The sequence below is a fragment of the Hippocampus guttulatus genome, chromosome 16, assembly GCF_054856545.1.
Source record: "Hippocampus guttulatus isolate MCC_2025c chromosome 16, RoL_Hgut_1.0, whole genome shotgun sequence".
In the NCBI taxonomy this organism is placed as follows: domain Eukaryota; kingdom Metazoa; phylum Chordata; class Actinopteri; order Syngnathiformes; family Syngnathidae; genus Hippocampus; species Hippocampus guttulatus.
In genome coordinates, this window is record NC_141276.1 from 6,827,023 (window position 1) to 6,887,970 (window position 60,948).

General features: G+C 43.0%; 4 protein-coding genes across 6 annotated transcripts; 2 read left to right on the forward strand and 2 right to left on the reverse strand.

Moving 5' to 3' along the window:
- Nucleotides 1–3,236: 3,236 nt before the first annotated feature.
- mrtfbb (myocardin related transcription factor Bb) lies at nt 3,237–35,303 on the reverse strand. 2 transcript variants are annotated; one of them, XM_086133461.1, is made up of 17 exons: nt 35,154–35,303; nt 33,479–33,568; nt 24,255–24,411; nt 13,406–13,521; nt 10,188–10,253; nt 8,327–8,382; nt 8,146–8,221; nt 7,912–8,073; nt 7,260–7,417; nt 6,912–7,004; nt 6,280–6,536; nt 5,810–5,903; nt 4,843–5,337; nt 4,666–4,743; nt 4,462–4,581; nt 4,311–4,371; nt 3,237–4,008 (listed from the first exon to the last, which is right to left on the reverse strand). In XM_086133461.1, the coding sequence occupies exons 3-17, from the start codon at nt 24,269–24,271 to the stop codon at nt 3,713–3,715; spliced, it is 2,145 nt and encodes a 714-aa protein (XP_085989587.1). In that variant the 5' UTR covers nt 24,272–24,411; nt 33,479–33,568; nt 35,154–35,303; the 3' UTR covers nt 3,237–3,712. The 2 variants fall into 2 exon arrangements, with proteins under 2 accessions (XP_085989587.1, XP_085989586.1); XM_086133460.1 differs by lacking the exon at nt 10,188–10,253.
- shisa9b (shisa family member 9b) lies at nt 27,731–36,923 on the forward strand. 2 transcript variants are annotated; one of them, XM_086133463.1, is made up of 4 exons: nt 27,731–28,503; nt 29,380–29,486; nt 32,464–32,604; nt 34,400–36,923. In XM_086133463.1, exons 1-4 carry the CDS (start codon nt 27,992–27,994, stop codon nt 34,771–34,773), a joined length of 1,134 nt encoding a protein of 377 aa, XP_085989589.1. In that variant the 5' UTR covers nt 27,731–27,991; the 3' UTR covers nt 34,774–36,923. The 2 variants fall into 2 exon arrangements, with proteins under 2 accessions (XP_085989589.1, XP_085989590.1); XM_086133464.1 differs by having other exon boundaries at nt 34,403–36,923.
- A 3,475-nt stretch (nt 36,924–40,398) lies between these two features.
- igfals (insulin-like growth factor binding protein, acid labile subunit) lies at nt 40,399–42,820 on the forward strand. Its single transcript, XM_086133462.1, has 2 exons — nt 40,399–40,759; nt 40,836–42,820. The coding sequence occupies exon 2, from the start codon at nt 40,841–40,843 to the stop codon at nt 42,575–42,577; it is 1,737 nt and encodes a 578-aa protein (XP_085989588.1). The 5' UTR covers nt 40,399–40,759; nt 40,836–40,840; the 3' UTR covers nt 42,578–42,820.
- A 1,458-nt stretch (nt 42,821–44,278) lies between these two features.
- Nucleotides 44,279–59,943, reverse strand: unkl (unk like zinc finger). The gene is made up of 14 exons (XM_086133459.1): nt 59,874–59,943; nt 57,865–58,074; nt 57,031–57,207; nt 56,438–56,571; nt 56,193–56,328; nt 55,553–55,670; nt 55,375–55,459; nt 54,965–55,119; nt 54,226–54,403; nt 53,960–54,049; nt 53,394–53,624; nt 52,648–52,832; nt 51,306–51,563; nt 44,279–51,222 (listed from the first exon to the last, which is right to left on the reverse strand). Exons 1-14 carry the CDS (start codon nt 59,936–59,938, stop codon nt 51,067–51,069), a joined length of 2,178 nt encoding a protein of 725 aa, XP_085989585.1. The 5' UTR covers nt 59,939–59,943; the 3' UTR covers nt 44,279–51,066.
- Nucleotides 59,944–60,948: the final 1,005 nt, after the last annotated feature.

Consider the following 60,948-nt stretch of genomic DNA (forward strand, 5'->3'; position numbering starts at 1 on the left):
GCCACACCACCACATAACTTCTTGTTTGTTTTGTGTTTCCTTCAATAAAGCTGCACATGGTGATTAAAGAAAGATGTGACCTTGCTGCAAACACTGGGAATCGAACACCCAACCTCTGGTGTGGAACTCCATCACTCTACCACTGAGCCAAAGAACCACATAGAGCAGTGGAGTTGAATTTTTTAATTAATCATGGCCTTTGTTTTTCGGCTAACCGCCTTACTATACATGGTCGTTTTTTTCGGCTAAAGATTTCGTCCAAAAATGCCTTACTATACATGGTCGTTTTTTTCGGCTAAAAACGGCTTACTATATATATGGTCATTTTTTTTGTCCAAAAACGCCTTACTATTAATGGTCTTTTTTTTCGGTTAAAAACGCCTTACTATACATGGTCGTTTTTTTTCGGCAAAAAACGCCTTACTATGCATGGTCATTTTTTTTGGGCAAAAAACACCTTACTATACTATGTCGTTTTTTTCGGCCTAAAAACGCCTTACTATACTGTCGTTTTTTTCGGCCTAAAAACGCCTTACTATACTGTCGTTTTTTTCGGCCTAAAAACGGCTTACTATACTATGTCGTTTTTTTCGGCTTAAAACGCCTTACTATACTATGTCGTTTTTTTCGGCCTAAAAACGCCTTACTATACTGTCGTTTTTTTCGGCCTAAAAACGCCTTACTATACTGTCGTTTTTTTCGGCTTAAAACGCCTTACTATACTATGTTGTTTTTTTCAGGCTAAAAACGCCTTACTATACTATGTCGTTTTTTTCAGGCTAAAAACGCCTTACTATACTATGTCGGGTTTTTTCGGCTTAAAAACGCCTTACTATACATGGTCGATTTTTTTCGGCTTAAAAACGCCTTACTATACTTTGTCGTTTTTTGCAGGCTAAAAACGGCTTACTATACTATGTCGTTTTTTTCAACTTAAAAACACCTTACTATACTATGTCGTTTTTTTCGGGGTAAAAACGCCTTACTATACTATGTCGTTTTTTTCGGGCTAAAATCGCCTTCCTATACCATGTCGTTTTTTCGGGCTAAAAACGGCTTACTATACTATGTCGTTTTTTTCAACTTAAAAACACCTTACTATACTATGTCGTTTTTTTCGGGCTAAAAACGCCTTACTATACCATGTCGTTTTTTTCGGGCTAAAATCGCCTTCCTATACCATGTCGTTTTTTCGGGCTAAAAACGCCTTACTATACTATGTCGTTTTTTTCGGGCTAAAAACGCCTTACTATACTATGTCGTTTTTTTCGGCTTAAAAACGCCTTACTATACTATGTCGTTTTTTTTCGGCCTAAAAACACCTTACTATACTATGTCGTTTTTTTTTGGCCTAAAAACGCCTTACTATACTATGTCGTTTTTTTCGGCTTAAAAACGCCTTACTATACTATGTCGTTTTTTTCGGCTTAAAAACGCCTTACTATTAATGGTCGTTTTTTTTCGGTTAAAAACGCCTTACTATACATGGTCGTATTTTTTTCGGCAAAAAACGCCTTATTATGCATGGTCATTTTTTTTCGGCAAAAAACACCTTACTATACTATGTCGTTTTTTTTGGCTTAAAAACGCTTTACTATACATGGTCGATTTTTTTCGGCTTAAAAACGCCTTACTATACTATGTCGTTTTTTTGGGCTAAAAACGCCTTACTATACTGTCTTTTTTTTTGGCTTAAAAACGCCTTACTATACTATGTCGTTTTTTTCGGGCTAAAAACGCCTTACTATACTATGTCGTTTTTTTCGGGCTAAAAACGGCCTTCTATACTATGTCGTTTTTTTCGGCTTAAAAACGCCTTATTATACTATGTCGTTTTTTTCGGGCTAAAAACGCCTTACTATACTATGTCGTTTTTTTCGGCCTTAAAACGCCTTACTATACTAGCCTTACTATACTATGTCATTTTCTTCGGACTAAAAACGCCTTACTATATATACTGTCGTTTTTTTCGGGCTAAAAACGCCTTACTATACCATGTCGTTTTTTTCGGGGTAAAAACGCCTTACTATACTATGTCGTTTTTTTCCGCTTAAAAACGCCTTAATATACTATGTTGTTTTTTTCGGGCTAAAAACGCCTTACTATAATACCATGTCGTTTTTTTCGGGCTAAAATCGCCTTCCTATACTATGTCGTTTTTTTCGGGCTAAAAACGCCTTACTATACTATGTCGTTTTTTTCGGCTTAAAAACGCCTTACTATACTATGTCGTTTTTTTTCGGCCTAAAAACACCTTACTATACTATGTCGTTTTTTTTTGGCCTAAAAACGCCTTACTATACTATGTCGTTTTTTTCGGCCTAAAAACGCCTTACTATACTATGTCGTTTTTTTCGGCTTAAAAACGCCTTACTATTAATGGTCGTTTTTTTTTTCGGTTAAAAACGCCTTACTATACATGGTCGTATTTTTTTCGGCAAAAAACGCCTTATTATGCATGGTCATTTTTTTTCGGCAAAAAACGCCTTACGATACTATGTCGTTTTTTTTCGGCCTAAAAACGCCTTACTATACTGTCGTTTTTTTCGGCCTAAAAACGCCTTACTATACTGTCGTTTTTTTCGTCTTAAAAACGCCTTACTATACTATGTCGTTTTTTTCAGGCTAAAAACGCCTTAGTATACCATGTCTTTTTTTTAGGGCTAAAAACGCCATACTATACTATGTCGTTTTTTTCGGCTTAAAAACGCCTTATTATACTATGTTGTTTTTTTCGGACAAAAAACGCCTTACTACTATGTCGTTTTTTCGGCCTAAAAACGCCTTACACTGTCGTTTTTTTTAGGCCTAAAAACGCCTTACTATACTGTCGTTTTCTTCGGGCTAAAAACGCCTTACTATACATGGTCTAGCAGGACAGTTGCCTGAATTGCGTGCGGGAAGCGTGGGATCGATTCCCACTCGGTGACGGCGTGAATGGCTTGTCTATCTCTGTGCCCTGCGACGGACTCTAACCACTTCATGTTGTAATCCGCCTTCTGCCTGAAATCCGCTGGCGTAGGCTCCAGCACCTCCGTGACCTGGTTCAACGATAAGTGGATGGATGGATGAACTAGCTCCAAAATTTTGGCTCCAGAGGCTATACTCACTGTTGGTTAAGTTGGTGGCCTCCCATTGCCACAAATGGAAAATGATGGTGAGTTTCTCAGCTGTTTCACACTCTACACTTGGCCAAATTCCCTCCACCGCCAAAAAAGAAAAAAAGGAGCCATGTGTACTTTCAGAGCCATGTATACTTTTATGGCAAGTACAAGATGGGAAATCATGAAGCTTGTCAGCTTTAGCACGCACACAAAACGAAAAAGTGGCGTATAAAAGTAAACAAAAAATGTGTAACACAAACAGCATATACAAATTATGCATAACAGTTTGTTGACTTGTACTAGTATAGTAAATACTTCCCATCAGCTGGTGTGTGTGTCGGAACTGGTCGACTCCTGAAATGACCAGAAGGTGGCAGCGCGGTCCAAATTTTCCTCCTCGCAGTCGTTTTCATCAGTGATGCTTGCATGTCATCGACATAAGGCCCTCAACTAACGCATACGTCGGCAGGTTTGGCTTTTGGGAGAAATTCCTTGAAAGGCGGACTTCAGTCTTTTTTTTCACAAAGTGCAATTTTGACAACCTTTCCACTTTCTGTGACTCTTCCAATCTCTGTCGCAATCTGCTGATGACCTTCTTGCGGTTCCCCTTAGAGAAGCTGGTAAGCGTCCAGGAAGTCTGCTGAGAAGACGCTCTCGGCCGCCGACACGCTCAGATCCAGCCAGTCCATGCCATGGAGATCGGACTCTGCGTCCATGCTGTCGTCCAGTCCCATCTCCATGGCGATCAGGGGTAGAGGAAGCTCCTCGGCGGGCATGTGTGCCACCTGGACGCAGGGCGGAGGGCGCGACAGGACGGCGTTGACGGGCAGGAGGGTGACGCTGGGCGTGACGGGCAGTCGCTTGTTGGCGTCAGGAGGGTCGGGTTTCAGGAAGGGAGACATCTCTGTGTGGAGAGTGTGAAGAAACAGCTGGTGATGTGAAACGATGTCCTTTATTTTATTTTTAATTTTGATTAAATTATGCATGAAACATGGTTTTCAAGTTGTGTTGCGTTACTGTTTGTATGCCACGTTATGTAATGGCAATAGAAGGCCATCCCAAAAATGATTGAATAAGCAGCGCCAGTTAGCATTTTCCATACAACTGAAATAGTTTTGGCACAAATTTGAATCAGTCGCGTTTGTGGTCAGACTAACATGCACGCGTTTGGGTCGAGATCGATGATAAGAAAGGGTTCATTCTTACCGCCGCTTTCGATGAGGATGTCAAACAGGTCGTCCATCTGCTGGCTGGCTGCACACAAACCCTGGAGGAAACATTTACGTGACATTTTCAGTGTCTGGAAACTGTTTTATCGTATTACATTTTAAAAATGCGATCCAAATGTTTTTGTCACCTGAATAGCAGGCAGCATGCGGGCGTGTTTCACGGCATCTTCATAGCGAGGAGGCTCTCTGAGGAATTTACATTTTAGCGGTGGCGGCGTGAAGGCCGGACTGTGGCCGCGATCGACAGGCTAGTTGGGAGACGACCAAGAAGAATGATCTGCACGTGTGCTTGACTATGTCAAATAGCAAAAATGACAGAATGCATGCTTTACCTCACTCATGGGCGCTTTAGTGACGCCTGACGGGAATGGGTCATGGACGCTTTGCGCTGTCCTCTGCACCGTCCACATCTGCACACAAAAGGGAAAGAAATGAAGATGGCTGCAGATTTGTCAATCTTATGCTGATTTTACCACGTGATTCCCCCCCCCCCCCCCAGCCCTTCTCACCTTGCTCAGAGGTTCTGCGCTGTCCACTTTTGCGGCAGGAGGCGCCGAGGGGCTCGTCTCCGCGTCCTCCTGTTTGATGTCCACGCGCTCGCCCCCGAGGGGCGACGGAGGACCGAGGCCGGGCGGAGGGGACTCTCCCAGCTGCTGACTTCTCTTCTCCACCTCCAGCTGAAGCTTGAGCTCCTCCACCAACCTCTGCTCATGCTCGAGTCGCCTCTTCAGCTCCTCGATCTGAAGCTCCTTCTCGTGGATACGTCGATCTTTCTCGTGGAACCCGGGACGGCCAGGAGGGGGCGCCGCGGGACTGTCCGTTCCGAGGTTTTCCTCCAAGCCAGCGCCGGACACTTTGGGGGACAATGCTGAGGTGTTTTTGGGCACTTTTGTGTCCAGGCCAACGACAGTTTCGTGATACAACTTCAGCCGCTCGATCAGATCCATCTTGGTTCCGGAGACGGGAAGCGAGCGCAGTTTGAGTTCAATTTTCAGCTCAGCTACCTGGAAGAACACGTGCGCGCACACACACACACACGTCACTACGTCGCATTGCTGTCAGTTTTGTTCATTTGGGGCAAGTGAAGTATTAGACCTCATTTGACCAGCAGATGGCACTGTGCTAAATAAGCTTTGAGGCTTTTGCCCCAAGAATTCTGCCTAGCAACAATGAACTGCACAAGAAAATACAAACAATTCTGTGGCATGCATTTATTGGTATCTTGTAGGTATATATGACAATAAATCCTGCAGAATATTTTTTAGGGAGGGGGGGGGGGGGGGGGGGGTTTGACTGCTCAACGTGGGGAAAAATATTCTAGTAGGATATGGAGTCCAAATGTGCCGAGTGAGAAATGCCCAAATGTCCAACACTACAAGCAGTAAGATTTTGTGATTGAATCACTGCTGTTATTTTAAACATTCATTGCCCCACCAAATGGTGAACAGGCATAAAAATCCAAAAATAAAAGATTACCTTCATCTCGTCCACATTGGCCGGTAACTGATCTGGCTTGCAGTTTTCGTTCGAGAACTCGGCAGAGCAATTGGTTTGGAAATTGCCTGTTGACCTGATGGAATGAAAAAGGACAAAAGGACTTCAATTTTCACCGCGGCGGAGAAAGACGAGGGTGGTAGAAGCAAAGCAGTGTGTTACGGAAGATGAGCGCCACCCACTGGTGGCCGAAATGCACCAAGAAAAGGACAATTTTTGTTAATCCGCGTTCCTATTTGCACAGTTTTTTGCAAAATGTGTTGTATGATTTTGTTTTGTAATGACTCTTACAGTGGCTGCACAAACATTGGAAAAAAAACCCATCCATTAAACACAGTTGATCATGTTTTGTTCCTGAATGGGCACAAATTATTCTGCCCCACAAAGTCTGCCTAGCAACAAACAGCTACGCAAATGATACGATACATAAAATAGAAGAACGACTTCCGTACTTGACCGCTGCCTGCTGGTGGCCAAAACGCTGCTGGCGAAGGATCTGCAGCTGCAGAAAGTGCTGCTGCTGCTGCAGGACGCGCACGTAAGCGGCATCCGCGTGCGCCGCGGCCGCGGCCGCCGGCGAAGGCTTGAGTTCGTGCTTCTGGTGGTCCGGGGGAACGTACTGATGATACTTGAGCTTGCGTATCCTCGGCTTGGCCTCTCGGCTCTTTTTGCTGCGGCTTTTCTCGCCCGCCGGCTTTGGCGAGCTCTGCTGCGGAGTCGAACACACGTGCGCGCGCGCGCACACGGGACAGCATATGTGAAAGCAGACATTTGGTTGAATGCCACTGGAGAGACAGTTGATGAGAATGTCTGAATGAAGAAAGAGGAAGTGGAAATGTGACCCTCATCGTTTTAACACCTGCAGGAAGCGCATGGCGGACCGTTTTGCTTTTGTTTGTTTGTTTTTAAACTACTATTGTGTTTTGCTGAAAGGAAGCAAAGCATGCGAACTCCACTTCAGATTTTGGATTTGAAGCCATAACCTAAAAACGGTGACGCAGACCCGGTAACCACTCCGCCTACCACGCCGCCAGATTGGTATTTGCGGAATGTATTTATTTGAGTGTGAAAAGGCGAGGTTCACCTTTGTGAGCGTAGCAGTGATTGGCTGAGATGAAGCTGCGGGTTGCTCGCTGGTGGAGGATAAATCGGATGAGGAGTTAGACGGTGAGGGCTGCTGAGTGAAGAAGAGAAACAACGTTAACGGTGGGGACACTATGACTTTTTTTTTTTTTTTTAATGTTCGTTTTTAGTTTCAAGCCCAAAGAAAAAAAAACAACTTGGTTGTTCAACAACCGACAGACCATGAATGGCATCGACGAATATTCGTGATTAGTAGTTAAGGTCGCCCAACATGACTTTCGATGCATCACATTAATCCTACACTTTGTAATCAACGGTTTTCATCGACAGTGTCGGCATCTGACCTCACCCGCACGGAGGAGCCGGAACAGGAAAGAGACGTGGCCTCGGTCGGTGTGGGCGAGACCGAGTCGTTGCTCGGAGATGTTTGGCAACAAGTGCGCGGCGATAAGTTGCCCTCGTTGAAAGTGTACACATCGATTGCCTCGCCGGGGTCCGGACTATCACCTGGAGGACAAACATATTCAAATTGCTATCATAACTAGTCCAGGTTCGGCTTTCTATTACACGTCATGTCATGATTTGATTTATTTGATTTTTTTCGAGGCACATTTTTTTGTTTTATACTGAAAAGAGAGCTTCTTTTTCTTGGGCTTGCCTCTTCAATAACGTGAATTTGTTTTGGTTGCTTTCCTCAGATTGTGAACTCCCTCGAGGTTAAAGGAAAACAAAAAAAATAACAATAAAGATAAGAAATGCAGAAGGAATGTGTGTCGTGCATCTATTTTTGTACGACTGCAACATGGGGTCAGCACAGTTTAAAAACCGTTGCTGTCCAATGACATCATGCGTGAAAAAATGTCTTTTTATATGACATCCTGTTTACGTTGCTTGTCGCGGGACTATTATACTTACGAATTTCGACCAATTTCCACAAAATGGTGACGAGCGCCTTGCACCACAATCGTTCGTGTCCACGTGTGAGAAAAATGAGCATCTACCGTCATGGTCCTTGTTGACACCCCCGTCCGCGGGCAGGATGTTCTTCTCCACCAGCTCCATGGGTCCAGGCCTGTGAGCAATCTTCTGGTTGAGATCGTCGGCCAGCCGGGCCCTCTTCAGCTTCAGCTGAGCGGCTTGCACGGAGGCGTGAGCTTTGCTCTCTGCGGAAGAAAGTCGGCGTCAGCCTCTTTTACCGTCGCGCAGGAACCGAGAGAGCAGGCTTTTCAAAGTACCTTGCAGGATGTGCATGCGGACCAGCTCGGAGCGAGGGGGTCGGCGGCAAAGTTTGTGCTTCAGTATGTTCCCCGTCTGATAAGAGGGGAAAAAAAAAACCAATAAGAAAATGGGTGGTTAGATGAATGACAAATGGATTGATTAGCTGCAGATATACAAAGTTGTTTTTGTTTTTTTTACCCTTGCCCTGTCCAGACTGCGAATCCGCTCGTGGAGGGCAGCAGGGGCTTTCAGAGCTGAAAGAAACGGAATCCTTAAAATGGCTTTTTAAATTAACCGTATTTTCCGAACTATAAGGCGCACCTAAAAGCGTTCAATTTTCTCAAAAGCCGACCGACAGCGTGCCTTATATATAAATCAATATTCTGATTTCCTCGACGTAATATTTTAAATGTTCTGTAAAGCGCTTTGTTACAGCTGCAGCGGTTGTGAAGGCTCAAAATAAAGAAAACTGTAGTGTATTGTATTGTATTCCCTTTAGCGTGGCTCCATCTAGTGGATGCATAACGCAACCGCAGCCACTATTGTGGCCTCTATTCGATGCGCCTTATAATGCGGTGCGCCCTATGCAGGAAAACTGTTTTAAAATAGACCATTCATTGAAGGTGCGCCTTATAGTGCGGAAAATACGGTACGTGTATAGAAAAAGTCTCCGCAGTGCCAGTCCACCCATCGTGTGGAAAATAAATCATCAAAGTTTATGTCTGAAAATGTGAGCGAGGTGCTTGGCAAAATTGACATCACTGTTTTAAAAAGTGAAAAAAAATGTCACAATGTCTCTCTTCCTCTTCTTTCTTCACGTCCAAATCAACATTTATGCCTTCAGTCATTTGTTGCCACGAATTGACAAGCCAGATAAGTCCCACACTGCCCGGTTGGTGTTCACTGAGCACGCAGTCACCTCCGCTATGACCAACACGGTTTGATTTAATGGACACATGAGGCAAGAGGAAACCAAAACAGTCATGACAAAGCCCGGCCGCATACCTACAGGACCAAGAGGACGGATAGGTGCTTACTGGAGACTGGCCTGGGGGAGGTTTTGTTTGAGTCCAAAGGGGTGAGTGACCTCCAGCAAAGGCCCAGCCTGTGACTCATGAAGTTATGCGGAGCCAGGGAGGAGCTCACTCAGTGGGGGACTTGTACTTCTCCACAGAGAGAGCAAAAAAATAAATAAAACGACTTTTATCAGCATGATTCTCTCAGAGACGACAACTGTCGTAAAATGAAAAATAATATGATGCTTTTTTTTCTCTCACAATTTAAAACTGTTCTCAGTTGTCTTAAAATGAGTACGTTAAAACAACCCATACTGATAATATTGGTAGTCGGTACTTTTAAAATGGTGTCGATACTTCACATCGATACCAAAAGGATGGCAAAATGAGTCGGAACTTGGCAAGGTAGATTCCAAGATGCGAGGCAAAAGAGGCTCAAAAAGGTCAAACTTCCACCACTTTCATCAATTGAAAGTATCTCTTTTATAAAATAAACATTTTGTAAAAGGTAGTCAACAAAGAAGTCGGGAATGAACTCAAAATATTGCAAAAACAATCGCTCATTCGCGAGCCATTTTCATACATATTCATGCGGGGGGATAGGATTGGTATCAATATGAAGTTGACGGCTGCCTTTTGCTAACAGCGCACTCATGTTTATAATTCTGTCATCAACGGCTAAAATTAGGCCAGGAATCTGCAGGGTAATGATCTCAATAAACAAGTTATTGCTATGCCACAGTGGATGACAACAACAGGCCTCAGATTGGTTAATTTCGATCGTTTCTTAGCGTCGCCATAGCCACGTGTATGTCAGTATGTGCTGCCCCCTGCTGTTTCGGAATGGGACTTTTAAAACTCAGAAATACACCGGGAACTATTCAGGCCATCTCGTGCCGCAGCCCGCGGGATTACGTATTCGTACGCCCCCTGTGATCGACGAGTTCACCGTGCGTCGTTTCCCAACCTCAAAATTTCAAGGGACGGTGGTCAAGCGAGGACTTCCGTCGTATTATGAGGTGAAGCGTGAGGTGCGTACTCACGAGGCGCGACGCCTCGCTCCGCGAGTTGTTCTCGGCTTCGTCTGTGCTGCAGGAAGAGCTGAAGAGCTGCGAGAGTGCAGACACAGAAGCCAGTTGAACAATTTGAATTAAAAAGGCATCAAGGCAGCCTGCACGGGCGTCAAGATGCGAACGCCCACGTGATTTTTTATTTTTTTTTGTGCCCGATGTCATATTTTGTAATAAACGCCGAAGTTTAAAGAAGTATAATTCACTTCCTGTGCTCGGCCATAAGAGAAGTGGGGGCAGAAACCGCACGTGGGACTTGAGCGGCGATGGCGCTGAACAAGCCACGTTTGGCCAAAGTAAACAGTGAATAGAAGAGAATTCAAACTCCGCTATAAGCTTGTTAATGAGTAAAGCCGCAGTCAGACGGGACACCAACGAGAGCCACCGTGACTCATGTCTGCTCCAGAAGTTATTGGTGTGTCACTTTTCAACGGACTCATCAGGAAATGTGTTTCCAAAAGTATTGGGACACCCGAACTGTTTCTACTTTGCCGGAAAAACCTTCAACAAAGATGTCAACAATGCAAATTTCATTGTCATTTTTCGACACTAAACTCATATTAGCCCTTGACTGATTGTGTAATATATGGAGAGGTGTGTCTCCATGCGTTAGCACGAGTGATGGTCTTAGCTTGAATGGCGCCCTTTGTGAGCCCCCCCCCCCACCCCCACTTTGCCTTTACATCTGTTTTAAACATCAAAACGCTCATCTCGGTCATGTGATACGGCAAGAAGAAAAGTAAAATTGCAAGGAAGCAAAAATTAGCGCACAAAAAAATATATCGGTTATGGGAAAGCTTTTTAAAAAGGAGTTAGAGTCAAATGGTTAGACAGACACAGCTCTCGATAAAAACAGAGCCAATACCAGCACAAATGTAAAAAGTTGGATTTATCGATACAGGTGATTTGTGGTGCATATGAGCCAAAAGAAGCACTGGATTAATTTGCTTCCATTTCCTCACACTTGGTGAAGTGGATTTTCCTGTCCAGACGGTGACCAAAACTAGATTACGGACTTGAGTCATGCATTTCTGTCTGTCTCTTTTAGGTGAAACCGGTTCACGGCACATCAAAACATTGGGGGGGCCGCGACTCTCATTACTTTCAGCCAGTGTGGACATGAAAGAGGAAGTTGATGGCGATGGTGGATGATACCCGGATGGTCACCTATGCAATGTTGTGACTTTTGCTTCGCTACATGTACAGAGCGGCTCACAGGAAGCAAATATTCCCCATTCACACACACTGACACACACACACTATACACACATACACACAAGGCAGACCTGCACAGCTCTCCCGGGAAATGCGTTGAACAGGGCCCTCTGACTCAAGCAAGCAAAAATAAACGGGGCAGCTGTGAGAACAAGGCCTGGGAACCGTGACATGTCGGGTGTAGTTTGAGGGGGCGGCGGGGTTGCTGAATTAGACGACGCAATTAACTCTGGAAGGTTGCAAAGAGGGGTCCCGGAGATAAAGCAGATGAAAGAACCCGCAAAAGGTGTCGCCACTTTCTTATTAAGAGACCCCGATAAGCAGATGTGGAGATTTGGAAAAGCGTCCTTTCAGTGTTTATAGTCACCGTGACCTGGAAAGAATGCCGCGAGCAATAAAATATGCGAGCGCCTATCAATAAACATTTAATATAAGGGGACGCAATCCGCGCCCTGTGGTGCTCCTGACAGTTTGCGCTGAACCTTGGCTAACCTCCCGGTCATGTCAAGCAGCTCAGAGCATAACCAGAGGTTGCCCGTGCGACGTCATCGCCAATCTCTGGGCCACATCGTCCCACGACAAAGCTCCTCGTCTGATTCCCATTTGATTGGATTCTTAGAGAAACAGAACGCATCCGTTTGCTGCGGCTTCAAAGATGAATGCACTTTAGAAAGGGAATGCCGGTGATTTATGTTGACTTTATCGGTTATAAATATCCAAAGATAGCTTGACATGCACTCTTGATTTGAGCAAAGATCTCCTTGCTCGCGTCGTATCGAGTCAGTTTGTGTGATCACAAACTCGCGAGAGCGGCAGCGTTTTCGGGCACATTTTTGTACACTTCAACGGTAATACATCGATTTGACGTCAAGCTGCGTTTTTTTTGGCACCCCGAATTGGGGGGACATTTTCGACCAATTATATTTAATTTCGGCAGCATGGTGCAATAGCGGTTTGAACGTCCAGAGCGGCGGTTATCGCACATTTACACCAAAGTACCACCTTGAAAAAATACTTAGCTCTCCAAGCGCAACCTCAAAAAACACTCCGCTCTCCAAGTGTCACCATCATGACCAAATCAAAAACACAGGAGAGCAGAAGGCCTAACTGTTCATCAGAAGCGCGACGGAGGATCTTGTTCTAGTAACCCATGACATCATTATCTGCAGTTTCAATATTATTTGAACATAGTACAAGTAATACAATTGTACTGTAGCCCTTAGCCTTATGATTCAAAATAAATGTCCGTGCACGTATAGTTTACACAAATGTATTGTATAAAAGTTTAAAGACGCACTGCTGTATAAGATTAAAGTTAAATACAACTGAACTGTATGAAGCCAGTGATTCTTTCATGTGCCACTACTTTGAAAAAAAACACCCTGATTTGCTCACATCCTGTGTGGAGTTGGCATCGGGGGTCGATTGGGCTTCCTGCCACACTTCAAAAACATGCATCTTCGGAAATACTCCATAGGGGTGAATGCCAGTGTAAATAGTTGCTTGTCTATATCGGACCTGCCAATCCAGGGTGTACTCTGCCTCTTACTCAAAATTCAACTGGGATAGGCTCCATCTCACCTATGTCCCTAATGAGGACAAGCATTACAGAAAATGGATGGATATTCACATACAATGTATACATTTAACACCAAATCTTCAAAGAAATGGATTGGAAACCAAATTCTGCCAAGAATTACAAAGGGGGTGAAATGTGGCGTCATGTGAGATTAGGCCACACACCGGCGAGTGTAATCAAAGGATTACGGGACATTAGGGAGGAATACGCCGCAATATGAGGCTTGATAAGGATTTGCTGTTATAATGGGTTAACTTCTTTTTACACTTGTACGCCAGTTCAGAAACGATCTGCAACTTACAGTTCACTTTTCTCCAATAGTTAGTTCAGTTACCACAGTTACCAGATGTCAAAGCAAAGACATCCGAGCGGGCAACAAGTTAGTCGCAGGACGTACCCGATTTGAATTTGCCCGTGCAGATCGAGGGGGTCTCCACATGGAGGCAGGCCATCATGGAGGGTGCTGTGCTGGGGGGCCACCTCTGGCGTCCCATGGAGCGACGACGGCGGCGGCTGTCCGGGATAGACGAGACTCAGCTCTGAGCCGACGACAGCTGGGGCTGGCGGCGACCCTCACCCCCTCCTCCTCTTCTGTGGCTCAGCTGACAAAGTGTGTGTTCACAGTGCATGTGTGTGTGTGTGTGTGTGTGTGTTAAGATCAGTAGGAGGGATCGGCGCTGTTCGTGTTAACCCTCTCAAGGCTGCTTTGCAAGACTAGGATATCAACATGAGTCATGTTGAACGCGGCTTTGGCCTGTCACAAGGCGTTTTGGGCTTTTTAACACAAAAATATCAAATGAAAAGACTCACAACGAACATGGAGCAGAATTTTGGGTTAGAATATTTGGGGATATTTCATTATTGTTAGTTTTTATTCCAGGTTAAAATCTATTCATTTTAATTGATTCTTAGAGTGGGTTTATTGGTTTAATTTATTTTTAAAAATTTTAATTAGATATTTTATTTGGGTATTTATTAGTTTTTTTAATGTATTTGTCGAGCGCAAGATAAAAAAAAAAGTCACTGTGCAAAACAGTACACTACAATTCCCAAACAACTGTTTGACCTTTGTTTTGTAAAGTAATACGGAAAGAAATTAATTTAAAATCATCAATAAAACACACCAAGAGCTCTATAGTTAGTTTTATAAACGTAAAATATAGTTTCGGTTAGTTATCATATTTTTCATCTCTCACTCACTCTCTTTTTTTTCTCTAGATTTCATTTATTTATATTTATATATATTTTAACTTTAGTTTGAGTTATTTCATTAGTTTTCATGAACTATAATAATAGAGAACAGAGGTTCAAACGTTAAAAAGTCAATCATTTTAGCGACATTTATGAACGTAATCCCAAAATGAATTAAATACCACTGTACTGTCGCAATTGCAGACACTTCTCCTGAGAAGTCTTGTTTTCTCGTCATGGGAGTCCCAAATCACAAAAGACACGAGTAAACAACACAGAGCCCAAAGGGGACACAGATGCTTATCTTCCAACTTGTTCTCGTTAATTTATGTGGCCGCTTAACATGTTTTATGGTCGGCTTCTTTCCCCTCTTCTGCTATTTAACTGCTGTTGCAACTCGCAACAGGGAAGTCAACCCAAACGAGTCAGTGTGAGAGTGGTATGGTAATGATGGTGCTAAACAGGAAGTGGGATTAAAAAAAAAAACACTAATTGAGGTGAGTTCCTCCAATCTGAGAGGAACCAACAAGGCTCCCAAGCCACTTTCTTACTGCCTGCTCTAAAGATTGCATTTTCCCGCATCGCTGTTCCGTGTGAAAGGTACATCTAACCATTTTGGAGCGCAATCGTCGGGTTGCAATAAAGCCCATGTTCGCTGGCTTTGAGCTACAGGCTTAAACTTTTTCCAGTTGAGGAGGATGCGGTAGAAATGACGGAGGAGTGTGACACAAGTCGAGTGATGCTTTTCATCGCCTGGATGTATATTAAATCAAATTATGATAAATGTTGCGTCGCTTCTCTGATCGTCCATCAATTTTCTAATCTGTTTATCCTCACGAAGGTCACGGGCGTGCTGGAGCATATCCAAGCTTTCCTCGGGCAGTCGGCGGGATGGGGCGGACAGAGACGAAAGCGCTTCACAAGGACGAGGACGGACGGTGACAGAGGACAATTATTATATGGATAACGATGGAGGAACGATGACGGATGGACACCCGTTTAAATGTAGAAATTGAACCTGGTGAGTCGTGGTCCTGTGACGGGTGCGAAAGGGACAACACATTCTGGGCCAGGGCCGACCGCCGTCGGCTTTCAGGAAACGTGCGCGTCACGCAGCGGAACAGCCGGCCAAGCCAACGGGATTAAAGGAAGTATGAGGCGTCCCTACTGACATGAAATAATGGTTAACAACCCGAGCGCTGCGGGGAGCATTAGGAATGTGGAAAAAAACACGTCCTATTAATCAGCACAGGGAACAAATCTCTGACTGTTACCTGCAGAGAATTTGATATGCAGTGGTACCTCTACTTACAAACGTCTCTTCATGCGAAATGTTCAAGTTACAAAAGGCCTCAACAGGAAAATATTGCCTCTTGTTACAAAAGAAATTTCAAGATACGAAAGGTAAAAATACAGTATGGGTTGGCACTCGCAGCTCCGAGTTTCCTGAACGCAACATATTTCTCGCTGCTCTGCCATTGGCTACTACCGAGCAGCATCCTGGCATCCCATTGGCTAAGAGGGACCTCGACCGTACGTGTCTATGTGTGTAGATAGATAAATAGAGAGATGATTGTATATGCAGCATCCTCATTATTCGCCCCTCGGGCCATAAAAGTTAAATGACCATCATTTTTTGTCTTAACGCTATTCTTTGTTTTTTACATTAAGCACAACTCTTATGTATTGTGCAATAATGTAATTGTAACATGTATGTTAAATATTTTTATGCATTTGTATGCTTTATAAAACATTTATATCTGAATTTTGGGGGGCTTGGAACGGATTAGGGCATTTCCATGGAAAACGCGTCTCTACTTCCAAAATGTTCTAGTTAAGAAATTTCTTCCAGAACAAATTCATTTCGTAAGTAGAGGTACCACTGTATATAGAAATATGTCTTGATATAGATATATATATATAGAAATACCTGTAAAGGCCAAAGAAAAAAAAAAACGGTCTTGCCTTTGCCTTGCCTATTCTCTTCCTCTGTGAAAAATTCAATGGCATTTCTTGCTTGAATTAAGTTTGTAGCTCACTAAATACCCAACCAATAAACCGAGAGAACAAAGCACTGCGATCACGGTGACGTGACAGAATTTGAATCGATGATTGCAAGAAGTCGTTGTGGATCTTTTGATGATTACAACACTCATTGTTGGATGATTGCCTCCATCTGCAGCTCCACAGGCCGGCTGTTTTTCGCTAAGGCGCAACTTTGCTGCAGTGAAAGCACTCGCAGATGTGCAACGGTGCTAATGGTCTGCGGTTTCACAACAAACAAAGATATTTAAAAAGCAGCCTTAACGAGTCTTCTGTCTAATCAAGTCCAAACATGACATCAGCTATGAGGGGTTGAGCTTCACTCACACAGCCAACTGTTGTGAGGATGAATATTCTTGAAATCGTAACATCTGGGTGGCAATTTAATAAAAAAATCTAAGTATGGTTCTCTCCCAGTTTTTCACGAATTCACGTTTCCATTTTTATATTCTTTAGAAGCTATCCAATTATTCCTTGAAAAACTCAATATTTTGTGTTATATGCTCTAAGATGCCACCAGATGGCGTCAAATCCCAGGCTAATAGGAAAGAAGTCATTGGTGTCAAGGAAGCATTTTAAAATGACACATCCAGCTAGATTCAGAGACAAAGGTCTTTGCATGCCAGGGAGGAGTTAAGTTTCAACCTGGTTTGTTAGAGTCTTCAAAATAATCAGTAGAAAATTCATTTTTAATCTTGTAAGATGTACAGGAAAGGCCAGAGTTAGTTCATGGAGTATTTACGGTTTGAAAAGCAACTGTAAAATGTAAAATAATTGTATATTCTGATGATGAGGCGGCTCGATGTTTCGGATGACGTGCGTCTTGTTTTGATACAAACAGCTGCTGTGTTAGTGGGAAGACCTCGCGCGCTGCGGTCTCTTATCCGCAACGCGCAACGTCTCCTCTCGCTTGCCGTGAATATGCCAGAAAAGCAATTCTTCCTGCAACATAGAAGAGAATGGAAGTATAAATTTAATAGCCCTGAAAGCCAGCGTTTAAAAGCTTTATAGCCTCGCTCCTGTCGGTTTTCTGATGGTGCCTGATGACTGGCACGAGGTAATCGCATACAGGTGGGACGTAATGAAAGAGTCGGTCCACGCGGCACTCTTAAGCTCACGTTTAAAATAAAAGCCAGACTACCCAAATTCCTTCTGCGTTTTTGACTGCGTTTATTCCAAGGTGGATCCTTGAGAAGGTTTGGAAGGTTCACATTCAGAGCGGGAGCATCAGTCTTAGTCAGGCTTGGTCCAACATGCTAGCGAAGTTGATGGTTGTCGAATTTGCGCAATAAGCTTTTGTGTTCGCTTTGGCTTCTGCCTACCTGACTGACGGGTTATAAAACCTGGCGTGTAATGTATCTTTGCAGTTTTTCTCCGAGTAATAAAATGTCTGGGTCATATCAATGGCATTGGAAGCATCATAGAGCACCTGGATGGAATTTTGGTTGAAGATAAGGAACCAAAAATGTACGCATGGAAACTCGCAACGTTCCATTTTCAGGGAATCGTACATCATTTCTTATCAAAGTGAAGGTCGACGGTTTGTTGGTTTTCTATTTCCATTATTTCCTATGAGGGGAAACCGTTTGGGATTACAACAAGTCAGAGTTCGAGCCGAGTGTTCAAATGAATCGCGTTCTTCCTTGGAGGTTCCATTGAATTTTTAATGACAAAAGATGAAATGTATGAAAAACAAGGCCACCAAACGACTATTAAAGGACGTGAGGGGAGGCGTATGCGTGCAACTTTTTTTTTCTTTCCGAGTCTTCGCACTCAACTCCCATTGCATCTCATATAAACCCGTGCAAATGGTGGGAAAGCCAAAGGAAAATCCCCGTGGGGGCCTTCAACCTTCTTTGAAGCGGCGCGCCACGCAGCTGCCTGCTGTTCATCTCACTACTACCAACAACTTTAGATGAAATATCGGAACTTCACACTCAAAAGCCATTAAACACAAACTACTGAACAAGGGCTGCGTTTATTTGGCGTTGCCAAATGTTGTGAAGGCTACCAAATCACGCATTTGTATGGTCTTAGAACGGATTAGGGCATTTACATGGAAAACGCGTCTCCACAAAATTTTCTTGTTAAGAAATTTCTTCCAGAACCAATTAATTTCGTAAGTAGAAGTACCACTGTAACTGCTGAAGTTATAGTTGTTTTTTGTGTAAGCAACAACCACATAGGGCGACCAGTCATGGGATCGGGAATGGAACATATGATCAGTGCCCCGGTAACTGCCTTTTGTAGTATAAACACAAGCAGCCACTTGGAGTCGCAAAATAAGTCTTTCTTATGAAGCTGTGTCTCTTTTGCAGGACGGAGGCAATGCACACAACAAATATCCAAGGTGGGCACCATCCAAGACAGCTTTGGCGGGGGAGGCGGGGAGGTTGTGCGGCTTTCAGGCATCCAAGGCAAGTTTTAGAGTACTGAAATCATCCTCAAAAATTCATTTCCCAGATGTGCAAGTGCCAAAGCAGAGACGCTTTGACAGACAGAAGCTTGAGCACGACCTGATCCGCAGGTTCAAATGGGCTTTAACTGCTGTACGGAAACCCAGAGCCGGGGCCGCCCTCGGGGCTTCCATGTGGGATGGATGGCTAAATGCTCATCTGTCATCAAAACTCAAAGGACAGGAAATTGTTGTAGTCAACCGACGTTGGAGGCCACCGTGAGTAACTTGCGTGGAAGACCGTTAAACAAGTCAAGGGGGAAAAATATAGGGGTGTCCAGTTTGTCAATGAGATATGTACAACTGGAAAATGCGCAATATAGCGAGATCAACTGTATTCAAAAGAAATATTTTTCCATTACATCATCAAGCCATGAGCAAAATAAGACTACAGTGCTAAAAATAGCCATTACATAGCTGGAACAGTCGGTTTTAGGAAAAAAACAAGAGCTTTTGTTTGCGCCCTGCTACGCAATCCGTCCACAAATGAAACGATTATGGTGACACCAAAGAGGGGGGGGGGGTGACTCCTTCACACTTGTCCAACATTCCCAGATTGCAACAGACTCCAGCTTTCCCATAGTCCTGATTAACCCTCGAGTGGCCTTGACTCACAAGGCGGGCTTGCAAACAAACAAAGATGAAAATAACCTCATGTGCTTTTGCTGGCATTGCCGCACAAACTGTTGCTGCGGTTGTTGATTCTTGTCGCCGGGTAGAACTCTTTGGGCAAAATCAAGAGAGAGGAGAGAGGATCTACATCATGAAACGCCAAGTGAACTTTTTAGACGACCAAGCAGTTTTCGAATTGACGTAAAAGATATTATAATAGCCGGCACGCACTTCTGCTGACTCAAGGGGAAGGTTTACATGAGGCCAGGCGCAGTTCTGACGTTACATTAGATGTACTCGCATGCGTTTTGCAATTTCTGAGGTTTGAAAAGAAAAAAAAATTAATTACTGTTTCCAGGCCAGCACACTAAAGGTCCATTTTTATTTTTCAAGCTCACAAATCTTAATGGATACATAATTATAGTGTAAGAAGCTGTTGGAGCATATAATTAGGGGCTCTTTTTTTTCAGCCCGTCATTCTATTTGGCCAGAGGAAAGAGATGGTATCACCATTAACTGGAAAACAGCATAAACTCAACAACGTCAATCCGGCGAGCAATAATCATAATACAAATAAGTCCAAATGATCATGTCTTGCTTAAGATAAACTGACAGCTGATGACAAAATTATGTATTGTTAAGTGATTTCGAAGTGTCCAGAATGATTCCTTCGCGAATTACCGAAACAGCAGAACGTAAATCTGGGTACTACACACGTACCGACAATCGGGCCAAATTTGAGCATTTTACCTCGCTTGTGATGAAAGTTAGCAACGGCTCGATTATCAGATGTCGCTGAAACATTTTCTGGGCCAATTATACTGTGGTGTGGGAAGTGTGTGGAGTGATTTTTCTTCTTCTAATACTCGCTTTCCTTCTTTGTATTTTTTGGCAGTCTGGATGCTCTGTGACACAATTCTGCCTCTGCAGCACCGCATATTCGCAGTTTCCGAATTCACCTATTTGCAGACTTTTGGGGGAAGAACAAAAAAATCTGTAACATGGCAAAAAATTCCCAAATTCCAAAATCAGTATAGGTGTTCCGTACTTTAGGTACTGCGGGATATCAGTTGAATGGTGTTCCTCAGGGCGGTCATCTCGGACCAATATCTTTTGAGTTCAAATAAAAGCTGTGAAGTAGCATGCGAGGACTCCAACATCGCTGACCGCGACACATTCTTGGCATGTTTTGTATGCTGGGGAAAAGATAATTTGCTTCTTTGGAAGGCAGGCTAGAATATAACTTTATGCTCTCTGGAGAGATGTTTAGAACCCCCACGTGGGAACTCTCCGCTGCATTACATATCTCACATTAGAATAGTAGAAATAGAATATCTTTCAGGAGGATGCAGGCGAGAAATGAACTATGTCAAAGGGCTCATGCATACCCACTTTTAAGACGCTGTCATCGCTCTGCTGCCAACTCACTCTCTGAGCCAGCTCTGGGAACGCGTCAATGTTCCCCCGATTACAGACATTTCCTTCCTGCGCCATATGCAGCCATGCCAGGAATGGCTGCACTATTTACTCAGGCCCGAAGCAAGTTGAGTCCAGATCCCACACCCACATGGCATTTGCATCACGGCGTGCAAAGGCCACGGGCTTTCCTTGGGTGGGGGGGGGGGGGGCACACAAGAAAAAAAAATCTATGTCATTCTTGTTTTGGTTTGTCGGGATGCATTCGGATGACTCAAGCAGCTTATGTCATATGAGTTGCGGGACCCCAGTGATTCCGATTTTTCTCTTGAAGATATATCCGTCGTGGTGACGAAGAAAATGTATATTGAACTGATTATTTCACTGGAAACATTGGCGATTTGAAACCAAACATTGGAGGTTTGACAACTAGTTTGGATCTAATGGGAACATTTTTGTTTTGATAGGGCTCAATGTGATGTTTCTAATAAATCACTGTGCCGCAAAATAACCAAAAGCAGTATCAATATGAGACAAACAGAAGACCCCGAAGAACATTAGCTAATGTGGTTTAGAATGTGTCTTAAAAAAAACCCAAAAAGGATACACGGTTCCTGTACATTTGTTTTGGGAGCTGCGGGAGCTAAAAAAAAAAAAAAAAAAAGATGTGGCAAAGCTAAAATTCAACAACACATTCATCACTGTGGAGAATAAACTGATAAAATGTCTCCCTGAATTATTAGCTGCTCAAAGTTTGCTTTTCACAACTCTCATATAACACGCTCTGGAGGCCTGACCAAAACATGCCAAATGCACAGACCACTGCTGCCCTCTACTGTGACACAAACTGTATGTGCAGTTTTAGCCAATGCGGTCATTTTTTCCTCAAATTCTATTGAAAATGTGGACATTTGGAACACTGAATTATTGGAAAGTGAAGCAAAGTTCCCAAGATGTCCTGAATGAGCTGAATATTTTTGCCGTTTGAAATGGTTCGAATTGGTCGAGACACGTGGAAGGAGTCGGCGAATTTGTAAAACTGCTCTTCAGCATTCACACGAAAAGACAGAAGGTTGCATTGACGTCTTGGAGAACTTGAGCCAATCCGTTTCCTTTGTTGTGTGATTAAATGACATCTGACTCAATGCCTTTCTTTATTACCTTTTTTTTTTCTATCGCCAAATATAAAAAGCTTTTTATGAAGCCATCAGCGCGAGATAATTTGATTTTACCCGGCAATTGTCAAAAGTGAAATTATCAAGACGTTCTTAAATCTCGAACCATGCTATTAGAATGGGCCATAATAAAGGGCGCCTCATCATAAATTCATATATGCTATACTTGTGAAAAGGGGTGGACATGAAAGTTGATATGAGAGTGAGTTATTAGGAAGCATCTGCACTCATCTAATCCATGCAAAAGTCTGCCTTTATGGAGCAAAATAATGCATACTTTTGATATTATCCAAACGAGATCATGTAAATTAAATGTGTTATTGAGGTTCGCACTGTGCCGCATCAACAAAGAGCTGCTAAATGCACTGCAATAGCTATGGGGAGGGCGGCCCGGTAGTCCAGTGGTTAGCGCGTCGGCTTCACAGTGCAGAGGTACCGGGTTCGATTCCAGCTCCGGCCTCCCTGTGTGGAGTTTGCATGTTCTCCCCGGGCCTGCGTGGGTTTTCTCCGGGTGCTCCGGTTTCCTCCCACATTCCAAAAACATGCATGGCAGGTTGATTGGAAGCTCTAAATTGTCCCTAGGTGTGAGTGTGGGCGTGGATGGTTGTTCGTCTCTGTGTGCCCTGCGATTGGCTGGCAACTGATTCAGGGTGTCCCCCGCCTACTGCCCGAAGACGGCTGGGATAGGCTCCAGCACCCCCCGCGACCCTAGTGAGGATCAAGCGGTTCGGAAAATGGATGGATGGATAGCTATGGGGAAATGGGTATGACTGCAAAAATGAAAACGGAGAACTATTAGAACATCAAAATAATCACTGATGGTGTGTACAAGCTTGCTCGACTGTGACAGTGGCTGGATGCTGTCATTTGGCCGATAACCTTCAATTCCACCCCACCCTTGTCTGTAGAGGTGCCACATTTAAAAAAAATGTGGTTTGGCCTTATTATCAATTTCAAAAAATGGTGAATAATTTTTTAAAATATATATTTTATATATATATATTTTTTTTTTTTTTACTTGAGTTCTATCACGCATTATATCAACACTGTGAGATGTATCATTAATTTTGCTCCCTCGTGAAATGAAATGTGTTTCTCATTTCACATTTTCAAGGCATATCTGTGAGTGTGTGTGTGTGTGTGTGCGTGTGCGTTTGTATGCATGCATGTGTGTGTTTGGCACAAGCTCCCTATTGCAAATTAAATGTGTTCATTGGGCTGCCCATGTATCTGCATGTTTTCCGATTCCATTTGGAGGTGATGATGGAAACACCTGCGACTAATCTCGCCCCCAACCCCTCCCTGGGTCTCATTTAGCCATCATACGTGTGTGTGTGTGTGTGTGTGTGTGTGTGTGCGCGCGTGCGCATGCCAAAATTGTGCTGCCGTGCTTGTCAGACAGATGAGCTTTGCCGCAGTTGAAGGGAAAAAAAATGTGGTCTGAAAATAGGCCTGATCGAAGCGCCGTGTTTCACATTACATCGCACCGACTCGAGACCTCAGCGAGACCTCACCCAGTGTCCTCTGTCACTTTCGGGGCTCTCCTCCGACCGAACGAGATGATACCATTCAAGGTCAAGTCACAATTACATCTCTTCATGTGCATGAGGGCTTTTCTTGTTTGTGTACACTTCCAGATTAAAAAAAAAAAGTTAGTGGTATACTGTGTTTTATAAAAGTCATACTTTTTTTAATATTGATGTTGGAACAGGATAATAATGTAATACGTTCTCAAATTAAGAAGTCATATTTTCAAGAAAAAAAAAGTATTTGTTTTGAAATAAACACTCAGGTTCCAGAAGTGTTGTGTATTTTTGTGTTTCATATTTTTTTAGATTGAAGATGAAACAAATAAGAAAAAGTTGTGGCTTTTTTCTCTATTTTCTTTTTTTTTTTTTTAGATTAACGTTGTTATCATATGGATATATTTTCTATTATTTTCTAGACAGAAAAAAGTGTATTTTCAAGATCAAAAGTTGAACGTTTTTCAAATCAAATATCACCAGAGCAAAACAAAATCAGTATTTGGGCATGTGAACAACCAAATTATCAGCAGGGAAGCATTGAATGGTTTGCATGTCTGTATTGCCTTTTTGAATTGATATTATATTATTTTTAATACTCCTACTTTGCCACATGTCTGGCACTATTAACACATTTATTGAAGGGTAGCCGATGCATTTTATGAAATAATTCTTATTTATGGGATTCAGCCAACTCTTCAGAAAGATCTCCCGTCAACAAAAAAAAAAAGGGGTTCAAATATTTACATTGTTGGACAATTTAATTAAGGATAAATGAAATGTCTGCCTGACAAATCCACCTGTGACCTTTCAAACCATACAGCAGCCTACCTCCTCGAGCTGTCCATCTCATCGTAATGATGCACAGCTGCGATAGCAGATCACGAAGGATCAGGCCCGCATCTGTTCTGGCGGTCATCGCGGCCGATTCGTCTTTTACGTGGCGCCGTTTCCCGTGTTCTCTACCGCCTCTTTGATTGCGTGCCCGCTGAAGAGGAAGACAAAAGGGAAAAAATGTCAACGCACGTCGTGTCGCCATGTTTCATGATCACTTCTCATCTATCTGTACTCGTCTTTCAATTTGATGTTGATGGGGACATATGATGGAAAATGTCGGGGTGTCATGGTAACAAAAACTGAATTTTGCATTTCCAATTTTGCAAAATCGAATGATATCAAGCACAATATGTACAAAAAGTATGGACGAAAAAAAAAAAACAGATACACTGTCTACTTTTGTGAAACACAAACAAGTAGCAGCAGCTTATGTAAGGAAGCAGCTTGTGTGTGAAGGAATCAGGCAGTTAGTTATTTAGGGAGCTTGTGTGTATAATATTGCCTATTGTGACCCTATTCTGTAAATTAACACTTCTGAAGTCCTACTTCCTGTCAACCTTTTTCTCCACTCCGATATTTAAAGCATCCGCTTTCAAAGAACAGATAAATATAGCGGTCCAAATGAGCAGAATTAGATTAGACCGACTTTGAACGGAAGCAGACTTCGGCGTGGATCACAGAAAGTTATGAATATTCCGCATGTCGACGGCGGCATCAAAGTCTTTTGGAGCGTGTCACGAGGGTGTCACGCAGGAATTCAACATTCATGTTAATCACCTTACTCCACTGTCGTGGACTGTAATCTCTATTAGCAACATATTCGAATGCCTATTTCTTATGTACAAAAAAACGAGGCCTCTGTGTCATTCCACAAAAACCCTTGCATATTTCATTACGCTCCCCCCTCCCACAACCCCTTTAGTGTAGAATTACAACACGGCAGTCGGCCCACCTGATCCCACATTAAAGGACGCCACACCAGGCACATTTCATTTAGCTGTCATGTTCTCACTGCATTTTATTTTGTACCGTATTTTCCGGACTATAAGTCGCAGTTTTTTTCATAGTTTGGCCGGGGGTGCGATTTATACTCTGGAGCGATTTATATGTGAAATTATTAACAAATGATTATGATTATTTCACGTGTTATTTTCACATTAAACCACAAGGGGGCGCTCTCGGTCTGTGTTGATAAATCGATGATGAGTCTGACGTAAGCGACGTAGAAGAGGAAGAGGCGCATCGTCTACCTCCCGAGTTGGGGGAATTGTTTAAAAATGACACCGAGGATGAAGATTTCATTGGATTTACTGATTTGGAGTGAAACTGATGGAGTGAAACTGTTAGCATGTTCTTTATGCTAGAGTTATCTGAATAACTCTTAATATGTTACGTCTTTACTGACATTACCAGGCATGTCAGTCATGTAACGTTAGTACACCGTACACTTATTCAGCCTGTTCTCTATTTTATTTTAAATTGCCTTTCAAGATGACATGTATGTTTTTGGTGTTGGATTTTATCAAATAAATTTCCCCCAAAAATGTGACTTATACTCCAGTGCGACTTATGTTTTTTCCTTCTTAATTAAGCTTTTTTTTTTGGCTGGTGCGATTTATAATCCGCAGTGACGTATAATCCGAAAAATACGGTAGAAGGAAATTGTACAAAAAAAAAAAAAAAAAAAGCAAAAGTACTGTAGGGTATGACGTAACCTAAATTAGCGTGTTAGCTGGAGCACACCTTGGTCTCATGAAGTGACTCACTAGGCTAATGCAGTCGCAAATTTTTATATAGATACACACACATATATGCATACACATATCTATCTATATGTACATACTGTATATACATATAATTGGGGCGTTAAGACAACCTTGATGCTTCTTCTTCCCAAAATGAAGCCGTCCCTACGTGAGCGGCGCCGACTCAAAAAGTGTCAGTAATGCTCTCTTTAGCCATAGGACCGAGCTAGTTCAAGGCTACGACGTCTGTTCTTTGACCAGGTGGCCTTTTCGCAGTGGGGAGTGGTCCTCCTGACTGAAGCCGTGCTGTTCGCACTTGAAAGCAAATCAAAAAGTCCTTCAGGGAACGAGAACTATTTATAGGAGATGTACGAGATGAAACAAGCCAAAAGTCCCCCGGTGGCCAATTGTAAATAAAAGTAGCCTCCCACCGCGAAGATGATTCAACATCAAATAATGCAAAAACAAAAAAAAGAGATTTCTCAAGTGGCAGATGGCAAGCATCCTTTCTCCAATCAGAAAAAAAAAACTTCCTCTAAAAATAAACTGCTGAGTAGTTTTTTTCTTTTCTTCTTGCTTTCTTTTTTAGCAGAAGCATGAGTGTCAGCCGCTTTTGTTCTGAAAGATCACACTGGCACCGTTGTGAGACGTGACACGATGTCTATTCAATGGCAGGAACGGTAAACAACAATATGAGATGATTATGATGGTTGTAGTTTGCTCGCTGACGTTCCACTGTGCACTTTCCCTCTACGGAGCTCTGAAATGGCCAATGTTACAGAATGAAAATGACAATGACTTTTTGGATCAGGGCATCTGCAGGTTGAAGCCAAAGTTAAAGAAGATATATGGAAAATGTACTCTGAGATGTAAATGAGATCAATTTTTAATTAGTTCTCCAACCAAGCCCTTTACTCAAAATAATCTGAAATCATCTTTTGACATTGACAATGAATTTGTTTATCCGTTCCAGCCAGAGATCCATTTGGTAAGTATGTCACGCCTTGAACGTAAAATTCACAAGTACGAACGGGACAATCAAACGCCTGGTGCATTTTTAAAGGACAATAAAATTCTAACGTCGCTGTACAAGAAGTGGGGGACATTGAAGCCTGACCGTCAGTCAATCACATGGCACTTATTGACAAGCAGACATTCACACTCATGTTGGTGCTTCAGGACAAATGAGAAGACGCAGAGAATAGCAACTAATGGACGAACATAAAAAAGAGGGAAACGAGATTCAAACGTGTGAGCTCTCAACTGTGAGGCATGGGTGCTCACCACTAGGCTACCATTCTGCTTAAAACAAACATCAACTTGAAGAGGAAGATCTAAAATAATTGCACAACAGAAAGCGACCCCGGATAAGCGGTGGAAAATGGATGGAAAGCTCCATCTACAATTTTGCTTTTAACTCATTCAATACCAGCTAATTCTGGACCCAGTCTGAAAAGACGTTTAAAAACGTCTTTGGGAGTGAATGAGTTAATCAAGCAAACGTTTTTGTTTGCATTTTGTTAAAAATCTCTCTCTCACACACTCACACACACACCCACGCACACGCGCGCACACACACACACACACACACACACACACACACACACACACACACACACACACACACACACACACACACACACACACACACACAGGCTCCACCTCTCTCCTGTGCATCTTCCCTCACCCAACTTGTATTGTCTGCTGCCACTCGGTACTGGAGAAAAGCAGCCTGAAGGAGGCTGACGACCTCCAGCGCAACCAAAGTAAGAGAAAATCACCGCTCCTCCTCCATTCCTGCTTCGTCACAACCGAACCAGAACTAATAGACTGCATTGCATCGAGGAGTACCAATGCACGCACGGTGTTTTGGATTGGCGCATGGCAAGTTGCATCCACAACACTTTTACGCACGTCTCTCCAGGCGGAGGATGTGAACGCGTCCACGTGCGTGGAGGGGAACAAAACAAACCAAAGTGAGCGAAGATGCGCGGCGCCGAGCTGCTGCTCGCTTACGTCCTCGCCAAAGCGGCCGTGCGCCACGCGGACTGCCAGGGGGAGCGCCCGGCGGATGACTTGGTGCTGGTGAGCGGATACAACGAGTCGGCGGAGTCCGTGACGAGCAGCGCAACGGAGAGCCCGCACACGGAGGACAAATGCCGCGGCTACTACGACGTGATGGGCCAGTGGGACCCGCCCTTTGTGTGCCAGACGGGCAACTACCTGTACTGTTGCGGCACGTGCGGCTTCAGGTTCTGCTGCGCCTTCCGCAGCTCCCGGCTGGACCAGACCACCTGTAAGAACTACGACACGCCGCCGTGGATGATGACCGGCAGACCGCCGTCAAAGGTGGATGTGGCGCAGGATTCCGCCAAGGACAAGACCAACATGATCGTGTATGTCATCTGCGGGCTGGTGGCCATCATGGCACTGATTGGCATCTTCACCAAGCTGGGGCTGGAGAAGACGCAGCGGCCAAACCAAGAAAACATGCCACAGTATGACTTGATATCCAGCTTATTTCTAGAGCTACTGCATCAAAACTTGTCCAAAAATGCATTCACAGGCTGTCAACTGCATGCCAAAGCAACAGATGCCGCTCTAAGGCCAACTAATCTAAGCCAATGTATCTTCATTTTGTAACATCTAAAATTATGCAGTACTTTGCTATCCTCATATTATCATAATTCAATTTCAGGAGCATAGTCGCACGTTGAGCAAAAATAAGGCAGTGGATTAATTCCTCATGAGCATATTTACTAAAACTGCAAGCCACTTTAATAAGACAGTTTGACGTAATTCAATTCAACTGTATTGGGGACTTGTGACTTCAAATTTGCACCTAAATAAAGGTTTGAAAACAAATACTTCGAATAGCCAACTAGAAAGGCACACGTTGTACATGATTTCATCAATAAAAATTTTAAAATCCTCACTTAATTTGCTCCAAATATTTTGCCAAACTTGTGCACTTAGTAGCCGTGACTTTGTGTATCCACTTTATTTTCACGTTAACTCAATTTGACACAGAAACACAACTAACTCCCTGACAATGCAGGATTTAACCTTCATCACATGACTCTACTACAACTCTACCGGTCACAATCTCCACCACCATAAGAAATAAACTTTTCTCCACATGAAAGCGCATTCCCAGACTGTGAAGTGCATGCCAAAGCAACAGGTGGCGCTATAGCCCCAACTGTTGATTCACCAAAACCAATCGCAAAAGCAAAGTCAATTTCAGGAAAAAGACCAGATGATATCAGGAAAGTACACAAAAAATTTTAAACTACAGCATTTCATATTTCCGTTTGCATCCTTTCGAATCTGTTTGGATATTTGTATTACACGTACAGTATTTGTCTTTGCAGAGCTTTGGCGCATGTGACCCGTCATCCCGCTTCAGAACATCCGGACGAGATAAGCCTGGGCCTGCACTATGAGAACATGCAGACAAGAGTCGCAATAAACAGTCTACGTAAGTGTCAGGAGCAACGCACTTATTCATCTTCTTCCTGATCGGACTTGTAAAATAGTTTTGACATTGCATAAAATACTGCACCATTATTTTAAAAAATCCAGCAATATGTGTAGGGTTGCACCATCCCATAAAAAAACAAAAAACAAAACGATAACTCCCAATGTATTCCCTCAAACCCGATGTCTGTTGCAGTACTAAGACTGACCTATGAGAGGCAGCATGGTGTCACAGGGCATCTAGATTGCCGAAAATCCAAAGAAGAAGAAAGAGACAACGTAACAGTCAGATGTAGAATAATCAGTGGAATTCCGTTTCACATCACTATCACGTGTGCCTTGGCCGAACTTGTCACTGACCACACATAAGAATTTATGATATCGAGACCTTTAACCTTTTCAGTTGTTAGCATGGACTATTTTCTGAGCAGATCAGGGAGTGAAGATGACTGAGCACACCGCGCACCACAAAATAATTGCCTTGGATGAAATACGTGACAGTTGATAATCAGGACTTTGTTGGCTTTGATCAGGAAGTGGAGAGGCTAGAAATCAGTTCTGATTTTCAGTACATGTTTACCACAGTAAACATTTTGTTGAAGGTGAGCAGTGCAGCTTAATTACACTGACAACAGCAGTTGTTCCCATGACGACAGTGGGGTGAGGCGATATTTTTGTCTCATGGATCTGTCAGGTTTCCACTGCAGCCGTGCTAAGCAACAGTTGTGCAGAAACCTGTTGAATTATTTGAACAAGTAGCAAAAATGCGAGCAGAGTTCGCACACCCTGCCCACATAAATATTAGCAGTTTAGTCGCTATTAACTCGCCGGCAGCCATCGGATAAAAGCAGCAATCAATCGTGTCGGGGAAGTTAGCTAACGCAATAAAAATCTGGTTTTTCTCAATTTACGTTGTCCTGCATGTGTGGCAATTTAATGCCCATCTGGTGTATGGTCGTGTCTAAACCACGAAAAATTGTCACAGTGCGCTAAAATGACTCAGACGTGCAACAATTCAGAGCTGAAAGGAGTTTTGTCATCGGGACTATGAGGCGCGTTTGGCAGACGCAATTCTGGTTGCGGCCAGTTTGTAGCTCAGCCTCCATATCTGTTAGCGTCACACTTAACAGGCCTCAGATGACGTTGCCCGAAAATAGTTGGGACCTTGTAACTCTAACTCACCTGAGAAAACAAAATAAATACTTGTGTCAAACGTTTTACGAGTCCCATGGACGCGTCTATCAGCGACAACAAGCGTCTCGAACCTCACGAGGCAACAGCGGCCTACTTTTTGACATGAGAGCCGCAACTCTGACGGTACTCTGTCAACGCGTTAAAAGAAGACAAACAACTAGACGTGCAGTTCAGCATTCTGGGAATAGAAAAACATGTGTCACATGTTTACGAAAGCCCTTGTCGTTCATTTATTCATCCATTGGCAGTTGCTTCGACGCAAAAAGAACACATTTTTCACCACGCTATGTTCAGCTCTGTCAGGTCGAAACCCTGACAGTCAAGGAATTTAGTCAGACTTCAGGTCCACGATAGAGACTCACAATTGTCAGTGAAGAAATCGTTGCGTGTGGTGTGCACTTGCCCATTTTTTCCTTTGTCATGTGCGGTGTGGCTCAAATGTAAAACGGATGTTTAAAATCGGTATGTGATCAAAGTTTTAGAAGACAAGTTTGAAGTCGAGTCATGCGCATGGCAGAATACAGAAAATGACTTTGGCCCACTTAGGCTTTAATTGTATGAAAGTAAAGCAGGTCAACAAGTGGAAAGGATTTGTCTGACAAAGCAAAGTTGGTTCAGCCCGCGACGGCGCAGTGACTGGTTTGGTCACCACCCCAACAACCACCGTCTCCCACATGTGTCTTGAGGTCTGTTATAAATGTGTACGTCTTTTTTTTTTTTTTTTTTTTTGTAATGTGCCTATATGTGCTGAGTTTTTTTTCCCCATTACCTGTTGAAGTCAATGTTGTTGTTGTGTACTTTTGTGCATGTGCGATGACAATAAAGATCCATTCATTCATTCATTCATTCATTCTGGTCTCACTGGTGTGATTGGTCAGTGGTAAGGAAAAACTGGAAGTGAACCTTCGGTGATTGTAAACGATCATGGGAGTTGTATTTTGTTTGGGAAGGTGCGGTCTGAATCCTGTTTTGGAGCGCTTAGATGTGTTGAAGTCAAAACCGGTCATCAAACCCATCGTCTGCATCATAAGGCGAGACGGTGTCGGCGATGAGAGACTCTTTCCGCATTAATTAGCACAGTCTCTTGCTGACCAGTGGGGAATAAGAGCCTCATTAACCTCATTCTGGATTAATGATCTGTTTTTCCACAGGAATCCTACAGCCACGAACGGCCGAATCAAATTGCTCAATCTCGAACAATGGGATTGGATCTTAATCTTGAAAACAGTCGCGATGCAGGCTTGATTGATTCCGCTCATGAGTCGATGACAACGAACGGTTTATCAAATCAGGATTGATCATCTCACATCTGAATTTAGCGCTTATTTTGAAAACTATGGGGATTTACTTTCCTGCGACTTTCTAAGCATCTGTTGGTGTCATGGCAGGGCCACGACAGGGAGGGGGGCGGGGGGGGGGGGGGGGGGGAGACAGTCCATTGGCTGCACAGCCATTAATTACACAGAAGCCGTGCGTAGGATTGGGAAAGCAGCCACAATACTCCAGCTGCACCCGCGAAAGGGCCCGTCGCTGTATAGCGCACAAACTATACCCAGATCTTAAACATTCGCACTCCTGAGCCCGATGTCTTCATCGCAATATAAATGATTAGGAAAAGTTTACACAATAGTTAAGAAGTAGCCGAGCTTTCTTCTATGTCTTCCTCTACGACTCTTTCTTCTTCTTCTTTTCCGGCAACAAGGTTGCTGTGCAGGGTCAGTCGATGGCGATATGCTTATCTGCAGTTGCTACTATTTTGCCCATCCCAGTGTTCACTTTTTCAGACAGCCCCCAGATGAACAACGCCACGCCTGCCTCGCCTCTGCTCACCGAGCCATATGCACTGTTGGCTTCGATCAGCAGCCCCTACGAGCCGCAGACGTTGGTCAAGGACCTCAACAAGTACTCCACCCTCAAGGCTGTCGGTAAGAATGCAAACAAAACTTGAATGTACAATGAATCAATTAACAGAACGATCAGGATTTTTTTTCTTTAAAACTCATTCACTCCCAAAGACGTTTTTAAACGTCTTTTCAGACTTGGTCTAGAATTGGCTGGTACTGAATGAGTTACGGGCAGTTTTTCTAGTTGCTCCAAATATCTAGAAACCTTCCTTCCCTCACATTTAATCAATAGGCTGTCAAGGTCCGGAGGGAGAGGAAGCAGAGGGTATTTATAGGATGTGTTTGTTGATCGTCTCAAGTGACCATTTTGGAACTGATCCGGCATAAGTCGGCATTTGGAACAAGACGCAATTGTCTCGACGTGAGAGAGCCGCCAAAACCTTCAAGCGGACTGAAAATACAAGCGCTTTCCAAGGTGGCGCAAAAAAAAAAAAAAAAGGATGTTAAAAAACAGGTCGGAAAGCAGACGTCAATATCGATCCACATCCTGAAGCGCAACAGCATGCCTTTTTGAACGCTCTCTCTGGGGGGAGCGTTTTGGACTACGCAGCTGAAGCTCCTCCGACTCCGCGGAAGTGCGCGTCGAGCAAACAGATAATTAGGGGTGCTCAAAAATAGAGCAGATCTTAGCTAATGAGCTCGAGGACAGGAGGCAATCAAGAGAACCCAAAACGCAAATGACTCGTGGCGAGTGGATACAACACAGCCACCCAAGTACAGTGCCAAGCCCGACACCTGGACAACGTGCGGACGTAGTTGTTGTTGTTAAGGATGCACAGTGGAACCTCGAATACAATCCAAAACAATTATGGATTTTGAAACAAAAGGAAATAATGACACCCGAAGGAATCCATTTCCTGTTAAAAATAGTGTTAATAATGAATTGTGTACTCACCCGAATCGTTAATGGCGTCATAAAGCCACACGGCAGCTGACTTTCGGGGGTCTGATGGGTTCTCGGTCTTTGTTGTTGACATCCTGCGCACTACGGGAATAATGATACAATTTTATACAAACGTGCACGCAAGGAGACAGTTGAACCTGATGGTTGCTTTCTAAAAAGTGTCTGCCTGTTTCTCCTTGGGGCGAAGCCGCATAGACGCACATCGACAGGCGGTTATCATCTGCCGCATGCAAATCTCGGTCCCTCAACCACAGACAACTTGATTTGTCTCACAGAAAATCAGAGTTGATTTTCTTAAATTTTTATCTAAGTGACAAAGAAGGTAAACACACATGTCACCAGACTAATTGTGTATGGCACAGAGGTGTTTTTCATACATATACCGTATTTTCCGCACTATAAGGCGCTTCGGAGTATAAGGCGCACCTTCAATCAATGGCCTATTTTTAAACGGTTTTCATATATTGGGCGCACCGCATTATAAGGCGAATAGATTAGAAGCTACAATAGTGGCTGTGGTTGCATTTTGCATCCAATAGATGGAGCTACACTAAAGGGAGTACAATACGGTGTAGCTTTAGTTAAATTGCACTAAAATGCTCCATCCATGAAATCAGAATATTTATCCATATATAAGGGGCATTGGATTATAAGGCGCACTGTCGGTTTTTGAGAACAATTAATGCTTTTCGGTGCGCCTTATAGTACGAAAAATACGGGATTGTATTTACTGTAATGTTAACTTGACTGCGCGAGCATAGGTTTGTGATCGACTTGAACGGGTTAAAACTTTTGTCCTGGTTCAGTTACGTCGCCGCCAGAGGCACAGAACTCCATCACCCACCACCTCTCTGGACCCGAGCTTTTGAGAACCACTTGAGTTCATCTGTCTCACTTTTCTCTCTCTGTCAGCAGAAAAAGCTAACGACGGCTTCTACACCAACCGCCGCCAAGTGCTGAGCGGAATAACAACGAAGGGCAGCCTTCCAATGGAGCATGTGGACGCGGAGCCCAGCAACCCGTACAGCCCGCCCAGACAGATGTCAAGCATGCAGAGCGTACGCAAGCACAAGAACCCGCGAAGCCACAGCTCCCAGTCGCTGTCCTTTGGCTCTTTTTCCAGCCCGGCCACGCCGAGACCTTGGGAGAGCAAAGACGTGCTGGGGCTGAGGCAGTGCTATGACCCGACCAATTTCTGCATCACGGGGAGGGAACTTCAGAACGTTCGCTTCCTGCCCCCGCAGCCCTATTTGGTCACCAACAGCAAGACGGAAGTGACAGTATGAAGTGAAGAAACGTCAAGTGCAGAAAGTGCTTGTGTAAAATACGACTGTGGACTGTTCAACAACATACAGCTGTGTGGACGGCATGGACAGCGTTCACGACAAAGGTTTGAATTCAAATGAGTGTTATCCAACAATAACATCATATCACAAATGCGAGATAAATAAAATACCCTCCAACGCCAACATAGACCTCCACCTAGGCCAAACTACAGTGGTACCCTGAGATTAGGGCTGAACAATTTATCGTTTTAGGATACAAATCGTGATCTGAGCAAATCATTTGGTGATCCTCAAAACCGCATTCTTTTTAAAGAGCTTTTAAACGAGGCAGATCTCACGGATTAGAAGCGGTATGCAAATTGTGGACAGGTCACACTTACCAAGCATCTCCGTGCTGGGCTTCAAAGTCGTCAACGTCCACGTCACGGAATCGTCCATCCTCAACAGTTTTTGCCACATGATTCGTTTTTCAATTCAACGGACATTGTGCTGCTCCTCGTGGTGCGCATGCCTTGGCCGCCTGGCAGTAGTTTTCTACAGACATCCAGAGATACATGGAGACGATCAATCCTCAGTAAATTTCAGTAAGATTAGTCGTTCTTTGCAGAGGTTAAATAATACATTAGACACTTGTAAGTATTGTTATATTATCTTTCTACATGTTTTGCTCCACTGCTTGTCTTCAAATATCTGTTGCTGAAAGGGTGATAAAACCGCGACACTGATGCTCTTGGCATTGTTAGACTTGAGGCATATGGACTTTCCTGAAGTAAAGGGTGTGTCATGAAACAGATTGAAGCTTTCCGCCTAGTTATAAAGTACACTGTGTTGACCGCCACCATACAGTGCTCGTACCTCACATTTTTGCCGGAAAGTCAAAGCGAAAAAACTAAACAAAAAAACAAACAAACAGATTTAAGACTAATAACTCTCGAGGCACCACTGAAATGTAGATTCATAAATTCCAAGAGCAAAAACAAAAAGGACAGAAATGACACAGACTGTTATGTATATTGCGTCACAAGTAAGCATCTATACATTCTCTAAAACTTTTGTGTCATTTACACGAGTGAAATGATCCAAATTCAGTGTGTTCTCTTGATTCAAAGCTGGGGTCATATTTTTACTTTCAACTAGTCAATGCTATTGAATGTTGTGAGCACGCTGTGTTATGCTATACCTTTTTACTCAGACAAAAAGATTGCTGTTTTTATGAAGAACTACATCGTCAAACTTTTTGCTGTTTTTCAGAAATGTACATTATACCTATTCCATGCACCCTATTTGTAACCGGTTGCTCTAATGAGTGCTTTTTTTTGCAGTACAAAGATTGATATCACACGTTCTCCAATAATAAGGAAAATGCCTTTTAATACGGCTATTATTTTAGTGACCAGTTAATTTTTGATGGTATGTACTGGGGAAATAACCAAAACAAGCTTTTGAGGTCAGTCATCGAGCAAAACGTCAGTTTGGAGGACTATTTGAAATCATTTTAATTCAAAGGGTGTCATAAATTCAATAATTTAACAGGTGTGGAGTTGACGAATTTAGAATAACAAGGACCAAATATAAGGGCGGCCCGGTAGTCCAGTGGTTAGCACGTCGGCTTCACAGTGCAGAGGTACCGGGTTCGATTCCAGCTCCGGCCTCCCTGTGTGGAGTTTGCATGTTCTCCCCGGGCCTGCGTGGGTTTTCTCCGGGTGCTCCGGTTTCCTCCCACATTCCAAAAACATGCATGGCAGGCTGATTAGATGCTCTAAATTGTCCCTAGGTGTGAGTGTGGGCGTGGATGGTTGTTTGTCTCTGTGTGCCCTGCGATTGGCTGGCAACTGATTCAGGGTGTCCCCCGCCTACTGCCCGGAGACGGCTGGGATAGGCTCCAGCACCCCCCGCGACCCTAGTGAGGATCAAGCGGTTCGGAAAATGGATGGATGGATGAAGGACCAAATATGACAGCAGCACGTAAAACGGAAAGACAGTCCAAAGGTTTGGAAATTACGGTGGATTGCAAAAACAGGGAATGTATTTTTAATCTCCCACCCCCACATTGTTTGATATTGTGAGTTTGTGTTTCACTGTGTTGCAGCAGTACAAAAATGTCACGCTTTTGTTCATTTTGCTATTAAAATATATTTTTTAATAGCAGACTGCCATGTGTCTGTGCGGTGTCTTGAAGCCGATTACAATGTTGTTCTTTATTCGATTGTTCGAGACCACGGGTGTCAAACTCATTTTTGTCGCGGGCCACATTGTAGTTAACGCTTTCCCTGAGAGTGAATTTTGTAAAACCATGGAAAAGTTGACATGATTTATTTGCTCTCGTGGGCCACACCAAATGATATGACCGGCCAGATCTGGCCCTCGGGCCTCAAGTTTGACACCAGTGTTCCAGACGGCGAAACATAATACAATTCCCTGCGACTCAAATCATTTGCTGTTGAAAGAAGTGAAGACAAAACTTCACGAACGGGAGATTCTCCCCTCCCATTAAAAATAATATTTATTGACTTACGCTCGATTGCTTGAGTTATACAAAAACAAAAAACATTGCTCACGTGGTATTTATTGTTCACGTTCTCCAGTCGCTATGTTTGTGGGGAGTTGTGAGTGGAGCCTCCGCGGCAGACGCGACGAAACGTTAGCCGTCCGCTGGGTATTCCAACTGCCGAGTTCAAGGGTAGACTGAGGGAAAGTCAAGATGTCTGGGAAGATGGGAGAAAGGAATCCTGAAACAGTGAGTGGCTGTGTTTGTGCTCATATGTTGAGAAGCAGACTGAGAATCTTGCCAGGATGTCAAGCCGAAAATAATCCCAACTATTCTTAGTTTTATGCTGTTGTTATATCGTCTTGACACCTTTGTGATGGGGTGAACGAGTCAGACAACAACTCAAGATCCTGAAAATATCTGTGATTGGATTATTTCGATAAAATAGTGTTAAGGTACATCGGTATAGCCTCCGAGGACACACAATGGCTTATATTGGCAAACAATCAATTGAATAGTTAGATTTTTTTTTAAATGAAAGCAAAGTGGATGTGAAGTGGTTTTAATTCCTTAACCCAAAGAATATCAGAAACCTTGCTGAAATACAGCGCTTTAATCCTTGTCCATAAAATTGAACTAAAGAAATATTTCAAACATCCCAAAGGCACCATTAGTTTTTTTTTTCCCCTCCTCCTTTTTATTGACCTACACTTCTGTCTATATTTATTCACTCCACTACCCTCAATGTGGAACAGGAGCCCTGGGCAACTGACTGTTAACACTCATCATAAAATTCTCATCCCATTCCAATGACACACTTTTACCTCACTTGCTTACCGGTTTACGTGTGACCAACTTGTCACAAATGGGTCATTTCGAGACTGGTGTCAATATGAAATACACCCGTGTAGTCGTAGGAAATCCAACACAAGAAATACAGTCAACCGTTAGAGGTAACTAGACAGGTATGGTCATAGGAATGTAGCATGACTAGTGCAGGAAAGGCACAAATTGTATAGTTGCGCTACCTAGTTGCGATGCTGGCGAATTACACGTTGGACCACCCATTCAAAAAAAAAAAAAAAAACATCTGTCTTAGATCATCGATCATAAAATGCCTCAATACAAAATTACGGTTGATGGAGCATGCCACGGATGTAGTTAGCCTTGCATCACTCGTTACTTTGTTCTGGAAATCAGGGAGTGGGTTATAAAGAGAAAAAGTGCTCAGCAACGTGTACAATGGACGCTTTGGGCTCGTTTGACCACAAGGCAAACACATTTTCCATTTCAAGGACAAACAGTACCAATACAGTACTAGAATTTAACAACAATAATGCACAACTCTGACCCCAACATCTTGATGTGAAGTTTCCACTCACTTACGTGGACTTCAAAGGCTGCGGATTAAAAACGACCAGCCTTGGTTCCAGTGAGTTTCGCTTCAAAATGATCTCTGAAATTTACAAACAAAATTTCTCTGCATTAAAAAAAAAAAAGAAATACATACGACTGCTGAAGAGGAGACACGAGGAAAACAAGGCTAACCGCTATTCTCATCCACCACCGGCTTCTTTTTCTACGCTCGGACCCACGGAGAAATCTAAGGACTGTCTGTCTGCTGGACATTTCGTTATAATTCGGCGACGGCGGAAGATGGACGAGTCGATCAATCTTCTGTGAATTAATCGACTGGAAGACTCGATGTCAAAAAACACGTGTTGAACGAGTCGTCCACTTCAAGCATTTAAATGTCGATGCCGATAAGGAGCCTCGACTAGTCAGTTCGAGCCGAGGCAGTACATACTGTATAAATTAAAACATTAACCACTGCGGTATCTCAATGTGCCTCATGACAAAGTATTTTTGACGACGTTGCGCCAACTTGGAGACGTGATATGGGCACCATCGTGAACCGACAACTCATCGTCGTGGCACAGAAGGGCAGCTATGCTAGCAAACCGCGACACGTTAGCCACCACCGATGGCCTAAAGAGGAGGCGTCAGCGGTTCGTTTGGTACAATTGGATCTCGTCACACAGGTCACAATCAATGAATGAAGCGTGGCTGATTTGCAGCTCCTCCGAGATGTCGCCCCCGCCATCTTGAGATAAAAGCGAGTTTCGGTACCTATTATTAGCCCCTGGGAAGGTCCGCGGGCGTGTTTGGCTGTCAAAAGGCTTTGAGTCGGCACCGCATATAAGAGCAGTGAGCACACCTGCACGGGGTGAAAAGCCGCTGAGCACATCTGCTAAGCTATGGACACTCCAGTTAACTGTGAACCGTGACAGATAAAGAAAATGGTGGTCCACCAATTTGCCGACGCTTGACGGTGGTGGCTGTGATATGAGATTGAACAACTGACTGAGGTTTCACGATTGCGCTTGAGTGGATTAATTCACAAAACAAAATAAATAAATAAAACCATTCCACGGCATGTACCGTCAACGCTTGGTTGTACACTTAATTTTCACACTAAAAGGGAAACGTTGGGAGGTTTCAAAGGTTATTTAGCTCTGAGCACCATGTACTTGGATAACAGCCTAAACTCATAAATACCAAACAAACAAAGAGAGAACGAACAGTCCACAAGCCGGTTTTCAGGCTACAATGGAAACTCTTCCAAAGAACTGAGTAGCCATTTGAACAAAACGTTTCGCACTTGATTCCATTCAGAACGCCATTTTCCAAAGTACTTCCCCAATAAATTCTGCAAACGTGACATGAGCACGGTGTCACAGATTTTTCACAAATGACGACTTTGACGAATGACCGCCTGCATCAATGTGACAAAATCCTCTTCACGGTATCAATCAATCAATGACATTCATGTGCCTCACACAGACACACAACGCGCGTTATCTAAATTTGGTTGTCTTGTCCTCAAGAGCATCAGCGGTTCATGGCTGTCTAAAACAAGCCAAGATACAGAGGAAAAGAGCAAACAAAAAGTTAGCCATTATGATCACAGATTAGGAAACGGCCCTCTGGAACTCCATTGCGATCGAGTCTCTTGTGCAAATGAGGAAAAAAAAAAAGGAGAGAATATGCTTGACATTATGAATTAATGTCACAATGACAAGCGTTTTTTTTGGGGGGGGGGGGGGGGGTTAGAATGGACAATGTATACAACGTCGTTTGAGTTAGTCCAGTGCCACAAGGTTTATCTGATCTCGTCTACTCGACAGCACTCAACGAGAGCACTTTAGTAAGCGCCAAAAGCCGCCATCACACGACTGGGTGGACAAAGATGGTATTATATATCAATGACATACAACTAGAAGTACATTGACAGCTCGGTTTTAGGAGAGGTGGTGGATTTGAAAGGGTTTAGGGAAGGAACTGGGTTAACCAAACACATTTGGTTAAAAAAAAAAAAAAAAAAGATTGTTCGGGGCATGCCTTTGCAGTCATTCAGTACATAAACGATTGCACAAGGTTGTGTCCTTCCGCTGCTCGCACACTGCGCTCCGACAAGCGAGACGTTTCAGGTTTAAGGTAAGCCATTTATTTCTGTGACTCTTTTCAGGACGGGTTTCCCATGCTGTAATTTAACCATCCCATCATTCCACAGCTGGGATGCAAACCCTTGCGCTGTTCTCATTATGGGTGCTGGGAACATCGGCGGTGTTGCCCGAACCCAGCCCGACGACGGAAGAAGCGATTCCGTCTTCCAAGGGATGCTCTTGTCTGCACGATGAGTATAGCCTGGAACTCAACATGTACTGCAGCATCCGCAACTTTACCCAACTCCCGACGGACATTCCGAGAGCGACGCACTCTCTCTGGCTGGACGGCAACCTTTTCACCGCGTTGCCGGCGGCCTCTTTCAATGATCTCGGCAATCTGCACTTCTTGAATTTGCAGAGCGGCCAGCTGGAGACCGTGGACGCTCAGGCTTTCCGAGGACTTCGGTCGTTGGCTCACATTCACCTTGAGCGTAATCGCTTGCGCATGTTACAAGGTACCGTCTTCCAGAACACGCCGAACCTCGCTTCCATCAGTCTGCACAACAACCAGCTCACTCGCATCGAGGAGAGGCTCTTTTCCGGACTCTCGCAGATGTGGCTTCTAAACATGGGCTGGAACTCGATAGTCGTTTTGCCCGAGAACATTTTCCAAGACCTGCAGGGTCTTAGAGAACTGGTCCTGGCGGGAAACCGACTCGCCTACCTGCAGCCGCAGCTTTTCCAAAATCTCGGTGAGCTCAAAGAATTGGATCTAACGGGAAATTTCCTTAAAGTCATCAAGGCAAACGTGTTTGTCAAGCTTGTGAAACTGCAGAAGCTTTATCTGGCACGGAATCAAATTGTCACAGTGGCGCCGAGGGCCTTTGTAGGCATGAGAGCTCTCAGATGGCTGGACCTCAACAACAACAAACTGACCACCCTCCATGAGGACACCTTCTTGGGCTTGCACAATCTTCTCGTGCTACGTCTTTCCAACAACTCAATCTCCACAATTAGGCCCAGGACGTTCCGTGATCTGCAGTTCTTAGAGGAACTGCGTCTGAGCCACAACAAAATCCGTGCCCTCGGCGAAAGGATTTTTGAAGGCCTTGGACATCTGGAGGTTCTCGAACTGGAGCACAACCAAGTTCAGGAGGCACAAGCGGGTAGTTTCGCGGGACTCTCACATGTGGCCGTCATAAATCTGTCGGGAAGCTGCTTCCAGAGTCTACCCAATCAGATTTTCAAAGGTCTGTCAAAGCTGCACAGCCTTCATCTGGACAAAGGCTGTCTGACAAAAGTGACGAGTCAAGCATTCACGGGGCTGTCAAGTCTACGCAGACTTTTCCTGCAGCACAACAACATTTCCACTGTGGAACGACAGAGCTTTGCAAACCTGGCGGGCTTACTGGGATTGGACTTGAGTTTCAACAAATTAGACGTTCTCACAAGCCACACATTTTCCGGTCTTCAGAATCTGGAGTACTTGCTGCTGTCCAACAACGAATGCCGCCAATTTCCGCACAACGGCACCAAGCTTCTCCTTCCGAGGCTGCGCTACCTCGACCTGCGAGCAAACGCCTTGACGAGCCTCGTCCCGGATTTCTCCGAAAACATGGAGAAGCTTCTGTTGTCGGGAAACCGCTGGAAATGCGACTGCGGCGCCACTTCGCTGAGGACCTACATCTTGAGGAATCCGAGTGTGGTGCCTCGACGAGTAGAGACCCACGCCGAGGGTGAAGAGCCTGACAGCACCATCACCATATACAACAACATAACGTGCACTAGCCCCACACGTCTCGCAGGTCAGGACCTGCGAGATATTGACGCTGAACTCTTCCAAACATGCAGAGCAGCCATACGTTGATGCAAGTAGCAATGGTGGTTCCAAATAGTGAGCCAAATCACTTTGAAAAACAAACAAAAAAAATAACAAATCACAAGAAAGTCGACCAACAAGAGAGTTACAGGGAGGGTCTTTGGTTTTAAGTCCCAAGCAGTGGTGATAAGTATTAAGGTACAAACACATTTGACTTTTGTACTGAAGGTCATTTGAAGTCTACACTTTTGTACTTTTACCTGATTAAAAGGAGTTAAATCGGTACATTTACCAGTTGTTTTTGTTTGTTTGTTTGCCACCTTTATTGCAGGATGCAGCGTCCCGATTTACGTACAAATCCCATCGACCCGCTTATCAAATACTGTATACTAATTCGCAATCTGGACCAAAACGGTCATAAAGATATGACGTTAAAGGTTACTACTGTGGGTGTAATTTGTCAAAACGGGAGAGCTGTCTCACATTTTCCAGTGCAGGTAGCTTGTGTATACATGTAGCGAGCTAACATGTCGCTTAATGAGCAAGGTAAGGTAATTGAAGTTGCAGGTAAATAACAGGACTCGCTGAGGTGACCGTTGTAAGATAGTTTGTGTTTGGGAGGACTACCTTGAGCACGAGCCATTGTAGAAGTTTGTAGAAACGAAAGAAAAAGTCATTGAAAACAGTCCTATGATGTCCACTTGACTTTTTCCCCTTTCACAGACTGCGGCGTTTAGGTCAAGTTGTTCCTTTTACACTTCAGGTGACGTAGGTAACGCTGTAAACAAGTTCGTCACATCAGCATACGCCTTTGGAGTTTTCTGTGCAGAGTTCCTCAATAAGGTCAGGATTTTTAAAATGTATCATACGCCAACAAAAATAATTAAAGCTAATTTTCGGGAATTAGCCCAGATAGTTTGTTTCTCTGGATGTCATTGAAGGCATCACAAAAGACAGCTGTCGAGACATATAAATTCATGATAAGCATGATTACTGTCCTCAACCTCTTTTATCGGACTAAAATGCGCATATTGATGTGATAATAAAAGCCTTTCAAATTAATAATGCTGCGTTAATATTTAAGGTATGAAGTGCTTAACAGTGATCTTTAAGGGACTTGATTTTCAACCCGTGCACAGTAGGGATAGGCTGCCATCTGGTGGGAGGACGACAAACTGCACTGATTTATCATGGGAAACTTACTTCAGGAGTGGGTCTATTTTGGGGGGGGGGCAAAATGTTTTCATGTGATGAGTAGGTGAACCTAATGACTTATGGCGTTGCTTTTTAAAGGAGTGGCATAGTCTCTTTACTGGCTCTTAAAATGCATTTTATCAGAAAGTTGCTAAAATTGATTTTGAAATAACTTTGCATTGGAAGTGGATTAGCTTTCCCAGCCAAAATTCATGAATTGCTACCAATCAACTCACAAGTAAGTTTGGCCAGAATCCTTTTAAATAAGTCTTTTACAGTACTTTCTTCACTTTCAGATAACAATAGATAACGATGTGTAAGGTTGTGGGGATGAAATGCAAGGTAAGGAAGTTTCGTTTTGTAATTGGTGATTTTATGTTTTTTTTTCTTTACATTAATATATCAAGTGTATATATTTTAAAATACATTTTGATCATTACGGGAAATCAATAAAGTACTTAATACAGGCAGAAATAGTGAATCAACTGTATCGAATAATTACATCTACCTGTGAAGGGCTAAATCAATTACATTGAAAAAAAAATCAATCACACATCGATGAAAACTTTGTTTAATTGTCAAGATGATAAAAAATAATCTTGTGAACTCTGTAAACCATTACAACACTTTAGTGTAACAATTTAACAAGTGTTAACAAACTAGTCATCCACTATAGAAAATATGCAGTACACAATCTTTCATGTAGAAATTAAAAAAAATAAAAAATAAGAGAAAAACATGTCTGGTAGTACTGTAGGACCTGCACCTATACAATATGTTTGTGTTCAGAACACAAAATCAAGATACCGACAGTAAAATTCTTGTGATTATCAGTTTGAATTCCTACAGATGATCACAAAAAATATTCAAATATTTAAACGCACCGACAGGAATAATCCCATTAAATCTATTTTCCATTCGAGCACTGCGTTAACCGGGGGGGGGGGGGGGGGGACACCTTTAGTTTAGTGCTAATACATTTGTTTTTATTGAATAGCAGTTTACAACTAGATGCTACATCAAAATGAATGAACTGCGCTCCATAATGATAATATTCCAGTGACCTCTTCATTGAATATCTAATTTAGAACAATACATTCAATATTTCAGGGCATCAAAACGTTAAAAATAATTACATGTCTACAGTACATGGAACAGCTGGTTCCACATTGATTCTTTTTTTTTTTTAACTTTTTATTTTACTCACTCAACGTCATTACAAGTGTACAAGATTGCATAAATCTTCAGGCTCGCATGTTTGTATCATTCAAACAACAACGAAAAACAACAACTAAAATGCAAAACAGATTCAAAAGTACAGTATGCCGTGTGCATTTACATTTACAAGACTCTTCCTGTTTGGTGCGCTTTGTTTCACATTTGGATTGATCTAAATTACATCTTTACAGACTGAATATTGCTGTCTTTTTAAGTTCTTGTCTTGAATAGGATGGTAAATACAGACCATGACGGAAATATAGTCCCTTTCCACACCAACGTCAGACCACTTTCTAGAATTAGCTTCACTTACGCCTTAATTCGCTATTGAAACAAAACATAAATGAAATTGCGCAGTGAAAATTTGTTCCAGTCGAAACTAAAATGGCCAGAGAAGGGAAATAGCAGAAGAGTTGCTAGCCAGCTAAGCTAATTGTGCATATTTTAGCTATGGAGACATGCTACTCAAGACTTTTGTGGCAGTTGTTTAATGGATTGTTCTTGAGCTTCTGTGAACACGTGTTTCCATGTCCGAGGAGCTGGTTATCCGTGCAGTCTTAGCGCTTAGCATGGTTAGCGACATGGCCTCCGTCTGCATTCCCTGATACTCTCGGCTATTGAGTCAAGCCGTGAGGAAAATCTCTGAAAGTTCTGAACTCTGATGTCACTGTCCGAGTGAGCAGTTTAGATGCAAACTCAAATAACGTAACCTGGTCGAAACAGGACGCTTGTAACAAATGCATGGAGCTGCTTAGCATCGTTAGCGAGACGGTCCCGACAGATATTCTACAAACTGTCTGCTGCCGTACTGTTATGGGTAAAATAGTGATTACGGTAAATATATTTTTTATTAAATAGCATTTTTGGGGGAATTCTCACTCTTGAATGTTCTGAATTCCAGACAAAACTAAACAGCCGCGTTAAAAATGTTTTGATGTTCCTCTGAGCGACTAATTAAACACAACTCCAATCATAAAAAGGCACAAAAAGTTAAGACTAAACTGCAGTGCTTACTAAGTGGACGTTTTGGATTGTTTTGATGGAATAGGTTAAGTATCTGCCAGTGAATCCAAAGCACCGTATGGTATATAAATTAATAAAGCACCCACTGTTATAAACCCCTTTCGAGTAGAGAACTTCTGAAAACTGAAGCCGATATGGCCACATCAGGGTCACAGTCACTTCCTTCACTATCCTTAAGAGAACCTTTGAACCGGCCGTAAAAACACAATTCAAAGGGAGTTGTCTGTATTTTTTGTCAACTCGGGAGAAAAATAATTTATGACTGCTAATTAAATCTTTAAGGTAGCAGGTGATTCTTTTCCTTCCTTTACTAACTTCCGTTTTTTTACTGAAATTTTGAGGTGAAAGTACAAATTACAGGTCTTTGGTCAAACGGCAACGAACACGGGCCCAAGTGTGTCTATGTTGAAAGCAAAAGCCGTCAGCAGAGTTGTTATTAAGCCGCTAAGTGAAATAATAATGCCCTCAAAAACAGAATTCTACATCTCGCAAGGCATTCAATTGTACTCGTCACGAAATGGCGGCGTTCCGTTTTAAAAAGGGACAATGTTCTCGAATACCTGGACAGCTACAGGAAACATCACTTTGGTTTGTTTCTCTAAATTTTGAGTGAGACATCCTTATTTTATTTATGTTTTTACAAGCAAAAATGATGAAGACCAAAGGACTCTGTCAAATGAAACAAGTTACAAAACCCCCCAAATAAAAGCACGTAAACAAACTCGTGACAATTTACAGCAGTACAGGTCTCTGCGACATTATTGCAGGGGCAGTTCCGAAAAACCGAACGTATTACAAACGTAATACAAATGATTGAAAAGGGGGAGAAAAAAAGAATTTGTGAAGGAACTACATTTATACTTTTTACAGTAGTCATGAATGAGCTTTTAACATCAATTGAAATACACTGTGGCAGTTTGACACGATTACAGTAAATTCGGATTGATTATAGTCGGCTCAAGGCTTTAAGACGGCCTTTTTTCCTACAAACTGTATGGGAATGAGTGGATGTCGATTGTCGCGCTGTCATTCAGATAACAAGCTTGTCCCTTGACTTAAAAAGATTTAGCACTGCGTTCGAGGCTGCTGGGAAGTCGGGAGATACCGATTTGTGCTTAAGGCAAGCTTAGATGCTTCAATTGGGTCTTCAAGTCAAAGCGTACTGTCGCAACCTTTACAAAACATGGCCAAAGTCTGGACAAAAATAGACTTTTATCTTTTTTTTTTTTCCTTTTCATAACCTGAAGTGGACATACTGACGTTAATGCTTGCATACAATTACTTGAGTGTCTGGAGTGCAGTGGAGACGTTTGAAATCAAGTTATTCCAAATTTTTTATTATGTTTCCTACATTGTTAAATCAGTCCTTTTGGGAAACATCAGTGGCTTTACATTCTATCGATGGAAGAGTCATCCTTCCATTTTCAATATCATTTCGATTCATTCGGGTCGAGACACGAATTAAGCAGGGTGTGTTATGATTTACGAACGAAAGCGGTTCACAGAATGGTGTATGAAAAGACTCTCGCGAAACATGCGATTCTATAGAAGACCCGATAAATAACGCATAACAACCGATGACGTCGTTGTGGTGAAGACGACGTCGTTCGAACTCCAAAGTGTCCCGACTTCCCAGTTTTCTGGAAAGCAGCATCATAAGGAAACACTTTTTTTTTTAAAAAGGGGGCTGGTCCCATTTCTCGGAATTTTCCATTGACATACTGCTAGCCATTGGCTTAAGACAGTGGTTCTCAAATAGTGGGGCGCGCCCCCCTGGGGGGGCGCGTTTGGCCTCGGGGAACATGCTTTTTTATTTTGATTTTTTTTTTTTTACTGTCCGAGAATAAAGTGCAATTGCACTTCGACTACACTAGGGGGCAGTGCCGCTAACCTTGGCAGAGTGGGCAGGGAGCATCCGCTCGGTGTTTTGTTCGAATTGAGCATGCGCGCTTTGCACATGGCACGGAGTATGAGTAGGAAGTGTTGACACGAAGTCGAGAGAGAGAGAGAGAGAGAGAGAGAGAGAGAGAGAGAGAGAGAGAGAGAGAGAGAGAGAGAGAGAGAGAGAGAGAGAGAGACACGGAGAAAAAGGTCTACCGAAAGCAAAGACGAGTAAAATATGACGAAGCGTATGTAGCGCTTGGCTTCACTGTGACTACGGTGGGAGGAAAGACAGTGGACAGCATGAAACCAAATGAATTAAAGCGTCACTTAAAGACATTACACCCCAATTCCGTTGATAAGTTTTTTTTTCAGCGAAAACGTGCCGAATATTGCCAACAATCATCCCGTTTTGTGACTGCTACTTGTATTAATCCAGACATCATCTTTGATTAAAAAAAAAATCAAGGTTTTTTAAGATTGTGCTCCTGAGTTCATGTTGGTGATCAGTTTGAATGCGTTATTGATTTTATCGACTGGGAATTTTATTTTTCAGTATCGTATGGTTTGACATGGTCCGTCAAAAAATATTTATAGTTAAATTAAGGATTTAATTTTACTTTTGCATTTCAGATGCACTTTAACTCTTTTCTGTTACAGTTAATAAAGCTATTCTTTGTTGTAAGTTGGTCCATATTTCTTTTTTATTCTCTTATACGTTAATAAGGATACAGTGTTATGCAGAGGTGTACTTATAACAATTTTATAGACAAATGATACTACAGGTAATTAGTCATAAGGGGGGGGCGAGATGTTTTCTTCTTCTTGGGGGGGGGGGGGGCATGACAGAAAATAATTGAGAACCACTGGCTTAAGCGGGGTACACACGTACCGACAACAGGGATGGAAAGACCCAATTATCCAATGTTTCGAATAAATAATACATTATAAATGATCCTGAGCGATTATCCTGCGGTGGCCCTTCCCTGATCTGATCAGAAGCGGTCGTGCTATAAGAGCAGAAAGTATACACTTGTGTTTTTTTTTTTTACCCTCGCCATGTGTGGGCCCATGAAAAATAAAATAAAATAAAAGGTTAAGATGTTAAAATCATTGTGTGTGTGTACCCCGCTTCAGCTGGTGCATATTGACTATGGCCCGCTTCTTTAACTCAGCAAACAGCTGATAAAAATGCACTTTTTTTCCCCCGCGGCGCTGCTTTCCTGTCCCATCGGGGAATGTAAATGAACACGTAGCTTTAGCGAACAAGTAGCTAAATCATTTGCACCTGGAGACACACTACCTATGTTTTTTTTTTTTTTTTAAAGCGAGAGCGATTCATGAACACAGTAGAAGGTCATTTTTAGACGGACTCGATTACGTTCATCACGGAAATTGTCCTAAGAGCTTTTTTTCGGTACAAATACAAGGTGCCCTTTATTTTGCATACGGCCAGAAAAGAAAAGAGCTCATCTCAAAAGAGCGAAGCTGCACGGGAAGAGCACTGCGGCCAACGGCAAAGATCGCAGGCGCTGGTGATGTTCCATCAAAATAGAATAAAATAAGACGAAAAAAAATAAGAGGAATTAAATTGGGCCGGATATAAGTATGGTCAGGTTTAAACACATTTCACCAAAAAGGAGCTTTTCCACTTCTACAATTTGAGCTTAAGGCACTTGAGAGCTGGAGGCCGTTATGTTCTAGAGGCTAGTTTCCCACACACACACACACACACACACACACACACACACACACACACACACAAAAGACAATACATGCTCCTCCTTATAAATGTTCTCAAAAAAAAAAAAATAACTGATTTGAACCATGTGCATATAGCGTGTGTGCACACTTGACGCATTTTACAGCTGCTGGTTCGGCCTAAAATGCATCATAAGTTTGCAATTGATTTTTTTCTCTCTTGTTTATTTTATAAATCAAACTATGAAAGTAGCCACTATGAAATACTTGAAGTTTCCTATTCAATCTTAATATGCAGAATCATGCTATGATTTAAACAACAGGAAACATGAAATGGTCCATTTATGTTTCACAGTACACAGCAAAAATCTTTCTCTCTCTATATATATATATATATATATTTATAGGTATACTTATAAAAAGTATGACTAGTTAAAAAGAAAAAAAAAGAATCCCTACAAAGCAGCTTCAACAAAATGTCTAGATACCCTCGTAATAGTCCCACGTCGACAAAGTGCTTCAATTAAGAAATCTTCGGGAAATTGGTCAGAATAATTGCTTAACTGGCTGCATTCATGTCAACTATTTGTTTTTGTTTTGTTTTTTTACGTAAAAATGAACATTCAGCGCCAATACCTGAAATACACTTGACAACTTTGCAGTACAAATAGTGTTTTTTTGTTTGTTTTGTTTACATCAAAGATTCAATCTGCATAGTGTTGAATTTTAATTGCTCTCCCAAAACACAAGGGAATTTTTGACAATTGAAGACGCAAGGAAAAGTGGATGTCGAATTTGAAGTTGCTCATTTTAAGCGTGACATCACCTCAGACATTTGGCCTTCCCGTGCACTGGGATGGATTATTTTTTTATCGTGACAGTCAAGAAAATATGATCATCTTGACTTGAATACAAAGTACATTTCGTGGGTTCTCCTCTTCTGTGTCTTTAAGAAATGTTTAGGGAATGTTGACTTAAGTGCATTTGAAAATGATGGCGAAGATTCAGGACACATTGAATTCTCTCGGGGGGACCAAATCACTTTAAATTTGTTGAGAAACTCAAACAGGCCATTTGAAGTGAAACTGCATTTCAATGTATTGGAATCTTGCAGTTTCCAGAAAGCCAATGTTTGGCTTGTTCATTTTTGATCATATTCTAATTTCCTGACACATCATCAAAATTGCACAAATTTAAATCGTTAGATATTTCAATTGAGTTTGACTTTTAATGAATGACGTTTTCCATGATACCTAACTTATTGAGAAAGGACCCGTTTTTTGTAGAGTTTACTTGCCGTAGCCAAATTGACAATTTTTTGCTAACTGAAGCTGTTGGCCACGTAAAATGAGCAAAACCTCAACATCCGAATCCCCTGTACGTGATTCGCCGTTCGATACATTTGTACGAGTCAAGCATCATTTCCTTCGACCTTTTAAGTGTTGTATGAAATATACAAAAGTTAATATCTATTCGTAGTCGTTTGACATACTGTAGTACCTCTCGTGCGTGAGCGTACATCACCACTTTAGTATTTTTGTTCGACAGTAGGGGCATTCGGCTTTGCTGGGCGCGCAGCTCTCGCATAGAACGTAATGTTGGCACGGCTGCAGCACAACGCATCGGTCGTGCTTTTGGCAAACTACGCATTTCTTTGACTGAAGCCGATATATGACCTGTTAGGGAAGGAGAGAGGAGACAAATGTGAAATAAGTGGGTTAGAAACGCATGGGGGGGTGCGCTGGGTATTTTTTCTCACCCCGTCTATAAGGTCGAGGTCGTTGCGCAGCTGGTTCTTGAGCGAGTGCAGCTTGGACAGGGAGAGCTGTTCCAGCTCGCCGTAGCTGCGCAGGAGCAGCGCTCCGGGTGCCCGGCACAGAGCGTCAAAATCGCCCCGGAGGTCCTTCAGCTTGCGCTCCGTCTCATCCCGTTTCTGCTCAGCCACCTGCCGTTCCGACTCCGCCGCCTTGGCTTGTTCCTTGGCTTCGTGGGCGTCTTTCTGGCAGGCTTCGCATGCCTATGAGCGAAGTGATAGCTTTTGTTTTGGAGGGGGTTTTTTTTGAGGCTGACAAATTCCAATACTTGAAAAATGCTGCAAGTTCTTGAACCAGACGTAGCTGCATCAGTGACATTATCTGTCGGTTCGGGCATTCAGTCATCTTTGCCTTTTATACAAAACCCAGTGAAGTAACAACTGTTTGCGCTTTTATACAGCAACCGAGGATCCCACAATGAGATACTGTGCTGTAATTCGATCCATCAGGTTTATACTATGCATCAAACAGTATAAACAGCTTCTTCCCTCTAGCCATTAACTCCTTAAACAGTCACTGACGTAGTCACTCTTCTTGTACTACAAATACTGCTACTGGTTACTCTAAAATGGTTCAATGATTTGTTGTTTACGATGATACTAATGCAGCGTGTTATACCGGAGACAAATTCCTTGTGTGTTCTACATACTTGGCCAATAAAGATGATTCTGATTCTGATTCTGATCAACGCTGTCAAACGTCCCAGCCTTTTAATTGGGTGCCTCTCTTGTAGCTAATACGACCTCTGATGGCAGAATACAGGTGAATATAGGCAGATTGGCTTTGAAAGGCCGCGTAAAGGCGCCCGTTGAGTTTTGGGAAAGCTGGGTCAGTCAATTTTGGTTCAAATTTACATTAAAAATAATTCCACAAAAAAAAAAGTGAGAGATTTGGGGCAACATTATTCTTATAGATCTCAGTATTTTTTTGACATGTGAACTGTCATTCCTAAAACTAATTGGTATGGATGTAAAATGTTTCTTGATCGCCCAACACTGACCCAAAGAATGGCCATTGTCAAGAACATTGACTAAATGTAAAGTCTTAAATGTTCTCTGACACTTAAAATGAGTCGCAAGGGAATGAGAAAAATTGGACAATTCTCAAACATTATTAGTCCACCGTTTTGTTTCTTTTGAATGAACTAAAATTTGTTCTGTGCTGTGCACTGTTGTTGAGAATGGCGTAAATATCTGCACAGCACTTTTGCGACATCAAGCACATGATGTTTGTTCGGATTGGTTGTCAACCACGTGCACTACTTCGCCCCTTTTTTTGAAAGCGTACCTGTTTGACCTGATGCCAGGCCTCCTCCCATTGTTTGATCTTCCTCTTGGCCTCATCCAGTTCCCGAAAGAGACGTGAAACGTCGCCGCCGCCTACCGCGGACGTCAGGCTGCTGAAGACCGGGGACGGACTCGGGGAAAAGCTGCCGCTCACAAAGTCCCAAATGCTGCTAGCGCCGTTCAAGCCTGTACCGAAAATGTCAACAAACACTTTTGAAGTGTGTATTTCAAATCACGACTGCTATAATTCTACTGGGCTAAAAATATGGAAATCCATCAACTGATATCCATGGGAAGAGGTTGCTGGCTCCGCTGATTTCATCGTAAAACGTTTTTCTGTTAAGGAGTCAACGCCAGAAAATTAAAACACTGACCAACAGTTCAAATAAATAATTTCCTAACATGTGTTCGGGTGACAGGATAATCCTATTTGGTAAATATGAAGTCAGAGGGAAATTCCGTTCTTGTTTTTATTTTCATTCTTTACAACAATAATCAAGCTTCATCAAATTTCCTCATGTTTTCCTTTTCGAATGTCCAATGCTGGGAACAAGTATTCATTCGTCCGTTTCTGATTACAGATGTGAAAACGTACATGCCCTTTTACAAAACAATTTAGTCATGCTAGAGGGTTTTTTTTGTCCACGAACTGCCCATATAAGGTCACGCCACATCATTTCATTTGGACGCGGACAAATAACTTGTTTTGTTGCACTCTTATGTTGGATGTCTGGTATGTACACTGACCTAAGGAGTTCTGGGAAGAAGACGAGGGCGTTCCCAGCAGGCCGTGCTCCTGCTTGGCCAACATGTTAGCGGCGTGGTTGTGCTGTGACACCGCGCCGGACAGCAGGGAGTGCGACTGCGACAGCGAGCTCAGCGGCGACGTGGACAGAGACGAAGACGAGTTGAAGGAGGACGAGCGCGCCAGCGAGCCGGGAATGTTGACCGGGGCCGAGCCGCTGAACATTCTGTGACCTGAGGCGGAAGTGGTCACTTGGTGGGTTAACTCATTTTTAGATTTGCCCAAGACATGACATGGGGGGGGGGGCGAAAAAAAAAATTGGGGTTGCAAATGTACGCACAAAATACACATTCATGGGTTTCATATCATTCTGATGAACAAAGTGGACGTCGAGGTTGGAAATAGAGCCCATATTTGCCAGAAACTGCAAATTGCGTTGGCCTCTGCGGGTAGAGCTTCTTGTCTTCTGTCTTCTACTTAGCATTTTGAGTGCATATTATTATTATATTGTGTGGCCAATTTGATTGTTCTACCCACTCATGTCATGTCTACATTTTCTCGTCCTTACCTTCCAGTCCAACACTGTTGTCTTGTTCTTCTAGCTCCTTATCAAGCGACGCAACGTTAATATCACTGAAGTTGATGTCCAGAGCAGATCCTAAGTGGAGGGAGGGGATATGAGAAGTTTAACTCATTCAGTACCAGCCAATTCTGGACCAAGTCTCAATAGACGTTTAAAAACGTCTTTGGGAGTGAACGAGTTAAAAGGATTTGCAGGGGGGGGGGGGGGTTGGGGGAATCAAATAAAAAGGCAAATGTGCGACATCCTCGTACCTATGACTGACTCCACCGTGTTGCTCCCGGGATAAAAGGGAGTGGCTTTTGCGTTCATGGTGGACAAGGTGGTCGGGGAGGAGCTGTCCGAGCCGATGCTGGAGGCCAAGCTGGACGTTATGCTGGAGGTGAAGCTGGACGCCAGGGGGTTCACTGCGCAGAAGACGCTGTTTTGGGTCTGAAACGGGGGATCGGGGGGCAAAGGGACACACAAAGCACGTTTTAATTTCCCATGCATTTAATCTTGGTGTACACACCCACACAAGTGCATGTAATTGCTCTGCCTGCCACTATACGTCGCCGGCATAGAGAGATGAACAAAGATACATTTTTTTTGGGGGGGGGGGGGGGGGGTTCCATCATTTTGGAGTCGTTAAGTCGTCTTCACACCAATTGGGTAAAATTGGGTAACTTGGGTAACAAATGAAAGACTACTGGTTGGGAATCACCGATTCAAATACAAGAGAGGTATTTCTTGGTAGAGTCATGGTAAGTTTTATGTGTTAGTTTATATGTTTTAATCTCGATACCATCAAATAGACAGACAGAGGTGACATTTTTCATTTTTAATCGATGGCACTACCTCCATTTCATTTGAAAATAATGGTGCCCACTTTACTGTCGGAGAGGTATTCGTTTCACTGATTATCATTGCGGTTGTACTTTGTTGCGGTGGTGTGTGAATGTATTGATTCATAAAAGTCTTAAAATGACTTAAAGCCATATATGGAGGACATACACTCGCCAATTGTCCGTTGCTGGTGCTGGAGCCGCCGGCCGTCGTCCACTCTGCGACCGGACACTCGGAATACTGCTGAGGGCCTGGCTGGGAATGCGAGCTGGAATGTATGGCCGTTAGCAATGAGCTCATGGTATCCTCGGTGGAGGGGATTCCTGTGGGGGGGAGACATGATGGCTCTTATCGTAAACGCCTCACCCCTCTATCAAAGAGGAATTCACTCACAAGGACAAAGACAAATTAAAACAAATAGAGCGGGCAACCTTTGCTTGTTTTTGTTTGGTTCCAAATTTGACCTTGACTGGGGACTGCGCTCAAATTCGTGCCATTCCAGTAACTGCTTGTTCTAACTTTTATGCTAGTTGGTCTCCTTTTACGACTTGTTTTTGAAAGTGTCGGGAATGACTCACTTTCGACGTGTGCAAAGGCACAGAACGGCCCTCGGGGACAGTAGCCGGTTTGCCGCATGTCGTTGCACTTGGTAGATTTGTAGATCTCGGAATGGGAGGGAAGAGAGAGAAGAAGCAAAGTTAGATACAAACGTCATACTTGCGTGTTGTGTTGATAAAGGACAAACTTGATAGCCACCTCTGGGTGAAACTGCTGCTCCGTGCGTGAGTGACAATATTGGCAAGCGTCGGCGCTTTCGCACTTGGAGGGCTCGCCCCATTCGTCGCCGTGTTTCACGCTGGGGCACGGCGTCGACCTGTTGTGTGATATTACAATGGAAAATGTTTGCCTTTCTCATCCACAGTAGGCGCCCCTTGAAATATTGGAATAATATATCATGGTTCAATTAATTTGCTTCAGATTCTGAATATAATTTAGATGACGTAACATTTGGAATATAATTTAAGATACAAACAAAAATGGGGCAGCAGGGTTGTTAGCTTTTTAGATTCATTGATGGCTTGAAATTGATTTTTGTAAACTTTTTTTTTTTTAACTAATCAACAGGATTTAAATCAGAAATTAAACATGATTTTGGGAGGTGTTGTCTCGACGCTGGTGAGCAGCAGTCTATGACAGCAATCACAGGTACAATACCGACTTGCCCGATGTAGAGTTTAATAACTCAGGTTAACTCATTCACTCCCAAAGACGTTTTTAGACGTCTTTTCAGACTTGGTCTAGAATTGGCTGGTACTGAATGAGTTAAAGGACCCCAAAGAGAAGTCGGATGTTTAGTTTTTGTATTTGGTAATTCTTTATGAAGGTAACTTCTCACCTGTACTTGTATTTGCGTGGATTGCGCCTGCGGTCTCGACTGTTGTGGTAGTGCGGACAAGCATAGCCCTGTCTGCACAATCTGGGCGGCTTTGTGCACTGCTCCGTTTTGTAGTTTGCTAAAACAAAATTGGTGTCTGCGGGGGGGAAAAAAAACCCCAAAAAGGCACAGCTAGTCTCATCTTATGTTCTCACTAGAGAGCGTGTCAAAGTTAACAGTTCTTGACATGAACTGGCGTCTTTCACCTTGCCACCTGGGGTCCTCCGTCAGGGTTTTCTCGATCATTGCTTGGCTGGCTAACACACCAGGCTGCAGGTCAGGAATACTTTCACCGGGGCCCAGCTGTCCATTCTGGAGCACCTCTTGTGCTTGGATCTCTCTGGTGACATATTTCAGTATTATTTTTACATGATTACGCCTGATTCAGGGCACTATGCGCACCTTATATCCTTTAAAGTAATGAGCCAAGCAGTGAAATGAATCACGCTGTAAAGCTTTTTTTTATTTTGATATTTTGACCCTCTCTTTTTGGAAAATTAATTTAATTTTGATGTAAAAGTCAAAATAAAAATACATTTGAAAAGTAAAAACAATTATTTTAAAGTTGAAAAGAATAATTAAAAAGTAACAAAAACATGCCTGTAAAAAGTACAGAAGTGGAAAGTAATTACCAAGTTAAATCGATAATAAAATCTGAAATTTGAAGTCCAAAGAGTTGAAAGGAGCAATTAAAAAGTCTAAAAATAATAATTCATAAAATAATCTATAAAAATGAAACTCCCCCTCTCACTCTCCGCCCATCGCCAAGCAAAACAGTATTTTGTTTTTCTGTGGTCACCTGATATCATAGACGGGGGGTCTGAGATCGTGAGGGCCATGGGCAAACGCGCAGTGGAGGCCGTTCTTCACGCAGTGCCCCCGGGCATCTGTCTCGTGGATGCATGTGCCCGTCTTGTAATAGCGGAGATGGTACTTGCGCTCCGTGTCGCCGGTGGTCCGGTGTAGATAAGGACAGCTGACATGAGATGGGGACAAAATGTTTTTTTTTCCCACCCACACAAAACAATTAAAAAAAAAAAAGAAAGTAGTACAGTCGTCCATCGTGAGCCCAATTGGAAATATATTGCATTATTAACTTCTTGCATGCACCGACTTCACCATCGAGCCCAAGCAGCAACAGTTGCTATGACAACTGGTAAGGTCATATAAAAATAGCTGCCATTGTCAGGGGCGGCATACTGATGGAAGGAGCTTGTTTTTTTTTCCTCAATACTTCTTTTTTTTTTCCCAAACGAGTAGACTATATGCATGAAGTTGGACTCCCGCACTGAATGTGTTCCAGTGGTGGACGAATGAAAGGCTGGCTGCATGAATAAATGAATGTTGACAAAGGCCTGAGCAGAAGTTATACAATGGGAGAAAATGACTAATGTTCCAGTGATAACCCCAACAAATCCCTTACTAAAGGTATTGAAATGTCACCATGTAGGTAAGTGCTTCTGATCGTGTTAAGGCCAGCAGGGAAGACCTTGCTGGCACCACTCCCCATTAAAGCAAATCCTCAAACTTGTCGACAGGCGGTTCCACATCAACAAAGCTTCTTGGCAGAGGTAACGGCATGTTTCAAGTATCGCCGCCAGCATGCAAACGAGCATCGTGAATGTCGACCTACTCATCTCCATCGGGGCAGATGCCGGTGGTCTCGTCGTATTTGGTGCAGTAGACGTCGGGGCTGTAGTTGAAGGTGCCGTCCCTTCGGCGGATGGGTCTCCTCCGCCTCTGGGTGAGAAAGTGCCAGTGGAAGCACGTAAACGGTCTGTGCTGCGTGCACTTGTGCTGCAGGAACAACGGACACTGCTCGGTCCTGAACTCCTTCAAGTAGCTGAAAGGGTAGAAATGACAAGTCCGGTTAGACAACATTAATTCAATGACTCGGGGGAACGAAAAAAAAATATCTGTCTTGCCGATCAGAACTTGGTAGAGTCGAATAGTATTGCAAAAAAGTGACTTCGAATCAAAACACATTTTGTTTTGCAATCGATATCTGTAGCCATGTAGTACAGCCAGAGAGGAGATCAACTGCACACAACATTAAACAACATCGGGGTTGAAACAAGGTACGAGACATAAAAAAAGATTGAATGTAACAATTTAAAAATTTGTACCAAAGTTAAAAATAAATACAATAAAAATAAGGGCTCTAGTTTTGTGCTCTGTCGGACACCAAAGGGGGAAAAAAGGGGTTTGAAGTGAGTTTTAAAAATGAAACCCAAAGGGGCTTGTCTTGTGCGTACCAGGGGGTAGGGCTGCACAGTGAATGAAATTTCAATCTTGATTGCAATTATGGCTGCCACAATTAAATTAACTGATTTGTCAGTTACACTTAAAATGCGGGCTTTGCTGCATATCTACTCAAGCACTTTTTCAAATAGTCCTCCACCAGGGGGTGGAGGCTTCATTGTGCTGCCTAAATAATAAGCGGGCGCCCTGCAAAGAGAACCTGAAGAAAGAGTTTCTGTGAACTAATGAGAGCCAAAATGTGCAAAGTGGCCCAAGTAAAATGGAGGGATTTGTCTTTCTTTTCATTAAATCATTCACTGCAGTGGACATTTAAATTTGCAAATGAAATCCAACCCATTTATTGGGTGAAACCATGTTCTACTGTTAATTACTAAAGAACAGAAAAAGCTAGACACCAACTTTTTTTTTCCAGAGAAGCTAGAGTACATTCTTATTGTATATTTTATTTTTTATTTGTTGTGAAACACAACAAATAAAGAATGGCTGGCAACCGGGGTTGGCTGGCAACCAGTTCAGGGTGTCCCCCACCTACTGCCCGAAGACGGCTCGGATAGGCTCCAGCACCCCCCTTGTGAGGATAAAGCGGATCGAAAAATGGATGGATGGATGTTGTGGAACACCACAATCTGTCTCCAGAGCTCAATCAAAAAGCCCTTAACAGCAGGAGGGGGCGCCTTTTTTTTAACGGCTTAAAAAGTTTAAGGCCGTCAAAGCTTTAAAGTATTAAGGACATCATCAAAGCGTTTAACGGACAAAGCGTTTTCACTCACGACTCATAGTCATACTTTTTTCACTTTTGGACTCTTGTTGTTTGGTGTTTTGCCGTGACATTTTTCTTTTGTAAACCGCGTGCCTTGACTCAATTCATGTTGGGAAAGATGAGCCCTGGATGTGTTTTGGGTTACTAGCGTCAGGCCTCCTATTCACGTAGCAGAATGTGAACGCATTGCGACGCAACCCTGGTGGGAATCCCTTGACCGTACGTCAATTAAAGCACGTAGCGAGAAGACAGCGAGCGAGGGGAACACAAAAATAAAGGCCGAGGTGTTGACAAGCAGACGGAGGGTAGCGAGCTAGCAGCTCGTGGCAAAACCACGATTAGCCTGCAAAGTTAATGGCGGGAAAGAGTACTATAACGGAGCGTATTCTTTTTTGTTTTGTTTTGTTTTAACTATCCCGCCATGGTCCGCCATGTCAGGGAAACATGAAAGAGATGTCGTCTCAAGCCCGTGGAATCGCATTTTTTTGGGGGCAGTCACAAAGCCCTGCGAAAGCAACATTCGTAAACGTACCCAACCAAAGAGTTGGAACAAAGCGAGGGCGACGCACACGTCCCACGAGTCGCCCTGCACGCGTGGGAGAGAATCGTGCAATACTCACGTATAGTGGGTCGGTTTCTCGGTTTGAGGAGACGCATTGGTCGCCGTTTTCGAAACGGACGGCATTTTCAGTCAAAACAATCAAGTGCGCATGCGCGTTGATCTGTTGCTCCACTACGGCGCATGCACGTCCCAGACGAAGCGCGCCACCCAGTGGTGATCAGAAAATATGCATCAGCTTCAAATGGAAAAAAAAAATCTGGATTTCCTGAATGATTTTGGTCCTTTTTTTTCTTGTAAAATGATCATAATGATTAATAATAATTGTTAGAAAACTATTATACGATAAGATTTCCACATTTTCTATTCTAGTAGTACTGTATTCTCACTATCCCCATAAAATTTAAATTTTCCCATAAGATTTGGGTTGTGCGTGGTAAATGTATGACGTCTTAAATTCATATTATGGCTTTATTCCAACGTTATTCTCTGAATATTACATTTTGTTTTTGTATTTTCGCGGGTCATTTTTTCGATTTATTCTTGCACTTGATTTCTTTAAATGGTCAAAATCTATAATATTACAAATTAGTACCTAGAACTTTTTCACTATTTCATTTCGAAAATGGAGAACTTTATTCCCAGAAAATTACAATTTGTGTGAACTTGTGTGAACCACATTGAGTTGCCTTTTGTATAAAATGTGCTGTATAAGTAAAAGTATTTTGATTCATTCATATTTCCATTTCAATTCTGTAAAATATGGATCCTAGTCACACACTAAAGTATATTTTTGTAGTAGAACCTTATTGCCGGAAAACTAAAACGTTCTTCTTAAAAGATGAAAGAATGTTGGATTCAGCCATCATCTGGACACCAACTTGTAGATTTTTATTTTCTCCCCTGACTAATAATAAAATTACATTGACATCATTAGACGGTTTACTTGGCTTATTTTCCCTTTCCATTCGTCTATTTTTTTCTTTTTCCTTCCCCTCATATGGGATTTAAATTTACAAATGCAATTATACTTTGAATCCATTATTCAGCTGCTGAGGTGCACTAAGTGCCCTGCCTTGTAATTATGCATCAGACCGCCACAAGGCTCTTGTAATTGCTTTGGCTTGCCCAACCAC

What these genes read in the sequence shown, in the direction of transcription:
- mrtfbb (XM_086133461.1), bottom strand. An exon ending in GCAGTCTGGACAGGGCAAGG is followed by an intron (nt 8,222 to 8,326) that starts GTAAAAAAAACA and finishes CCCTCTTATCAG; the next exon opens with ACGGGGAACATACTGAAGCA. An exon ending in CATCCTCATCGAAAGCGGCG is followed by an intron (nt 4,009 to 4,310) that starts GTAAGAATGAAC and finishes CTCTCCACACAG; the next exon opens with AGATGTCTCCCTTCCTGAAA.
- shisa9b (XM_086133463.1), top strand. Translation starts at nt 27,992, where the DNA reads ATGCGCGGCGCCGAGCTGCTGCTCGCTTACGTCCTCGCCAAAGCGGCC. An exon ending in AACCAAGAAAACATGCCACA is followed by an intron (nt 28,504 to 29,379) that starts GTATGACTTGAT and finishes TTGTCTTTGCAG; the next exon opens with AGCTTTGGCGCATGTGACCC. An exon ending in CTCCACCCTCAAGGCTGTCG is followed by an intron (nt 32,605 to 34,399) that starts GTAAGAATGCAA and finishes TCTCTCTGTCAG; the next exon opens with CAGAAAAAGCTAACGACGGC.
- igfals (XM_086133462.1), top strand. Translation starts at nt 40,841, where the DNA reads ATGCAAACCCTTGCGCTGTTCTCATTATGGGTGCTGGGAACATCGGCG.
- unkl (XM_086133459.1), bottom strand. Translation starts at nt 59,938, where the DNA reads ATGCCGTCCGTTTCGAAAACGGCGACCAATGCGTCTCCTCAAACCGAG. An exon ending in ATCTGCCCCGATGGAGATGA is followed by an intron (nt 57,208 to 57,864) that starts GTAGGTCGACAT and finishes ATCTCATGTCAG; the next exon opens with CTGTCCTTATCTACACCGGA. An exon ending in CCACGCAAATACAAGTACAG is followed by an intron (nt 55,671 to 56,192) that starts GTGAGAAGTTAC and finishes ATCACACAACAG; the next exon opens with GTCGACGCCGTGCCCCAGCG.